Source organism: Phoenix dactylifera, unplaced genomic scaffold (genome assembly GCF_009389715.1).
Source record: "Phoenix dactylifera cultivar Barhee BC4 unplaced genomic scaffold, palm_55x_up_171113_PBpolish2nd_filt_p 000090F, whole genome shotgun sequence".
NCBI lineage: Eukaryota > Viridiplantae > Streptophyta > Magnoliopsida > Arecales > Arecaceae > Phoenix > Phoenix dactylifera.
The window spans coordinates 315,853-387,941 of NW_024067679.1; the positions used below are offsets into that span (position 1 = coordinate 315,853).

A 72,089-nucleotide genomic window follows, 5' to 3' on the forward strand; every position below is an offset into this window, starting at 1 on the left:
TAAATTTTGTTGATTTTGTTGATAGGTATTCACAAAATAATATGTATCATTTTTTTTAGCAAACATGAATAAGATATGATTATATAATCTTTGTCTTTTTCTTATGCAGATGTTATTGGATATTTTGTAGTTGTAGGTCCTCTTGAGCGGATATGTGTTAGAGAAAAGTTAGTTCTCGAAAGAAGTTTGGAAATAGCAAACTTAAAGTAAAGTACATTAACTTCATTTTCCTTTTTTTGATGCTTTATTCCAAGTTTTTTAACACACCTTTCTTCTAACCTGCGGTATCATAATATTGTGAAACACACGTCATCATTTCAATTAACTACCCAATGCCAAGGTTGTCCATCACATTTTGGCATAAATTTGCTGAAGCATTTAGCGAAGTCGACGTTTGAGAAAGAGGGAGGGAAGGTCCGATCATAATTCTATTGATCAGTATGATTTTAAAGAACATATAGAGGTAATTTTTCTGTTCTGTTTAAAAAACTTTCGATTTATAAAAATTCGGTGCGATAATTTTTAGCCTCTATTTTTCTTTGCATTTAGAAAAAATGCTTATCCACCTCCTCTATGTCAAAGTATTATATAAATATGCAAGTACAAAAATTGAGGAGGACAAAACAAGTTTCAAATCCAAACTTTTGTCTGTTATATTTAATAGATATTAAATTCTGTATTGTCCACTGAATATATTCATAATTAACATGCATATTAGAAACATCAGGTGCTCCAGTTGTGTTTACAACACAAGAAGAACAAATTACTCTTGATCCCCAACAAAAAGCAACCACCAATAAAAGAACGATTGAAGAATTACTAAAATTGGATCCCTGTGACTTTCAAGTATTATCTGAAAATTCAATGAATTTTTTTCTCTTTCTACCCAATTACAAACATGAAATTTTCTCTCTACTCAAATATAAACTAATATTTAAAATATATCAATAGTTTGATTTTGATATTGTGGTGTTACAATACTCTGATATAACCATTATGAATTTGTAATCATTTTTTCATAGGGTGTAAAATACGCTGGCAAAGCAATTTTAAAAGGAATTAACACCTCCTAAGGTTGGTGGTGCAAAGTCTGCTATAATTGTAGGTTTGCAAAAAATTTCTGGTGTAACCAATGTGATAAAATAACCAGCCTCCGGTGCTATAGTAAAATTACAGTATCTTTTTATTTTATTTTTTTTGTGCCAGAAGAATATATCTTTCGATGTGTTAAAATTAGCTAATAATTGTTTATCAATCTTAATAAAGGTACAAATTAGCAACAGTTGAGAATGAAACTAGTGATGCAATTTTTGTGATATTCAATAAATTGGCATAACAACTAATTGGTGTTCTAGCGATCAATCTTGCAACAGATGCAAGATTCGATAGATTCACTATTCCTTCCGTTATTGAGAAAATTCTCAAGCTCACCTATACCTATCAAGTCATATTTGGCATGCAAAATTGTAGTATAGATGTTGTTAATTTCAAGGCGACAAAAATTTTCTATGAAGGTGAATCACAGGTAGCCGATTTGCATCAAAGTTTTGGTACTGACCTTTCTCATCACAAGCCACTAAAGAAGTTAATTGTCTCAACCTCGGAAAAATGTCTCTGTAACAAAGCAGCGTCTGATGCAGCAGAGTAGGGTACTTAGATCATCGGCCTTCTTCCATTGTAGCATTTTTTTTCCTACTTTATTTTGGAGAAAAGATAAGAATAGTGAATCATACTGTCACGCCCCCAGCCCGAGATTGCGAGCCGAGGGTCGCGCCGCACTCGTAGAAAATTCTCCCCACGAGCATGCAAGACACTTAACCAAACATTTCAATTTTATAAATCTAAAATAATTCAACTAAATAAATGCAATCTTATTCCATTGACTAACTCAAATCATAAAGTCTCACAGTTCTAAATACGCAGGGAAACACTAATTAGCAACATGCAAACTTAGTTCTTAAAATAACAAAACCTTACAATGTCCAGCAATCACGATAAATGTTTAAGATAATAGTTCAACTTAAATAACCCTAATCTAAGATAGCTTGCACCACAATCCTGCTAGTCGCTCTTCCATTTTGGAACTCCAATAGACTAGTTCTCGAAATATGTAAAACAACAAGAAATTGTATAATAAGCTAAATAGCCCAGTAAGTAATGAACACTCTAGCTAGATAAATCAAGCAATAATATGTAGAAAATAAATATATATGCAGTTCCAAGGTACAAGTCAAATATTTCTTAAATTCTTAAGATTCTTTTCATGGTTTTGAGATTTTTTTCACATATTCAATTCATCTTATCGATCCTGGACTATGACCACATGTTCCCTGTGGCAGGGTCATCAATACCGACTAATCTTCTTGTGGTGAGTCCTTTAGGACAGTCAACTGCCAATGTATCTGCCCCCATTGGCGGGGTCCTTAACATAGCCAGGTCAAAGTTCAATTAATTCCCTATTTCATATTTTAGTTATGAAAACATGCAGTGTCAAAATCAAATATCGTTTATATCTTAATTTCTTTCAATTTATCAGATTCAACACGACAACTAGAAACTATGACCACATATTTCCTATGGCAGGATCATATCACTGACTAATCTTCTTGCGGTACCGTGATCCTATGGCCGAGAATAGAGATCCCAGAGGATCCCACATATATCATTGTCTAGGTTTTTATGTGGTGGCTATAAATAGCCAGAGTTAGCCATCATAACCAAAAATTCAGGAAGAGGTAGTGAATGTGGATCTTTTGGGAGGCAACACGCTTTGGGTTGCTAGTGGTAAGATCTATGTTTCTTTCACCCTGTTTATTGTTTTGCAGGATTTTTCTTTTGATTTTCTTCTGCTACGGGGAAAGAATCTTGGTTTTTAGAAAAATCATCCTTCAATGCCCTCGGTAGAAAAACCACGAACAAGATAAATAAGCTTCAACCAACACTATCGATCTTTTTTCACCTCTCTCCTCTAAATGTCCTCTCTCTTTTTCAGTTCATCCGAAGTGTTGAAAAAGAAGAATGAAAGAAGAGAATTGTATTTCTACCCATTTTTACAATGTATAAGAACAGCTTTTATATAGTACTAGAAGGCTGACGAAGTTTGGTAAGATCGACTAATTTTGGCACAATAAATCAAGATAAAATTTGGTAAGGCCAAGAAGAAGTTGCAGGAACCAACAATTAAGGCAGCGGTAAGTTTCAGCGTGCAAAAAAAAAAAGAGAGAGAGTTAGAAATGTAATAAAATCTGCTATATCTATTTGACAAGTGTTGCCCTCCATTAAATTTCGACAAAATTAATTCAAAACAACTACGCAACGCAGCTTACTTGCTAGTATTATACAAAAGATAGGAAATGTTGACTATTTTTTTTATTATAAAAAGAAATTTATAGAGATACACTTCCTCGTGGCAGGATTTTTTTTTTTTTTTCCCATAAATGGAATTAAAAGGTAGACAAGTCATGGCAAACATAGTGGGATAAACAGGGATAAACTAAAGATATTTTTGTACCTGTCCTAAATCCGACCCACATTGGCCTTGTCACCTGGTATCGGGTCCAATCCATATCCGTTCTAGTTATCGATTGGTCCCTCCGGTTCCACCAAATTCGCAAGAAGGACTCCAGCTGCCGCAGAGCAACGGTAAGCTATCAAATCGCTGGCGTCCGCCCCGCAAAACCATCGGATGAAGTTTCGGCGCGTGGCGTCCTCTCTTCTCACCCAGCCGAAACCCCACCTCGGGCCCCCTACCCCGCTCCTAAACCCTAGCTCTCCCATGGCTGCCGGCCCTCCCGGGCACGAAGAGGACCCCGACGAGCGCCTCAGCGCCGCCCTCGACCGCAACCTCTCCCTCGCTGCCGACCCCCTGCTCCCCCTGCCGGAGCCTCCCGGGCGCCCGCTGACCGGGCACTCGCACGTCGAGCGAGCCTGGGCCCACTGGCGGAGGCTCGGCGAGCCCAAGCTCGTCGTGGCCCCCATGGTGGACAACTCCGAGCTGCCGTTCCGGATGCTCTGCAGGAAGTACGGCGCCGAGGCCGCCTACACGCCGATGCTGCACTCGCGGATCTTCACGGAGAACGAGAAGTATCGGAAGATGGAGTTCACCACCTGCAAGGTGAGCGCATATCCTCTTTGAATTCGAGTTCAAGATGGCTTCTTTAATCTATGTCAAAGCTTTCGCTAGAAGCGACTCTTCATATGTATTGATTTTTTTTTTCTTCCTTCCAAGTTTGGTCTTTTGATTAATTTTGTTTTAGTGATTCGAGTGATTAGGTTTTCATAGACATACTAAACACTAATTGAACAATCAGAATTAGTCGATTTCTTCTTCTTCTTCTTATTATTATTATTATTCTTGTTAATGATAGATTTCATATCAAGATGCAGCTACAGCTTTTAGGGATCTTGATTTGTGAATTAATGATTCATTTTGGCACTGGAACTTAGTCCTTAAAGACTAAATATGAAGCAAAAGTACATCTAAAAGATTAGTGACTTTCACAAACAAGAACAATTAAACTTTTGTCATGTGGATTCTATGAGTAATGTAGATACAAATAGATTCATGTGGACATCATGCGGGATATCTTAGTTGATTACTTTTCTCGATAGAAAGGCCTCTACTCAGTAAAATTATTTAGGTTCCTTAGATTTCTATCATTGTCTGCCTCAAACAATAATAGATGACTTCCTGGCCCAATTTTGAAGGCATATTAGTAGAGTTAGGAACATTAACTGCTATAAATTAGAACCTTGTTGACCCCCTGGAACTTTTCCTCTCCTTACTAAATTGGAGTACGCTTCCCCCCTGATTTTTCCAAAGAAAGAGGGAAAAAAGAATTAAGGAATTGGGTATTAGGCTCATTTAGATGAAGAACAAGAAAGAATGAAACGAGTTGAAGTTCTACTGTATAAAGTGGTGCACACGTGGAAGAAGATATAAAGTGCTGCACATGTGGAAGGGATGTTGCCTTTCTAAACTATATTTTTCTTTTCCTTCTCCTTATTATTTTTATTCTCATTTTCTCTCTCATTTATTTCTTCTCTCTGTTCATTTTTCTCTCCTGTTGCATCATTTTGCCTCTTCTTGCTCTCAACTTCTCCTGGAACAACTGAACCTTCTAACTATGGACGTAGGCCTTGTTCTTTGTAATGCAATGTTGTGAGTTGTGACCTTTATTTATATTTTTTTGTATCCTTCTTGGCCAAATGCACTTCTATCTTGTATGTTTTGGTGTAACTAAACTCTATGGTGGGGATGCACTATAAAATGTCAAGAAAGAGCAAGAGAGGTGACGACAGAATATTTCCTCATAAGAGCCTTAAACCTGGTACGAAATTTTTCCTAGTGGTAGAAAATGATATTGGAGTTTATCATCGGCTGTATTTTCAATTTTTATTTTTATGGATTCTGTAAATATAACTAGGTTCACATTTTAAGGTTTCATACTTTTATTTAGCATTTCTAGAGGGTTTTTTTCTGAAAGCCAGGAACAGATATCGATATTTAAATTATAAAGTTCATTTTCTGATATCAATTATGTCATAAACTCTGGAATTTGTGGATTGGCATGTCTATCTAAGCATTCTTGTTCCCTTTTCTTTCCCCTTGACATTTTGGTATCTAAATAAGATGGTTGTACCTAGCCACGGAGTTCATTTCACTAAGTTGTCAATCCTTGAATTGTATTGTTGGGTTTCCCAGTGCCCTAGGGCGAAGCGGAAGATACGGGATTATAAAATTTTTTTATAAAACCTATTATATGAAACCCTAATAAGTCAAGATCACCTTAATAGTATAACCAAATAATGTAGAAAATATAATCTTGGTATAGAAGAATACCTATCACGCTATATCCAATATGTCTGAAGATGTCCTAAGGTGCCCAAATGTTCACCCTCCAATGTTGATCCACACAGGAATGGGTTCAAGACTCTAGCTCCACCAAAACTTGATTCTAATTGTTCAATCCTTCCAAAGGATTTAATTGGCTGATTTTCCTTCACTTCCTTCTTCCTTTCTACCTCTAAAACATTCACTAGCCCTCTTGTCCTAAAGAAGACCCTCTTGTCTTGGGTTAGGACAAAAGAGAGAGGCTTGTAAGAAAGAAGGGATAAGGGAGAGAGAAGAAGAGGCTTTTTCTTGGATGATCTTTAGAACCCCAAGGCACCTCCTTATTTATAAGAGATGGAGGGATGCATCATAAAGGGATGCATCCCATCCACACACCTCATCATGATGAGGCATGTGCCAAGAGAGGCATCCCATCATGATGGGGTGCTAAGGAGAATGGTGTATCAACTTCTTTCTCATATCTCCCTCTTAAATCCTGATGATTCAAGGGCCCAAATGCAGTGAACCAAAGCCAATGGTCCAGATCTAGGTGCCATCTAATGGTCCAGATCAAGGCATCATCATCCAGGGTGCCATCCAATGGTTCAAAAGCAAGATGCCATCATCGATGGTCCAGATTCAGGCGCTGAGCAACGGTCCAGATCTTTCATCCAGAGAGCCATCCAGTGGTCCAGAATAAAGCGCCAACCAGTGGACCAGATCATTCATCCAGGAAGCCATCCAATGGTCCAGATGAAGGCGACAACCAGTGGACCAGATCCTTCATCCAGGGAGCGATCCAATGGTCCAGAAGTGAAGGCCCTATCAAACCCAATTCAATTGGGTTTAACCAACTTAAAGAAAACATTAAACCTAATCAAATCAAGTCTAATTAAAGCCAAATGGGTTTCAACTCTTGGCTAACCCATATTAGGTCATGATTTAATCATATTAGATCAACCTAATCTAAGAATAAGATTCGAATTTAATTTGAATCAGGAGCTAGGGTTTGCAACACGTGCTAGCATGTTCATCTTACAAACATGATTTAATCCAATTAGACCTTTAATCAATTCCCTTGTGTGTGACCCATTGGGTTTCTTATCTTGGCCAGCAGTAGGTGCAGGTGCAAGTTGACCTTACCTGATTAGAATACCTCTAATCCAATTTAGGTTCAATTTAGTGCTAAACCTGACTTAGCAATCAGAACCTTTCTGATGCTTTGATCTAATCAAACTCTTTGATCCGATCAACCCACAAGACAAGATTGACGTCTAGCAACGTATCATGTCTACCCGGAAGATGAGGAATGTATTGGACAAATCCAAACATACCCTTCAGTGGCAAGTTACCATGCAATTCAATCCCTCAGTCATACTACATCCTGAATAAGTGCATGAGTATGGATCAATATCAAACTTAATCACTTATTCATGTCTCTCTCAATCTTTTATATGATAATTCAAACAATGAAACATTAGAAACTCTTTCTAATATTCATTTTGCTTTGATCAAAGGCTTCTTGAATCATCATAAGATTAGAGTAAGTAGGATGTTACCTTCTCTTACTAGAAGTGACTGATTCCTTATTGACCTACTCACAACCTTCGTACAAAATCCACCATATCCAGAATACCGTACACAACGCAATGTCGTGAATGAGGGTAAACCAAAATATAGGTTCAAGTGCACAAGATATCATGGTGATCTCAGGTTTAAGGATCACTTGCACAACTGCCACTATGAGAACCATCTTTTGACAATTAAGTAAGAATCCATAAGATGTTCTCATGGCTGGTCATTTCAGTGAACTCATTCCTCTAATGAGCACCCACATCTTTGTATTAGTGTCTCACACAAGTGATTGTGAGATCAATCACCCTCTATATTGAGCATACATAAGATGTGCCAGTCTTTCAAGTAATATTGATCCCCGACTCAATATACCAATTTGATTGAAAATATTCTAAATTAGGATTTTAGAATTTTAGGTCTCACTGGTATGATGTCATCATAACCCTAAAACCAATGTCCTAATTTATGGGGTTCATCATCCAATAATAAAACAGATAAGCAGCAAATGATGAAACATAATGCCTTTATTGATATATATCGAGTGTCAAAGTACATGATTTGGAGGATTACAAAGAAAAACCCATCAAATGATTGGCTTATAGGGCATATACTCTTTCAATCTCCCACTTGCACTAAAACCAATCGCCCTTATATTTTAATCCCATACAATCGAGGTGACGATTGAATTGCTGTTGTGGTAGAGCTTTAGTAAATGGGTCTGCTATATTGTTCTTTGTGTCTACTCGTTCAATCTTGACGTCTTGTCTTTCGATTATCTCTCGAACAAGGTGGAAGCGTCTCAAAATGTGCTTGGATCTATGATGAGACCTTGGTTCCTTAGCCTGTGCAACAGCTCCAGTGTTATCGTAATAAACTAGGACTGGTCCGGCAATCTCAGGAACTACACCCAGCTCTGTGATGAACTTCTTCATCTAGACTGCTTCCTTAGCAGCTTCACTAACAGCTATGTATTCTGCCTCAGTAGTTGAGTCAGCTACAGTTTGCTGTTTGGAACTTTTCCAACTCACAGCTCCACCATTCAAAGTGAAGATATATCCAGAGATTGACTTGCTATCATCTGGATTAGATTGAAAGCTAGAATCTGAATAGCCTTCTAGTTTCAATTCTGATCCTCCATAAATCAGAAAAACATCTCTAGTCCTTCTCAAGTATTTGAGAATGCTTTTCACAATTTTCCAATGATCCTCCCCGGAATCTGCCTGAAATCTACTTATCATACCCAAGGCATAAGCTACATCAGGCCTGGTACATAACATAGCATACATGATCGACCCTACTGCCGAAGCATAGGGAATAGAACTCATTCTATTCCTCTCTTCAGATGTCTTAGGAGACATCTTCCTAGAGAGTTGTATGCCATGTCCTATGGGTAAGAAACCTTTCTTACTTCCATCCATGCTGAACCTTTTCAGCACATTATCTATGTACCTAGACTGGGACAAACCTAGCATCCTTTTAGATCTATCTTTATAGATCCTTATACCAAGTATGTAGGATGCTTCACCCAAGTCTTTCATGAAAAATTTCTTTGATAGCCAAGTCTTGACCGATTGCATCATTGGAATATCATTTCCAATGACCAATATATCGTCCACATATAATATCAAGAAGATAATAGCACTCCCACTAGTCTTCTTGTACGCACAAAGTTCATCTATATTTTTAATGAAGCCAAACTCTTTGACTATCATGTCAAAATGGATGTTCCAACTCCTAGATGCCTGCTTTAATCTATAAATGGATTTCTTTAGCCTACATACTTGATTTGCTCTCCCTCTTGAGACAAATCCCTCTGGCTGTGTCATATAAACCTCTTTCTCAAGGTGACCATTAAGGGAGGCAGTTTTGACATCCATCTGCTTGATCTCATAATCATAGTATGCAGCTATAGCAAGCATAATCCGAATAGATTTGAGCATAGCTATTGGCGAAAAAGTTTCATCATAATCAATACCTTGTTTTTGCCTGAAACCTTTTGCCACTAGCCTAGCCTTGTAGGTTTCTACTTGGCCATCAGCTCCTATCTTCTTCTTGTATACCCATTTGCACCCTATTGGAATCACTCCCTCAGGTGCATCAACCAAAGTCCACACTTGATTTGTATACATAGAATCTATCTCGGATTTCATGGCGTCCAGCCATCTGTCAGAGTCCCTACTCTTGACAGCTTCTGAATAGGTCAGAGGGTCATCGTTATCAACGATGTGGGCTTCATAATTCTCAATAATAAATCCATACTTCTCAGGTGCATTTCGCACTCTTTCTGACCTTCGGAGAGGAGTAGTGTGTAGTGGCTGTACCTCTTCCATGAGTACATTTGGTTGAGGATTATTATGTGTCTCACCTTGTAAGTCTTGAACTTCATCAAGTTCAATTCTTCCATCCTTGCTCTTTTCTAAGAAAAACTCTTTTTCCAAGAAAGTGGCATGCCTAGCAACAAATACCTTTTGTTCGGTAGGATCATAGAAGATATATCCTAAACTGTCTTTAGGATAACCTACAAATATACATTTGTCCGATCTAGCACTTAGCTTATGTCCAAAATTTCTTTTGACATAAGCATGACAACCCCATATCTTAAGATACTTAAGATTAGGTTTCTTTCCTTTCTATATCTCATATGGAGTGCTAGATACAGACTTAGATGGTACTCTATTTAATACTAATGCAGCAGTTTCTAGGGCATGTCCCCAGAAGGAAATTGGAAGATTTGTGAAGCACATCATGGACCGTACCATATCAAATAAGGTACGATTCCTCCTTTCAGCTACACCATTTAATTGTGGCGTATATGGAGGTGTCCATTCAGAGAGTATACCCTTTAATTTAAGATAGTCTAAAAATTCACTAGAAAGGTATTCTCCTCCTCGATCAGATCGAAGGATTTTAATACACTTTCCAGTTTGTTTTTCGACCATACTTTGATACTCTTTAAATTTATCAAAGGCTTCGGATTTATGTTTCATTAGATACACAAAACTGAACCTTGATAAGTCATCAGTAAATGTGATGAAGTAAGAGTATCCACCTCTAGCTGGAGTTGACATAGGACCGCACACATCAGTGTGTACGAGTTCTAACAACTCACTTGCCCTTTCTTCATGTTCCGAGAATGGAGACTTGGTCATTTTACCCATAAGACAGGATTCACAAGTTCCTAATGATTCAAAATCATAAGGGTCAAAAAATTTATCTTTATACAACTTGTGTAACCTTGTCTCACTAATATGACCTAATCGGTAATGCCAGAGGAGGGTATTATTAATATTCTCTCTTTTTCGTTTATTATCTTTGCCAATATGAAACATAACATTATTAAGACATAATACTAAAAGACCATTTTCCATAGTGCCATGACAATAATACTCATTAGATAAAGAAATAGAGCAACCATTGCTCTTTCCATTTATTTCGAATCCTTTCTTAAGCAACAAAGGAATTGAAATTACATTTCTAATGATTTTTAGCATAAAATAACATTCTTCTAGCTTCAAGAACTTTCCGAAGGGTAGCTCCAGTATGTAGGTGCCAACAGCTTCAGCCTGGATGGATTCTTCTCCAGCGCCATATAGCTCGAAGTCACCTTTCTTCAGACTTCTAATTTTCTGCAGTTCATGCAAAGATTTGCATATGTGAGAACCACAACCGGTATCCAATACCCATGAATTAGAATCAGAAGAACTTAATGTCATATTGGCATGTAATAAAAACATACCTTTTGATGCAACACTTGCATCAGGCTTCACACTTGCAAGAAAGCTCTTGCAGTTCCTTTTCCAATGCCCTGTCTTGCCGCAGTGAAAACAGGTACCGGGTCCAGAGATTTTCTTTCCCTTCTTCTTTTTGATGCGACTCTTAGGGTTTAGTTTTTTCTTTGAACCCTTGTTGCCCGACTTCTTCTTTGAGCTCTCACCAACAAGAAGGATCGGACCTTTGTCCTTCTTGATGTGAGACTCTGCTGTTTTCAACATATTTAGAAGCTCAGGCAGGGAGGAATTCAGTTTGTTCATGTGATAATTCACAACAAACTGCGAGAATAAGTCGGGTAGTGATTGCAGGATCAAATCCTGACTGAGCTCACTGTCCATAGCAAAGCCAAGTTGACTCAATCGAGTGATCAAGTCTATAACCTTTAAACAATGGTCTTGCACAGACGATCCCTCGATCATTCTAGCATGGAACAACTGCTTAGATATCTCATATCTAGCAGTTCTGCTCTGCTCACCATATAACTCCTTCAAGTTAAGGAGTATGGAGTGAGTATCCATGCTATCATGCTGCCTCTGCAATTCATTATTCATAGAAGCAAGCATGATACATTTGACAGTCAAACTGTCATTTTTCCACATACGATATGTGGCCAATTCTTCCTCAGTTGCATCTTCCCCTGGTGACCCTAGGTCAGGGGTTTCAAGAATGTAGGAAAGTTTTTCTTGTGTGAGAACAATCTTTAAATTCCTCAACCAGTTAACATAGTTGGGACCAGTCAATTTGTTTGTATCTAAGATACCTCTAAGTGAGAGTGAAGATGCCATTTATGCAGAATTAATCTATAATTACAAAGAACACTAATATAAGCAGACCAATCATGATGACATGTATTCAATCAGACAAGGACTTTTATCTAATTGTTACTCCCACTATTTTTATCGAATATCATAACCTTCAAGTATGATGAACGAGAAAATACTAATTTTCTTAGTGGGATTGAGATCCAAATTCCTTATAAAAGATCTTGTGGGAATCACAACAAGCCCTTATAAGTTCAAAGGTAGGAAACTCTTTCCAATTGCATCACATGCAATTTCCAACTTTATTCTGTCCTCTAGCACACATATAGTCTTGTGGGAATCACAACAAACTATTGTGTCTAGTTAAGTCAAACCCTTCATTTTTATACAGTCATATTTGAATAATGCTGCCCTTATGGGAATCACAACAAGGCAACATATTAAAATATGCCATATGCATCATATGCACCAAGATATTACAATATCAATCCCTAATACTAGCCTTGTGGGAATCACAACAAGCTAGCGTAGATATTGACATAATAATATCTAAGCATGAAGGAAGGACCTTTATAGTGTTATATCAGCAATTAGCTTTTTCATGGAGGTCAATCAAATAGTTGGCCAGGTAAGCAGATGGGAGGCTCTCCTTACTTAGTAAGGTCCTAATTAAATAACCACCTGTAGCCTCTTTTCTAGACACCAACTTAGTCAATTGATTCAGAATGGCTCAGCTTAAAGCAATTAACACTACGACTTAATTATGAATTTAGTGAGGGCTTTCAAATAGTAGTATCTTACTAACATTAAGCTCAACCATAAAGGACAATCAAATAATTGGCCAGGAAAGCAGGTGGGAGGCACCCCTCACTCAGAGAGTGAGGTCCTAATTAAGTAACCACGTGTGGCTTCCTTCCTAGACACCAACTGAGTCGATTGTTCCAGAATGGGTCAGCCCAAAGTTTTCATACTACTATATTGGTCTCATTGCACATTCTATAATTTAGCACTAACAATTATACTGTACTACAACATGTATATAACATTATCTCATGGCATAAACTAATCATGCATACAAACAATCTAGCTATCTCATAGCATCAAGATAATAGCATGTATTATCATTTGGTTAAAAGGATTAAGGGTGGCTCTGATACCACTGTTGGGTTTCCCAGTGCCCTAGGGCGCAGCGGAAGATACGAGATTATAAAATTTTTTTATAAAACCTATTATATGAAACCCTAATAAGCCAAGATCACCTTAATAGTATGACCAAATAATGTAGAAAATATAATCTTGGCATAGAAGAATACCTATCACGCTATATCCAATATGTCTGAAGATGTCCTAAGGTGCCCAAATGTTCACCCTCCAATGTTGATCCACGCAGGAATGGGTTCAAGACTCTAGCTCCACCAAAACTTGATTCTAATTGTTCAATCCTTCCAAAGGATTTAATTGGCTGATTTTTCTTCATTTCCTTCTTCCTTTCTACCTCTAAAACATTCACTAGCCCTCTTGTCCTAAAAAAGACCCTCTTGTCTTGGGTTAGGACAAAAGAGAGAGGCTTGTAAGAAAGAAGGGATAAGAGAGAGAGAAGAAGAGGCTTTTTCTTGGATGATCTTTAGAACCCCAAGGCACCTCCTTATTTATAAGAGATGGAGGGATGCATCATAAAGGGATGCATCCCATCCACACACCTCATCATAATGAGGCATGTGCCAAGAGAGGCATCCCATCATGATGAGGTGCTAAAGAGAAGGGTGTATCAACTTCTTTCTCATATCTTCCTCTTAAATCCTGATGATCCAAGAGCCCAAATGCAGTGAACCAAAGCCAATGGTCCAGATCTAGGTGCCATCTAATGGTCCAAATCAAGGCATCATCATCCAGGGTGCCATCCAATGGTCCAAAAGAAAGATGCCATCACTGATGGTCCAGATTCAGGCGCTGAGCAACGGTCCAGATCTTTCATCCAGAGAGCCATCCAGTGGTCCAGAATAAAGCGCCAACTAGTGGACCAGATCCTTCATCCAGGAAGCCATCCAATGGTCCAGATGAAGGCGCCAACCAGTGGACCAGATCCTTCATCCAGGGAGCGATCCAATGGTCCAGAAGTGAAGGCCCTATCAAACCCAATCCAATTGGGTTTAACCAACTTAAAGAAAACATTAAACCTAATCAAATCAGGTCTAATTAAAGCCAAATGGGTTTCAACTCTTGGCTAACCCATATTAGGTCATGATTTAATCATATTAGATCAACCTAATCTAAGAATCAGATTCGAATTTAATTTAAATCAGGAGCTAGGGTTTGCAACACGTGCTAGCATGTTCATCTTGCAAACATGATCTAATCCAATTAGACCCTTGATCAATTCCCTTGTGTGTGACCCATTGGGTTCCTTATCTTAGCCAGCAGTAGGTGCAGGTGCAAGTTGACCTAACCTGATTAGAATACCTCTAATCCAATTTAGGTTCAATTTAGTGCTAAACCTGACTTAGCAATCAGAACCTTTCTGATGCTTTGATCTAATCAAACTCTTTGATCCGATCAACCCACAAGACAAGATTGACGTCTAGCAACGTATCATGTCTACCCGGAAGATGAGGAATGTATTAGACAAATCCAAACATACCCTTCAGTGGCAAGTTACCGTGCAATTCAATCCCTCAGTCATACTACATCCTGAATAAGTGCATGAGTATGGATCAATATCAAACTCAATCACTTATTCATGTCTCTCTCAATCTTTTATATGATAATTCAAATAATGAAACATTAGAAACTCTTTCTAATATTCATTTTGCTTTGATCAAAGGCTTCTTGAATCATCATAAGATTAGAGTAAGTAGGATGTTACCTTCTCTTACTAGAAGTGACTGATTCCTTATTGACCTACTCACAACCTTCGTACAAAATCCACTATATCCAGAATACCCCGTACATAACGCAATGTCGTGAATGAGGGTAAACCAAAATATAGGTTCAAGTGCACAAGGTACCATGGTGATCTCAGGTCTAAGGATCACTTGCACAACTCCCACTATGAGAACCATCTTTTGACAATTAAGTAAGAATCTATAAGATGTTCTCATGGCTGGTCATTTCAGTGAACTCATTCCCTTAATGAGCACCCACATCTTTGTATTAGTGTCTCACACAAGTGATTGTGAGATCAATCACCCTCTACATTGAGCATACATAAGATGTGCCAGTCTTTCAAGTAATATTGATCCCTGACTCAATATACCAATTTGACTGGGAATATTCTAAATTAGGATTTTAGAATTTTAGGTCTCACTGGCATGATGTCATCATAACCCTAAAACCAATGTTCTAATTTATGGGGTTCATCATCCAATAATAAAACAGATAAGCAGTAAATGATGAAACACAATGCCTTTATTGATATATATCGAGCGTCAAAGTACATGATTTGGAGGATTACAAAGAGAAACCCATCAAATGATTGGCTTATAGGGCATCTACTCTTTCATGTATTTTGTGAAATTAAGGTGATTTTAGTTTTTTCTTTCAATTATTTAGTCATTTAGATGGTTAACATTTGTTCTATTTTCATCAATAGGTCAATTTGTTTTGAGGGTCGAGTCCTTTGTAAAGACAGATATGTTGATTTGTAATGGATTTCAATTGATAAATGACACGTTATTTTATCTTTATTTTGTTCGCTTTATGTGATTTTAAGCTTGTTTATGGTTGATTTCATTTTATAAATAACAAGGCCATGAACCCTGCTGAAGAATAAGGTGCAACTATTATCCTTTTCAGGAATAGGGATATGATGCTTTTAAGTGTCCCTTTCATATATCCATTACCAGACCTAAATTAAGAAAAATCACCATTTGTTCTCCTTGTTAAATCATTATCTAGTGAAACAGCTGGTTAAATCATTCATTACTTTCTTCAGCATCATTTTTCTTCCTCCATTAGTTAGTTCCTTCTACCTAGAATACTCAAAATATCTATGCCAGAGCTAAGCTTGAAATGGTTGATTGATGGAGTTCATCTTGTCTAAAAGGTTGCAACTGGACAATTATACAAGATATTTTTTACCTGAAGATTTATGTACGAGATCTTGTTTTAAAGACTACCACTGGAAAAATATGCATGAGATTTTATACCTGAAGATGTATGTATGCCATATCTGTATTTTACAATTCTAAAGGAAGCACAGTGAAGTCAGTGATTGGAAGCCTAAACACATTTCTGCTCTATATGATTTCATATTTCATCTTTCAGCCCTAACTAGGAAGCTTAAAGTTCAAAAAATAATTTCATGAACATTGGATATCATTTATATCGATGTACACGGCTATTTCTTCACATTCTCTGTTTCAGTTTTGCATTATTCCACACATAAAATTAGACCAATATTTATTAGGGAATTGTGAATAATATAAGACGGTAACCTGAAGACTGAGGACAATGTTTGATCTGACGACAGGAGGATCGTCCGCTATTTGTCCAGTTTTGTGCAAATGATCCTGACATTTTGTTGGAAGCAGCAAAAACAGTGGAGCCCTACTGTGATTATGTGGACATAAATCTAGGGTAATTCTTAAGTTCTTTATTCTACTCTCAAGCATTTAGAAACCAAGGTAGCATCTGTAACATATGATTAAAAAATAAAAAAGAGTATGACATTATTAATAAAAAATATCAGCTATAAAATACTGTAACATTTCTGCATGGTGCAATAAAATTGGTTAAACATCTTTTCCTAGTTTAGGATATATATAATGTGATTGAGCTCCAATCCTAGCTGATTGGCCAACCTAAATAAGGTCTTAATGACTTTATCTGCTACCAAAAAGATGATATTTCTTACTACCCATAATGCACTAAGTAATCTTAGTGAAATTTGACTCAAATTTAGGAATTCCTGCAGATGTTTATGGTGACAATAAGATGGACATGATGCTGTAACTTTTAACTTTTAACTTTTAATGGCTTTGACTTTAGAAAGAAACTAGTTGCTGTAAGAATGCTCAACTGCTCTTCTGCAACACTGCCATTTAATTTGAAGAAACTGAAGGTTTCAAGTGCTCTGAACAGACTTTATTTATTTATTTATTTATAGATGGATGCGATTGTAAGAGTGTTTGTTAATCCAACAAATTTTCTTTTGCTGAAGGTCACTGGACTTAAATAGAAGACAACTAATTATCAGGAACTTTACCTTTTCTTCACTCAAAATGCTTTGTTCAATACTAATAGTTGATGTGGCAGATTGCAATTTAATTGATTCTCCAAAGGTTCGAAAAACCGGTACCAATAATTGTGTCAATATGTAACCAGTTTGGCATGGTACGGTCTGTGCTGTATGATATGTATCCTGAACCAACATAGGCTACTGGCACTTTTTTCTCACTCCTAGTGGACTTAAATAGAAGACAACTAATTATTAGGAATTTACTTTTTCTTCACTCAAAATGCTTTGTTCAATACTAATAGTTGATGTGGTAGATTGCAATTTTATTGATTCTCTAAAGGTTCGAAAAACCGGTACCAATAATCGTATCAATATGTTACCTGTTTGGCATGGTACGGTCCGTATTGTAAGATATGTATCTTGAGCCAACATAGGCTACTAATGCATTTTTCTCACTCCCATCAATGTTATCGCCCGAAACATGGTGATACAGGTTCGTACTAGGCATTATGGCTTTGCTCTGTTCAGACTATTATGGACTGGTTTGGCTCATATACTGAACCGAACCCCAGTAATGTGCTGGTATCTTACAGGTACGGTACAGTATGTTCGGAATGGGATGGTATGGCTTAGTACGGGCAGACCTTAATTCTCCCTTTATTGGCAAGAAACTACTTTACAACTGAAGCATGGTCATTTCCTCAAGCAAACCTAGTAAACAAAACATTTCATTTGGCAATGAGGATGCTGTTCATAGTTTCCATTTTCACATAACCGGCAAGCTGCAGGTCATAGACTTAACTCTCTTTAATATATTGTTGCTGAAGCATTTTTAACACATTATGGCCATATTTGGATGCCCTGGTATGATTTGACCATAGGATAGGGTACTTGTTATTGATTTGATGATCATAGGGCTAGGGAGCTGTGTATAGAAAGGAATTGGTTAAAAGACATACCTTTCCTGGTCAGATTAAAGATCAAGCGAAAGAAGAGTGGGCGATCCAGTTATTCCTGGAGGCTCTGGAGTTTTATAGGATGTAATCATGTTAGTAGACAATATACAGTAGGGCAAGAATTAAAAGCAAGGTCCTGCTGGTCTGAAACAATTGGAATATAGAAGATAACTGGTGGTAATGATGGCAATCTTGGGTTAAGAATTTAATGGTATTAAAAATATAACTATATGGAAATGCAACAAGATGCAATAAGGTCTCTTGTTCTGGTTTATGCAGAGGCATTGATCAATGCTCGTATCTGGGTTCAGATCTATACCTATACCATTCAGGCAGCAAGTAAAGTAGGAATTTAGAAAGAAGGCAATAAGAAAAAAAAGAAAGAAAGGATATGAGAGAGAGAGAGAGGAAGAACTGTACTCCTTTTCTTTCATCCAAACAACCATATTGCATTTCAAGAACAAGTTGATCAGGAAAATTCATTCAAGTCTGAATAGTTTTTAACCCTGGAGGTGAATGGCATTGGTATGAAAGTTGTCAGCCTACAACTCAAATTCTCTCTGATACCAAAAGTAATCTAGGATACTTATAGTGGGTAACCAAGTATTCTGATTTTGTTTAGGATGAGTTCATGAAAGGAGGAAAAAAGGAGCCAAAGGTATGCAACTAACCACTAACCAAAAACGAGGGACTATGAAGGCATTTAACAATGAAAAAACAATAGAAAGATTGTGAACTTGAGTTCTAGTGCAACGAAAGCAGATGATGCAGTTGTCCAAGTCAAAAGCTTTCGAATGACTTGTGAGTTTGTTAATTGATTGCTTTAGTTGACTTAATTGAGTGTTAAATAGTCAAATGAGTGAGTCCTATGAATCTTGACTTTATTATTTCAACAATTGGTTGGATCTATGTGATTTTCAATTAATTTTGTTTTTTAGCTATTAACTCACTTGCTTGGGCATTAAACAATAGCTATATTATTTTATGTTTACTTGGTCAATAAATCACCATGGTTAATAAGTTACATAGGGGAGTAGTACTAGTTGACCTGTAATTAGGTTATAAGCAGAAAAGCATTTTGGACATGAGCAACTTTGAGATTATCTATAAACAATATCTGCCTCCATAGGAATGTACTATAATAATGATTATTCATTGTTGAAGAATAAAAGAAGCTTTTTCCTTTTGGAGTTTTCTTTTGTGTAATGTGAGGTCAGGCTTGAGCCATCAGAATAAATATAAATATCTTTCTCTTTTTTTCATTTTACTCGTGATGCTAGGCCAACTGTGGGGCTCTCCTGAGTAAGTTTGGGTTACCACATATCTTCTTTTGATAGTCTTCTTCTATGTTCCCTATAACTCTTCTTCTATGTTTAAATCTCTCTCCTTTAGCCTACTATAGCCACCAACCTCAAATCCCAGCATCTGGCCTTTATACCTTGAACCCTTATCTATTTCTTTACCCTTTTCCTTCGCTGCAACCAAAACTGGCCCCTTCCATCCATTCAAAGACCATCCAAACCCTAAATTGTAAGTCATTTTGTGACTCTTTAGGACAATAGCCTTGTTTAAGCACTTCTTCTTGCTTGGTCCAATTTCAATACACCTCCTAGCTAACATACATCAATAGCGAGCCAATCATTATTCTTCACCTAGTTTGTTGTCCACTCTTATGTCGGGAACAAATATCCGTTGGGTACGTCAATCCTAGTCATCTTGAATCATCCAAATAACAAGGACCAGAGAGGTCCCATTTTTCCTATATCTAATAGAAGCACAGAGAAGCATACAGCGAGGCTAAACACATACCTAAACAACATACCAAAGATGCACATAGCTAAACACAATAAAAACCACAGCTTCCCACCAATCTAACCATAGCATACAACCAGTCCAAGTGTAGCTGAACTATGACATACTTCGAACATTGGGGCCATCCAAATTGGACGACATCACGCTCATAGATTAGGCATGAAAAGATGCACGTCACCAACATAAACAAAAATAATAATAATAATACACAAAATAGAATGGACATTTTAGTATTTTTATCGAGATTATCTGTAATAAAAAGGTAGAGGAGGTAATAAAATTAGGGTCTCTAACACATACAAGTTGATCATATGGGTATCGAGATTGATGAAAGAAGTGGAATTACATTAAGCTAAAATGAAGGTGTATTCAAATTAATGCTGGTGAAGTGGCCTTTGGATAGTGGAAGCAAGTAACGAAGGGCAAGCATTAACCAGATATTGGATTACTTGAGAATCATTACAACAATGCCATGTAGCCTATTAGAGCAATTGAGAGATGCTAGGATAGATTGGCGTGGTCACTTAGTGTTAAGAAAATGCTGGTAGCCTTGTATAGTGGTTGGGGCTTGCTTTATCTGGCATGGTTAGCAATTGATGGAAGGTAAAACTTGCTAAAGGTGGTTGTGGTCAACGAAATAGAGTGGTGAGGGTTAGGTTTTCTTTTTTAAACCCTAACTCCTAGAATTGAGCTTGAGGACAACCGAGTGGTAGCGGTTCTTAATGGGCTCAATTAGGTGTGAGGGTTGAAGGAGTGGGGAATCAATTGTGGTGGGGGAGGAGGGTGTCAAGCTAAAAGTGAAAGCTTTTTTCTTTGATGCCTCATGGACAAAAAGGGAGCAGAGAAGTGGGTTCAATGTGCTCCACTATGACCTTTAGAATTTCTGTCGTGGGTATTTTGGCATTGATCAGGATAAATGTGTTCTAGCATTGAAATGATGTTCTGGTGCTTTGAACCCCCTCTGTTTCCTTCTCAATATTCGTTTCATTTTTAGTCATGTTTCATTATAAATTTTAATTTTTAAGTATTTCTTGTCAATTAGGTGGATCAATTGGACATGACTTTTGTTTCAGTGGTGGTCTTATCTCAAACGGTTATATTGGACCAATTGTCTAGAAAGGATTTTGATTGGGTTATTATAGTGGCAATACTAACAATGGAAAATTTTGAACGACACTTCTATACTAATGTTTGCTATCGGGTCATCATCAGCTTTGACAATTAGATTAGGTTGTAACTCACCTTCAGCATATGAAAAATTGTTGGTAGAGTATTGACAATGCTTTCAACTTTTATTACTTGCTTATGCGTAGGAACTATAGAGTTGGGATCCCTAAATAAATTTATTTGTTGCTGGTGATCTATTTAGGTTAGTGGTACCCATAACTTATCTAGTATTGCCCCATATTTACCTTTTTCGATTGAAAACATTAAACATAGGCCAACTCCAAATGTTCCAAATGCAATATGTCATTCCCCTACTATGTGGATTTTGAAATTTTTTGATTAAGAAATGACCTGGAAAATGAGGTTGGTGGAAGTTAAAAGGTCGTTGGGTGTTCTTGTCATGTTTATTTGGCACTCATTATTTCTTTATTTTGTTTCACTACTAAAATTGCATGTGCAAATGCATGTTGAGATGAAACACCAATTTATATTAAAATTGTTTTTAGTTTTTTTAAACTATAGAAGCTCTAGAACAACTATTGAGTTGCCTTAATAGTTTTTGGTGAATCTATTGGACATTTTTAATTGGATATGAAAGAAATATGGTATTTAAGTTAGGCAAATTTATGAGCTATTTTGAGTAGGGTCAACTGGCAGGATTAATATGTCTATTTCACATTTCAATCAGATATTAGTTCCATGAAAATAAGGTCATTTTTCACATTTTTTTCATTCTTTCATTCTTGAAAGTTCCTTGCCTATCATATTCATGATTAGAATGCATTTTAGGTCTACTACTAAGTGAAATTTGAAAATTTGCACTAGAAAAAAAGTGGTATGGACTTTCATTGAATTTGGTTTACTAAAGTTATAACCTTTTGTTTCATTACTTGATAAAACTGAAAGTTCATGAAATATAACTTTCCGTGATTAGTAGTGATATGCAATTATTGTACAGCAACGATAAGTAATGACATCTAAAGGAAAGGAAAAAAAATTCAAATTCTGATTCAAGTCCTAATGTAATCTAAAAGTATGGGGAAGAATGGAAGATTTTGGTAATAAAAACTATCACACCTTCTTCATGTTATAAAGAAAGAAAGATTTAATCATTTGGTTGCCTTATTTGTAAGGCACTCTTTGTCACTCTAGGAATTTGGTTAAGAAACATGTTCGAGTTTATAATATTTTTTAGAGAAAGATGTGCAGGTTTATAATGGCTCAAAGGTTGGTGCTACTTTTGTAAAAATTATGTGATTCTCATGATAGGCTTGTAAATTGTTGGCCAAAGTTGAAGATATATGCTGGGGCAATATTGTTTTGCTTAAGGTTCACTCTGGTGGTATATTAAAATAAAATATCTATTCAAATTCTAACCATTCATCTAGTGCGAGCTTTACAATGTGAATAACCCCAAACAACAGCACAAAAATAAAAGAAATGGAAAGGAAAAAAATCCGTCACATACTATGTTAGATCCATTGCCCAAAAACCAATAGCTAAAGAAATTGAAGTTTTCTTATCAGTCTTTTTGTTGGTGTTTATAGGATAGAGGGCAACGGGCTGCCAATATGGTTGCAGTAGATGAGTCCAGCTAGACTTGGGCCAAAGGCCTGCCTTGGGCTTGGGCTGAAGGCCTAAAGAATTGCAGAGAGAACTAGAGTTGAACTGGGATTCCTAGACATGAGATTAGTAGAGATAGAGAAGATTTTGAATTGAAACAGGAGTCTTATATGTTGATTTGGGAAAGAGGGGCAGATCGACAGATCGTGAGTAGTGAACACTTGAGCTGGGACTCAAGTCTAGGATATGGCCATGTTCTATTGGATAAGTTTTGTAATAAAGTTCAAAGAGAAAGGAAAATGAGCATAACTTCAATAGGATAAGTTTTGTATACAAAGTGTGGATTGACAGATCTCAAATAAACTTAATTTTCACATCTAATAAGTTCAGAATACCAGGAAAATAAGATATAATGAAAAAACTACAAGTGAGCCTTTTTCATCTCTAATGCAGTTCCTTGGCTTTACCTGCACAAAAGATGTCCAAACTCTAACCTTCGTTTGAAAGCTTGATGGCACTACATCATACTGTTCATAGTTTTTAAATTACTGTACAGTTTTCTGTTTATTTCTGAAACATCTAATCGACTGCAAGGTTGCAACGTAGAACTCCTACAATCTAGGAAAGAGCTTGTTGCCCTCCTCACCTGATTTCATTTTAGATTCTCTCCATCCTTCACCTTAAGATAGTTATCTTCCTCTAATTCTGACCAATAATTTGCCCTCCTTCACCTTTTGTTTGACTGGTTCCATAGCATATCTAACATTTAAATAAATCTCATTTCAACTCTTTCGAAGCTATTAACAAAATGCTGCAGGGTTCTTTGCATTTCTTGAATCATCTAGCCTTATGAGCCTCCTCCTCCTATATCCTGTTCTTTTTCATAAGATGGTAGTGATCTATTTTCTACAATACTGGCACCGTGGACCTCTTTAATCAGCATGGCATGTAGTTTACAGATGCACATGCAATATAAGGGAATAGCTTCCTGTCTTCATTGAATAGTGGCATAACCTTCTTTTCCTTTGTTTGTTACTTTTCATTTTAGAGTTGAGGTTATTCTATGTTCTCTACATGATTTGCCATACCGGTATCGGGGATTGTACTGGCCGGCTGTCGGTTTGATATAGTATAGATTTGTACTGTACTAAGCCGGGATGCACCAGAGATGAAGGATCGGGAGAAGAGGAGGGGGGGGGGGGAAGAAAACCCTAACGCTAACCTTAGGAGGAGGAGAACTAGGAGTGGGGAGAGAAGATGAAGGGGAGAAAGAGGGAGAGGGAGAGTGGGGGAAGGAGGAGGAAGAAAGAGAGAGGCGTACAAGGCATTGGTGTCGATCAAGTGCATCGGCATTGGCTTCAGTGACAATTGATGGTGATGGCATGAGCATTGGGTATTGATGGAACCTCCAGTGACAACATAGTAGGGCTTCGAAGCTCCGGTTTATGGGGAAAGGATAGAGAAAATGAAGCCACCAAGGTATTGGGTAGGCCTTTGGGGGTGGGGGGTCATGACCGGCTACATAATCCTGGTCCTTGGCCGGTTTGGTTCGGTATAGCCCAAACCGTCTAGTTTGGGATAGTTTGGCGAGCCCTAGTTCTGTATTTATTCTTTACCAGTGTGGACTTCATTGAAACCATTTATATTTGCAGATCTGATTGAGCACACGAAATAGAATCTGATCAGAGTGAACTAGATCTATCGTTTCAAAATTAGCTTATATTGATGGTGGAAGCTGTTTTATTTTTTGGTCTCTGTCAGGGAGTCATAATTCATCAATTCTAAAGAAACTACGTGAACGTCAAATGGCATGTTCCTTGGTGTTTACTTTATTTGATTTTGACCTACTAGTGACATTTATCACCTTTATAACTTGCAGGTGCCCACAGCGGATTGCTAGGCGAGGGAACTATGGGGCTTTCCTCATGGATAACCTCCCTTTAGTAAAATCCCTAGTGGAGAAGTTGTCGCTGAACCTTTGTGTTCCAGTTTCATGTAAGATCCGAATATTCCCACGCCTGCAAGACACCATAGCATATGCAAGGATGCTTGAAGATGCTGGTTGCTCTCTCCTGGCTGTTCATGGCCGTAGTAGAGATGAAAAGGATGGGAAGAAATTCCGAGCTGATTGGAATGCCATCAAGGCTGTAAAAGATGCTCTTAAGATACCTGTCCTTGCAAATGGAAACATACGTCACATGGGAGATGTTCGTAGCTGTTTGGACAACACAGGTGCTGATGGTGTGCTCTCAGCTGAGTCTCTTCTTGAAAATCCAGCACTTTTTTCTGGACTCCAAACATTGGAATGGAGAGAAGATGATGATGAAAGCATGAATGATGTGGGATTAGACCAGGCAGAACTAGTGGTAGAGTATTTGAAGCTATGTGAGCAATATCCTGTACCGTGGAGAATGATTCGCTCTCACGTGCACAAGATGTTAGGGGATTGGTTTGCTATCCATCCAGAAGTGAGAGAGGAACTCAATGCTCAATCAAAACTCACCTTTGAGTGGCTTCATGATATGGTGAAGAGACTTAGAGAACTAGGTGGAAGAATTCCACTGTATGGAAAGGGTAATGTTGCTGGGAGAACTATGGTTAATGGAGTTGCTGCAAGCAATTCTTGATTACTCTAATTTTTTGGAAATCAAACATGACTTGGTATACAGTTTTGTGTGCATCAAGAATATGTATGACAGTATGACAATAGATTGGTTGTGGATCGCCGGAACACATGCGGCAGATGGGACCCATAGAAAATGCAGCGGTGCTTTTGACCATATGCAGTGACCAATTTTTTCTTCAGCAAGACAAAAATGTCTAATTTTCTATCATTCATCTGTAATGTCTTTTTCTTTTTCATTAATTTTAAATGATCAGTTAGCTATTGTATTGGTTGAGAGTGGCTTTTTGGCAGGAGGTTATATGTATTATTTGTCCAACCAACATATACGGAGTTGCACTATCAAGCTATTTAACTTGATCCTTGGAATGTGTGCAAAACTGCGGTAGAGAGACAAGTTATATGGAATGATACTGCAATCCACCGAATGTTGAAGTCATGCCTGTAGCTGGAGGAAATTGTGCCTGTTCTAACATTTGAAATGTGCTAATTGACGATTCTGCACTGTTTTGCCATATTTGTTTAGTGTCCCTTCTTTTAACCTCAGCATCTTGCTCTTTACATTAGTGTCCCTTCTTTTAACCTCCAATATATTTGCTCTCCGATGCTATTATACCGTTTGCACCGCTGAAGGCCATGGAACGGCTACTTAGGGGTTTTATTTGAAGCCATCGCATTGGAGCGAGGGGTGTGCATTTGCTTGCTTGGGACGTGATCTGTCATCCAGCGGGTAGGGGTGGCTATGGGATTTACTCCTTGCTCGAGCAACAAGAGGTCCTTGTGACTAGACATGCTACTAGGTTTCTTTTTGAGCCAGGTAGTCTGTAGAGTTCTTTAATGAGGGCCAAGTATGAGGCTCCGATCGAGGTGTCCTCATGCTTTGGTCGGTGTAACTCCTTTATCTGGCGAGAGATTTGCTCTTGGGGCATGACGATTCCGAGAGCAATCAGGTGGAGGTTGGTGATGGATGGGCGATTGATGTCATTGAGGATGGATGGCTGATAACGCTGCTGCTGAGTGGATGGCCCACATTCTTCGATCCAGATTGGCTAGCTGGGCGCAAAGTCTGCGACCTTGTTCTGAGCGAGCAGAGGTGGGATGAGGACTTTATCCAAGCGTTTTTGGGGAGGCCCTGGCCGACATGGTTATCGCTATTTCGGTCCTCATAGGGGAAAGGGTGGATAGGAGAGTATGGAGCAGCCCAGGTAGGCCGAGGGTGTGCGCCCGAGATCTCCAAGATTTGGTGACTAGGGCCCCATTTTGACAATTGGAGGGGATCTAGATCTAGAGGCTGAAAATCCACCCCAGGGTCGTCATGTTCATCTAAAAGGTGGTTTGGGGATGTTAACCTACTAGGGATGTACTGGCGAGCAGAGGGGTGAGGGTCCTCCCTGCCTGTAGAACCTACCGAGCAGCGGAGGAGACCATTTGCCATGTCCTCTTCTATTGTTTGCGTGTGGCCCAGATTTGGCAGTGTGCTGGAATCTCTCTTGCCGCTTGACAAGGCAGGTCCCCGATGGAAGAGTTTTTGGCCCGTGTAAGGGCATCAACCAAATCAATGTAATACCTTTTTTCCATCTAATGAGGAATTTATCTATTGTGAGAATGTTACAAAGATTTGGGATATTTTACAAAGATTTGAGAATGTTCATAGATATTAGCTTCAAGGTGATCTTCATGATATGTGTCAAGAGATATTTATATTCATATGCGCTCTCTTTGGGATCAGTTAGCTTTTTCTAAACTAGAATAAGAAACTGCCATTGATGCACAAAAGTTTCATACTGATCGGAATGAGGATTGATTGATTCAATTTTTGATAGCTCTAGGAGATGATTTTGAGCATGTTCGTGCGTTAGTCCACATGGTTCCGTTATCTACACTTTTGTTGCTTAGTTGGTTTCTGAGGAAACTCATCTTAGCTCTCTCAGGTCTTAACATACAGACATTGTTATGGCTATTTCTTTGGCATCCACCTCTACGACTCATGCTCCTAGTCCCACCATTATTGCTACTTTAGTTTCTGGTTCTTTAGCCTGTTCTACCTCTTCTACACTGTAGAAATGTCACTATTGCAAATTATCTAGGCATCATATTTCAGAGTATCGTAAATTGGATCATAAGAATGCTCGAGGTCCTAGAGATACTCAAGTCAGGTCTCATCCGTCCAGAAAATCTCCTTATTCTTCACGCACTACTGCTAATATTGCTGCTACTGTCAGAGGATTCTTTTCCTACCGAGCACTGTTTTTCTTTAAGTGACCTACAAGCCATTTAACTCAAGCGTAAACATTCCTCTTCTTCCTTGTCGGCCACTTCAGGTACAACTACTTTGATTAACAGTTAGGAAGATGACTTCACGTCTTGAGACTCATACTAAATTAACATCCATTGATGGAGCTCCTCTTTCTGATGCTACTCGTTATAAATAGTTACTTAGTTGGTGATCTTGTATATCTTGTGATAATTCATCATGATATAGCTTATGCCATTCATATCAGTCAATTTATGGTAGCTCCTCGATCCACTCATTATACTGCTATTTTGCACATTCTGTGCTATGTCAAGGATACTCTATTTGATAACTTGTATTTTACTACCAATTCCTCCTTTCACCTCAGTGTTTACACTAATGCTGATAGGACTGGCGATTCTTTCGCCTCAGTGTCAAAGTTTGTTATAGCTAGGTTTGTATATAGACCCTATACATACTATTGTGAACAAGAAATTCATAATCAATTCAATGTACGGAGATTTCATCCTTTCTTCCTTCTCTTGTTTTCCTTCTATTAATAGCTTGGATGGTGTTGTCTTCAAAGGATGATGGGTGGCCTTTTTTTTGCTCCACACAAGATAAGAAACCTTGCTAGATGTCCATGTGGTTACTAAGATCTTTTTAAGAGTCTACAAAAAAAGAACATTGCGTTTTTTTTATATGGAAGATGTTACCACCAAACATTGCTTAACATGGTAGAAAATCTAGCTGTATAAGCAAGCGGCTTGGTTTCGAATTTGCTAGGTACTGTGGGTAGAGGGATGGAATGGCCCAGAGCCTCCCCTGAAACCAAGATGCTTGAGCCTCGCAAACTTGATAAAGGCAGGGTTTAAATCCAGGTTTTCGGTATGACTGCGGACTGCCATGAAATTATATGGCGATTTATTAATGTCACAATGGAGTAGTTAAGAAGAAAGCCTTCATTAAATAAGGTTAGGAGACTTGGAGAGAAGCGTGTGGCTTTCCCATGCATGTTTCATCAGTCAGGTGGCTGAATACTTTGATATAAAATAATAAGATGAAGCTCTCAAAGTAGCAAGGTTAAAATAAATGTGCAATTAATTAGGGAGAATATAATGATGGAGTTCCATCCATTGAGGATACGGTGGTCCGAGTTCACGAGGATGTTTATATTTGTGGGAAAAACCAATTAAGAAGCCATGTCAAATGCGTTTCACAGTCGTCTGAATTTAAAGTTAGAAGCTGTGAGAAAGAGTCGTAAAACTTGCAATTAAAAGAACAAAGTTTAATACTATATATCGATTATGTTTAAGAAATATTGTGACAAATTCTGCCATTTCACTGCTTTTGTCTGTTACAATTTTTTTTTCTTTTTGCTTTTTGGTTGACCGATCAGCTACACTCGTTTGCATGAAATATTGAAACTCCCATTCCTCACAAAGGTGGCTTTTCAGAACACAAAAAAGGGAATATTTGATGGAACGAGCATTGTTTTGGACACCCTTGAACTGCCCCTGAAAAGCCAACATGTTGGAGGTGCAACTACCAAAATAGAGTCTAGCATGACACCCCAACTCAATTCCTGTCTGATTTGGTGCAAGCATGGCAGGGGCGAAATAGAAACTATATCCCCCAAAATGAGCCACCAACCTTATGATTGGGTGCAATCGAATGGTAAATGCCAATCTAATTTAAATGATAATTTACACTGTTCAGAATGAAGAAAGAAAACAAATCAAACACTTGGAATGATTATTTTGAAAAAAAATAATAATCTGAAAAGCTACAGAACAGATGCAGTGTAAATTAAGCGCAAAATTTTCAGACATCATAGAAATTAAGATGAACTTTATTCACAACAAATCTGCTAAATTCTATGGCCGCCAATCCAATTTCTCTGCCCAAAGTATCCCTTCTTTGTTCTTGGAAAATGTCAAGCGGACCTCCCAGTGCAGCGACTTCAATAAGTTCTCTACCTTGCTTACAACTGCAGACTCATCACGAACAATTAGTTTGCCACCAGGCCTCAATATCCTATCAACTTCAGCTATCACAGGCATGATTTCGCATCTGGAAATCACAGGTAATTTTGTTAATTAATTACATGAAGAAAAATCCAGCTTCAATGGTTTTAAAAATGAAGTTTATCCAATCCACCTCTTGTTGATCTGAGAAAACAGGTGATCAGCATGCAGGAGGTCATAGGATCTGGGATAGGTACTGAATGATTCACACCAGTCATGGTAAATACCAAAAAGCCCGCGCTCGTAGATAATTGGTAGTGTGTCTGGAGAATCCATGTTCACCACATTCATCACCCACACATTCAGATCCTTGAGTGCAGCAGCAAATCTGAAATCGGTTCAGGAATCTGAGTAAGATGGAAGAGGCTTGAAAAAAAGTGTGATTGCACCGCAAAGTAATCAATCTAGCTGATATTACCCTCCATAAACAGCTCTCATGTCCATAACATTTCTCACTTGGGACCAATCAATGCCAAAACCATTGATATACGACTTTTCCACAACTCTTTTCCAGTGTTCATAATCTGATGTGAAATCATTATGGGCTGGCTTCCCATAGACTCCAGTCTGAGAGCTGTTTAACCAGTAAGGAGGCGCCTGCAATCTTTGTGGCCATTGCTCAGGCCACTGCGAGCCCCGCTCAGATGCGTCAACCGGCACCCGGTGCATGCAAGCCTTCAGAGGGATGTACCTGAAACATGTAATGGCTGAAAGGCATAATGACACAAATAAAGTAGTAGTTGTTTGAAAGAAGGATTTTGCCAGGAATCTATGCTGGCTGGCCTACTTACAAGGCTGAGCTGCTACTTCGACCAATGAATTGGTGAAACCTATAGGTGCTTTGTTCACCAAAAATAAAACATGTTGGTTTATTAATGGGTCATAATCCACAAATCAATAGAGATAAATATTCCTCTATTAATTGTAACCTTATCAAATGAGTGTCGCTCATATAAATGGTGTCAGCTTTATAAACCAATAATGGTTTATCTTAACACAAATAAGTTGAAAAAAAAAAATGCAACCTCAAGTCAACCCTATATGAATTGGTTCCAAATTCTTGGCCACGGTAATGTTTGTGACCAAGGAGCCTGCTACTAAGTAAGACTGCAGTAAGTCTAAACTTACCATGCTGCATTTGGATCATCATCTTCTTTACACATGGGAGGACTGTGATGCTTTCTGTTGTCATAACATTCATTTGAAATTGGTTTACGATAAATTGCAGCAGCAACGGAATTCAGCCGGTCCTTCTTGATCGTGAAAAGATCCCAACACATGGATATCGTCAGAGATGACATGGCTGTAGTTAAAAAAACAGAAAGATTTTGCCTTAGTCATATGAGAAAGCAAAACTACATAGACAGGATAGGATCCACAAAGCCCACCTTTCCAGATCTCAACATCTTCCTTCAGTTTTTGATACACAGGTGTTGCTGACCACACAAAATATCCTCCAGGGCGTAAGACACGATTCAGCTCCAAAAGAAGAGTACCACCTACAATAAAGTTGCATGCTTGGTCTTATTAATAAGGAAATTAAATCATGAAGCATAGTTGTAGAAACTGAACACTGGATGCAATTGAACTTCAAGAAAAATACCATCTGCATGCCATGGGACACGGCAACGCGCACAATGAACAAGATCAAAAACCTTGCTGGGGAATGGAAGACGTTGAGAGCCCATTACTGCAGATATTGCCGGAATTCCTCGCTCGAGCGCCATTTGAACTTGAGCTTCATGTTCATCTTTTGGCGCAAAAGACATCGTAAGAACATCTCTCTCAAAGAGATAGCCACCAAAGCTGGCAACCCCACATCCAACATCTAGTACAACATGAGTATGCTTTCCCCAAGCAATATGAGGCACAGACTGCAATGAAGCCAAGGATGCTATATAACTAAACCAGCAGAGAGGGTACTCATTCCATGATTTAGATAACTAGGCTACCAATTGTCATGAAATAACGTGTCTCGATAAATTCATTGGAACATCATCAGTAAAAATTTATGATAAGAATAAGCTCATATTTTTCAAACTAAAGTGTGTTTTCGTAGCAAAAGTACAACTATACATGGATTATTGTTGTTAGACAGTCAGCTGATCTGAAAGCACAATGGGGACTATTCACTGCATTGAAGTTGCATATGAATATATAATTTATGAAAATACCTATTTAATGTCTTATTTGAGGTAGTTTCACTTGAAATGTATGAAATCCAGCATTTGAATTTTAAGAATTTCAAGCCAAAGTGACTTCTACGACACATGGACTGTAATCATAAACACATTAGATCATCCTATTGTTGTAAGAAATAATCTAAAAACTGACGCATGTGGCTAGGAGTCACCCAAAGAGTGTGTGCCAAGTGCCTACCAAAGAGGGTTTTCCAGATAGACGACAACTAATTAAATTAAATAATTGAACTAAACAGTGTGACAAATTGAAAAAGAATCACCACCACCACATGAATTTATCTTTCTTTTTGTTAATTTATCCATATTCTTTTCCCTCATTTCTCTCTCTGGCTTTAATCATTAGTGCACTTTCAATGATAAGAGGTGTAACTTGATAAAAGGGCAGTTACAGATCAAACAATATATGGAGGAGAGCAGCTCTTGCTCTTTGCATACGCACTGGTGATGTCCAATCGTTCCTATTACATTATTTTGGTTTGTTACTATTTTAATTTAAAAATTACACTGAACTTGAATAGATTCACATTGGATAGAGAATATGAGGTAAACCTGCATATATGATGATCCCTTTCTTTTTCTTGAAGCATAACCATATTTCTTGGACTCTCGAATGGAGGTGTATGTGGCTAGGGGTGGCAATTTATGATCCGACCCATCAACCCCACCCGTGAACGAGACCCGTAAGCAGATTTATGTTTGACATAAATGGATTTGGGTCATAAATGGGTCAACCCATCTAGACCTGATTATTAAATGGTTGGGTTCAGGTTTAGACTTTTGACCCATTTAATAATTAAGTCAAATCATAATCCAACCAATTTAACCTATTTCAAAACCTGCTTAACCTATTTAAAATCGGCTCAACCTATTTTTAACCTGTTTAACCCGACCCGCTTAACCCATTAACCCGTTTAAATCCATTTAATTTGTTAAAAACTAATTTAACCCATGTAACATGACTTGACCTGTTTAATAAATGGATTATGTGGGTCGAGTTGGGTTACCTATTTAATAAATAGGTCAGATTCAGATCTGAAATTTTGACCTGTTTAATAAATAGGTCAGGTTCAAGTTGATAATTTTTGACCCAACCTATCACGCTCTAAATCCGGGACATGACACAGCCATGCCACTATGGGTACTACCCATGATAATACGAAGCCAACAATCATAATCGCACATAAAATAAAAGGTCTAAATCCATTATCCATTAAATAATTAACTAAATACCAATTTAGAGCATCTAAATCCAAATATAATTATCAAAACCCATATTTCTCAAAATTTGAAAAGTCACTAACTACAATTACCAAGCTTGCAAACACGAACTCCAAGCTTGAATCATCCTTCGCTCTTAGCGACCCTCTTCGTGTGAAAAAATAAAATAAAAAGAAATATGAGCTGCACAACTCAGTAAATAAAACTTATACTACCTTATAGGATTAAGCATAAGTTATTTTATGACAATGCATCATTTAAAGAAAATAACAAATGTTACAAAAGTAAAATATTCCATAGTACGGTATGATAAAACAAGTCATAAGATCAATCATGCATGTATAAATCATCAATATCATAAACATAGTGGCAAGTTCATATTGCAAATAAATTTATAAATCATTTTTCTATCATTTAATCACGTCATAGTTCAAAACATTACTCACAGATACTCGTGCTAAGATAATTTTATACCCATGATAGGGCTTGCATTCGTATGGATGCTAGCTCCAGATGTCGATATTCTACAATTCTAGAGGTCATACATAGCTATTTGAAAGCCTTTGAAATATTTGTATCTTTTTCTTCCCTAGGCAAGCCTTCACATTCTCCCCCCTAAAAGAGTTTCGTACTCAAAACTTAATGTACCTTCGTTCTTAACCAAACAAAGATACTTAATCTTCATCTTCTACTCCACTATACATTCACTGTGCAACTCTGATTTAAACCCACTTTTCCAATGGCTCAAAACTCTAGACCAGTTTGTATTAACTCTAGCTTTCTCATTTGAGTGATGCCATTCTTAAACAAAACATCCATAAGAATAACTTTCTTAAGAGAGGTGGCAACATATAGTGGCTCATTCAATTCTTTAGATATGTAGTTCGAAGAGGTAGGAAACTTGAGAGATGCAAAGGAATAAAAAGAATCATAATTAAATAGTACATAAGAACCTATGGAGCTTACTGGAATGATATCTTTCACTATTTGATCACTTGCACTGGCATCCTGCTGGGTGAAAGCAAACACCAATGGATTCCCTTTTTGTTTCTGATCAGCTAGTTTAGCAGACTTTGAATTATCCTTTTCTTGATAGGGCAATATCGGGCCATATGACCCACTTCGCCGCATGAAAAGCATGCTCCTAGGTTCTTGAGACAAGGTTCATGATGATTTTTGCCATAATATCCACAGGTCACAGCTTCCTTACTCTAATCTGAATTATTTGTTGAATTTTTCTATCGGTCATTTGGAGTTTTTGCTGGTCTCGGTCTGTTTCTATCTCCTCTCTCTTGTTCTGATCTTTTCATATCTGATTTTACTTTCAAAGCTCGTTCCAGCACATCTTTGTAATTTTTAAAAATATAAGAAGATAAACGAGACAGAATCCCACATCTTAGACCCTGTTCAAGTATATTAGCTTTGCTTCTTTCGGACTCCATGAGATGGAGACAGAAACGAGCTAACTCGTAAAATTTATTGACGTACTCTAGTACCATATCATCCTTCTACCTCAAAGCCAAGAACTCATTATCTTTTTCTAATTTCACTAACTCAGAGAAATATTGATCATAAAGTATTTTCTTGAACTCCTTCCACATCAACTGGTCATCAGTATTTCCATATGCAACTTTTATTGTAGTCCATGAAAACTCAACATTTTCTTTTAGCATCGGTATAGCCAGCCCGACCTTCACGTCCTTGGGATACTAGTGCATCGGACATCTCCATCTCCTGAATCCATGTCTCTGTGGCCAGAGGATCAACTCCACCCTCGAACGTCGATAGGTTGATTTTCCTAAATCATTCGTAGTATGATTCCAAATATTGTGCAAGTCGAGGAGCGGCCTACATCTGCTCCTAGTGTGAAGAAGTTGGGCCACCACCTAGCATACTCCGGCAATGTTTGCTCGAGTGGCTAGTGTATTTGGAGCTTGCTCAACCGACTGGTTGGTATTTCCCCTCGCGGTCACTCTTGCTCCTCTTCTCCTAGCAACAAAATTTGCTAAGACTTCCTCCTTTGTTGCTCATTGTCATCTATCAAAATATTAACATTAATCAATTTCCATATTTGAGCAACAGTAAAGTTAAAAAAATCTATATTCTCTTGTGAGATTATAATTGTTGGTTTCGTGTTATAGTGGATAGTACCCACAATAGCATGGTCGTGTTATGTCCCAGATTTGGGGTGTGACATTTCATGGTATCAAAGCCTAGGTTTGATCATGGATAATATTTAAAGTTTAGCAATGGGTAGTTAGGTCTCGTTTAGTGAGATCTTATTTAATTGAATTAGAGGTGTAACTTGATAAAAGGGCAGTTACAGATCAAACAATATATGGAGGAGAGCAGCTCTTGCACTTTGCATACGCACTGGTGATGTCCAATCGTTCCTATTACATTATTTTGGTTTGTTACTATTTTAATTTAAAAATTACACTGAACTTGAATAGATTCACATTGGATAGAGAATATGAGGTAAACCTGCATATATGATGATCCCTTTCTTTTTCTTGAAGCATAACCATATTTCTTGGACTCTCGAATGGAGGTGTATGTGGCTAGGGGTGGCAATTTATGATCCGACCCATCAACCCCACCCGTGAACGAGACCCATAAGCAGATTTGTGTTTGACATAAATGGATTTGGGTCATAAATGGGTCAACCCATCTAGACCTGATTATTAAATGGTTGGGTTCAGGTTTAGACTTTTGACCCATTTAATAATTAAGTCAAATCATAATCCAACCAATTTAACCTATTTCAAAACCTGCTTAACCTATTTAAAATCGGCTCAACCTATTTTTGACCTGTTTAACCCGACCCGCTTAACCCATTAACCCGTTTAAATCCATTTAATTGGTTAAAAACTAATTTAACCCATGTAACATGACTTGACCTGTTTAATAAATGGATTATGTGGGTCGAGTTGAGTTACCTATTTAATAAATAGGTCAGATTCAGATCTGAAATTTTGACCTGTTTAATAAATAGGTCAGGTTCAAGTTGATAATTTTTGACCCGACCTATCACACTCTAAATCCGGGACATGACACAGCCATGCCACTATGGGTACTACCCATGATAATACGAAGCCAACAATCATAATCGCACATAAAATAAAAGGTCTAAATCCATTATCCATTAAATAATTAAATAAATACCAATTTAGAGCATCTAAATCCAAATATAATTATCAAAACCCATATTTCTCAAAATTTGAAAAGTCACTAACTACAATTACCAAGCTTGCAAACACGAACTCCAAGCTTGAATCATCCTTCGCTCTTAGCGACCCTCTTCGTGTGAAAAAATAAAATAAAAAGAAATATGAGCTGCACAGCTCAGTAAGTAAAACTTATACTACCTTATAGGATTAAGCATAAGTTATTTTATGACAATGCATCATTTAAAGAAAATAACAAATGTTACAAAAGTAAAATATTCCATAGTACGGTATGATAAAACAAGTCATAAGATCAATCATGCATGTATAAATCATCAATATCATAAACATAGTGGCAAGTTCATATTGCAAATAAATTTATAAATCATTTTTCTATCATTTAATCACATCATAGTTCAAAACATTACTCACAGATACTCGTGCTAAGATAATTTTATACCCATGATAGGGCTTGCATTCGTATGGATGCTAGCTCCAGATGTCGATATTCTACAATTCTAGAGGTCATACATAGCTATTTGAAAGCCTTTGAAATATTTGTATCTTTTTCTTCCCTAGGCAAGCCTTCACACTCTCCCCCCTAAAAGAGTTTCGTCCTCAAAACTTAATGTACCTTCGTTCTTAACCAAACAAAGATACTTAATCTTCATCTTCTACTCCACTATACATTCACTGTGCAACTCTGATTTAAACCCACTTTTCCAATGGCTCAAAACTCTAGACCGGTTTGTATTAACTCTAGCTTTCTCATTTGAGTGATGCCATTCTTAAACAAAACATCCATAAGAATAACTTTCTTAAGAGAGGTGGCAACATATAGTGGCTCATTCAATTCTTTAGATATGTAGTTCGAAGAGGTAGGAAACTTGAGAGATGCAAAGGAATAAAAAGAATCATAATTAAATAGTAGGTAAGAACCTATGGAGCTTACTGGAATGATATCTTTCACTATTTGATCACTTGCACTGGCATCTTGCTGGGTGAAAGCAAACACCAATGGATTCCCTTTTTGTTTCTGATCAGCTAGTTTAGCAGACTTTGAATTATCCTTTTCTTGATAGGGCAATATCGGGCCATATGACCCACTTCGCCGCATGAAAAGCATGCTCCTAGGTTCTTGAGACAAGGTTCATGATGATTTTTGCCATAATATCCAAAGGTCACAGCTTCCTTACTCTAATCTGAATTATTTGTTGAATTTTTCTATCGGTCATTTGGAGTTTTTGCTGGTCTCGGTCTGTTTCTATCTCCTCTCTCTTGTTCTGATCTTTTCATATCTGATTTTACTTTCAAAGCTCGTTCCAGCACATCTTTGTAATTTTTAAAAATATAAGAAGATAAACGAGACAGAATCCCACATCTTAGACCCTGTTCAAATATATTAGCTTTTGCTTCTTTCGGACTCCATGAGATGGAGACAGAAACGAGCTAACTCGTAAAATTTATTGACGTACTCTAGTACCATATCATCCTTCTACCTCAAAGCCAAGAACTCATTATCTTTTTCTAATTTCACTAACTCAGAGAAATATAGATCATAAAGTATTTTCTTGAACTCCTTCCACATCAACTGGTCATCAGTTTTTCCATATGCAACTTTTATTGTAGTCCATGAAAACTCAACATTTTCTTTTAGCATCGGTATAGCCAGCCTGACCTTCACATCCTTGGGATACTAGTGCATCGAACATCTCCATCTTCCGAATCCATGTCTCTGTGGCCAGAGGATCAACTCCACCCTCGAACGTCGATAGGTTGATTTTCCTAAATCATTCGTAGTATGATTCCAAATATTGTGCAAGTCGAGGAGCGGCCTACATCTGCTCCTAGTGTGAAGAAGTTGGGCCACCACCTAGCATACTCCGGCAATGTTTGCTCGAGTGGCTAGTGTATTTGGAGCTTGCTCAACCGACTAGTTGGTATTTCCCCTCGCGGTCACTCTTGCTCCTCTTCTCCTAGCAACAAAATTTGCTAAGACTTCCTCCTTTGTTGCTCATTGTCATCTATCAAAATATTAACATTAATCAATTTCCATATTTGAGCAACAGTAAAGTTAAACAAATCTATATTCTCTAATTCAATTAAATAAAATCTATCTAAACGAGACCTAACTACCCATTGCTAAACTTTAAATATTATCCATGATCAAACCTAGGCTTTGATACCATGAAATGTCACACCCCAAATCTGGGACATAACACGACCATGCTATTGTGGGTACCATCCACTATAACCTCCCTGAGATAAATGCAGCACCTTCTTGGTTCTATCCCTGAGAATCTCCATTTTGCCTAGAATCTTCGTGGCTGGACCCAAATCCTTCATCTCAAATTTCCAAGATAAGGCTACCTTTAAGTCTTCCACAATTCCTCTACTCTTGCAAGCAATCAGCATATCATCTATATACAAGAGTAGATATAATCTAGACTCATCCTCAAGAGTCTTCACATAGACACAAGGATCATACTTACATCTGGTCATGCCAATGCTCCTCACATATGTGTCGAACTGCAAGTACCATTGCCTTGATGATTGCTTCAACCCATGGAGTGATCTCTGCAGCAAACAAACCTTTCCTTCTGACCCTGGCTCACCAAACCCCTTTGGCTGCTCCACATAAATCTTCTCCTCCAAATTTCCATGGAGGAAGGCTGTTTTAACATCCATTTGCTCCAACTCCAAATCCTGGATGGCAACAATGCTCAACAGCATCCGAATAGAAGTATGTCGAACAACTGGGGAGAATACTTCATTATAATCAATGCCCTCCTTCTGGGAGTATCCCTTAGCCACTAACCTGGCCTTGTATCTGATGCCTTCTCTATCTGAAAGTCCTTCCTTGCATTGGAACACCCACTTGCATCCAATGGGCTTCTTTCCACTTGGCAACTGCACCAACCGCCAAGTCTGATTTTTTCTGGAGAGACTGCATCTCCTCTACCATAGCTTGGACCCACCTATCACTATCCTGGCATGCCAATGGCTCCTCATAGGTCTCCGAGTCTCCATTCACAGCAACCAATGCATAAGACATGGTTTTGCCAAAACCATACCTTTCCAGCTGCCTCACAATCCGCTTAGGCTTGTGCAGTGCGACTTCAATGCTTCTGCTGGGATCTTGTTCCTCCCTTTGCACATCTCATCTCCGAGTTAGCATCTCGCTCCTCTCCACATGTGGAGGCACCTCTGACTGGTGCTCCATCTGAATTTCATGTCCTTCTGGTGCACCTGCAAAAGGTAAAACTGAATAAGAAGTTAGCTGTCCAACCCTGTCCGGTTGGTTCTCCCCCCGCTCTTCTTTCACCCTTTGCATCTTTAGGACTGAATTCTCATCAAAGACCGTATCCCTACTTATAGTAGTCTTCTTCTCCAAGGGATCCCACAGCCGATAACCATTGACTCCATGCGGATATTCTATGAACACCATCTTTCGTGACTTGGCATCCAACTTGCTCCGCTCACTGGGATCAATGTGCACAAATGCCATGCACCTAAATACTCTAAGATGGCCAACCTCCACCTTCTTTCCAGACCATAGCTCCTCTAGAATCCTCCCATCTAGCTTTGTATGAGATCGATTCACCAAGTAGCAGGATGTGTCTACTGTGTCCACCCAAAACACCTTAGGAAGCCCTGCCTGCATTCTCATACATCTAGTTTTCTCCATGAGGGTCTTGTTCATCCTTTCAGCCACCCTACTCTGTTGAGGAGTCTTCCTCACTGAAAATTGCCTCTTGATCCCACAATCTTCGCAAAATTTCAGAAACTCCTTACTAGTGACTTCGCCACCATTGTCGGACCGCACACACTTCACGCAGCATTCCTTCTTTTTCTCTACCTCTGCCCTCCAGGCTTTGAACTTAGAGAAGACCTCTGACTTTTTCCTCAAGAAATACACCTAAACTCTCCTTGAAAAGTCATCAATAAGTGTTAGAAAATATCTTGCCCCATTCGTGGCTGTGACTGGGGCCGGTCCCCAAACATCCGTGTGCACTAGCTCCAGGGGACCACCGCTATGTGTAGTACTGGTTGAAAACTTCACCCTGTGATGCTTCCCTAACTGGCAAGGCTCCCACACCTCTGGAACTCCATCCAAATCTGATATCAGTCCATCTTTGCTCAGCATCTTCATGCCACGATCTCCCATGTGGCCCAAGCGGTAATACCACAAACGATATGCTTCCCGCTGGCCCTGTGCCACTGCTGCTATTTCGGATCCCCCACACACCATGGACCCTTCCATCCTGTACAAATTATTCTCCAACCTCCTCCCCTTCATCACAACTATAGCTCCTGTGGATATATTCAAAATACCACTCCTGGAATGGTAACTAAAGCTGTAACCGTTCTTCTCCGAGTATCCAAGTGACACTAGATTCTTTTTCCGATCCGGGACGTGCTTTACATTGGTAAGAGTCCGCACCATCCCATCAAACATCCTCACCTTGATGGTCCTAATGCCGGCCATCTTGCAAGGATGATCATCTCCTAATGTCACACTCCCCTCATCGATTTTGGTGTATGTAGCAAACCAAGACCGATTTGGTATGTAGTGATGAGAGCAAGCTGAATCCATTATCCAGATATCCGTGTTGTTCCTTTGATCATCCGAAACTACCAAAAGGTCATCCTCCACCTTGAGATCAGCCACGGCACTGACTGCATCCTTGCTATTCTTCTCTCCCTGAAGCTTCTTCCAAAGCGAACAATTCCGCTTCAAGTCTCCTGCTTCATTGCACTTGTAGCATCTGAACTCTTTCTTGCCTTTCTTGGACTTTGATCGTCCTCTTTGCTTACTCCGTTCCTTCCCTCTCCCAGGCCTCTCTCCGACAGTAAGACCTTCCTGAGGAACTCCATCCTTTGTCAATCTTTCTCTTTGCTCATTGGACCTTAGTACAGAAATTATGTCTTCATAATTCAGTGTCTCCTTCCCATACAACAAAGTAGTAACCAAAGGATCATAAGAACCTGGCAGCGAGCAAAGCAAGAGTAGAGATCTATCCTCCTCTTCCATCTTCACCCCAAGGGTCTGCAAGTCATTGCACCTGGTCAAACCTCTGAATATGAAGAACAATATCTCCACTTTCATGCATCCGAAGGCCGTACAATTGTTTCTTCAATATCAACTTGTTGCACATATTCTTCCCCATATACATGGTATGCAACTTTGTCCATAATCCCTTGGGTGTCTTCTCCTCTAGGATGCTGTACAAGGTTGAATCCGACAAGCATCCTCTAATGGCACCGCAAGCCCTTTTCTCTAAAGAAAACCATACCTTATCTGTCATACCCTCCGGCTTGTCCTCCAAGGCCGAATGCAGATAGTTCTGCACTAAGAGATCCTCCACTCGGACCTTCCACATAGAGAAGCTTCCCTTTCCATTAAACTTCTTAAACTCCACTTTCATGTTATTGTTCATGGTTGGCCAGACCACAATCACAAATAAACATAAATCTAATTTGAGAAATCATCTTGAAGGGAGATAACCGGACTGATTTCCTCTTTGATGTCTTTCCTTCGTTTCTTCTTTCCTACGCCAAAACCTCGCTCTGATACCAAATGTTGGCGTTGTGCGGAAGCGTGTGGATCCTTAATATCCACTAACCTAGGGCGTCCCCTAGGGCGTCAAGCCGCGTGGGAAAGAAGAAAAAAGAGATGAAGAATCAAAATCACAAACTAAGGTTTTCGTGGAGAAGAAGAGGAAGAGAAGAGAGAACGTGGGAGAAAGTTTTCTGATGGCTCCTTTATTGCTCAAGCAATAATCCAAGTGATAATCCTAAAACTGATTACATCAAGCCTTTATATAGGCACCCAATTTTAGTCTAATCATACACCAACTCAATCTCCCCCTAAGCCTATTAGAAAGCACTCAATCCAAGTCCATGACTTACATGCTCTCCCCCTTTGAGCCTAAACCTAGCCCAAGAATGACTTAGACCCTTTGAGACTTGAAAAACCTTGACTTGGCCCGCTTCACGCCTAAAAAAAATGTGAAAACAGTGCTTGGGTCGACCCCTACATTCCTGGGGTCGACCCCTGAAGCTGTTCCAGAAAACAGCTCTCGAACTTTTTCCTGTCGCTCTTAAAGAGTCAACCCCTGAAGTTCTGGGGTCGACCCCTGCACTGTGCCAAGTCTTCACAGCGTGCCGGAGTCGACTCCAAGTCTCCAGGAGTCGACTCCAATACTGTTCACAATCCAGAAACTTGTTGTTTTTCTTTGGATGTGCCACACTTGAGCCTACAGTCTCCACCGGAAGAAGAGTGGATTTTGAGGTTTTAGAAAAGGAAAACTTCCCATTAGGGCAGAATTTAAAGGAGATGGGTTGGAAATATCTATGCTCACTAAATGTGCCGACCTACCCAGACTTGGTACAAGAGTTCTACAACAATGCCAAATTTGGACAAGGACAGATCTCGTCCAAGGTTAAAGATATCCCTATCTTGATTACTAAAGAGATTCTCAGAGATGCTCTTCGGATTCCAAATGATGAAGAGAATGGAGATCACCTAGAGAATAGGAATGAAGGGATAAGCACCATTCTCAATAGAAAATTCACAGAAAATTGGACTGAAATCAGTGCCAATCAACTAAATGCTGAGATGCGTCTACTGCATCACATGATCAACAAAATGTTCTTCCCAAAGACAGAAAAATTTGATCATGTCTCAGAAAGGGATATACTAGTAATGTATCATGTTATACAAGGACTCCTACTGAATCTACCCAGTTTAATGCTCAGATACACGGAAGCTCAAGGACAGAGAAAGGGAGCTTCACTTCCCTATGGTATGGTTCTAACATTAGTCTTCATTTACTTCAATGTAAGTTTAGTAGGGGAGACAAAGAAAGAGCTTTTATCTTCAGATATCTACAATGATAAATCACTGAAAAGAATGAGATTTGTCAAAACTGAGGGCAAATGGACTCATAAAGAAAAAGAAATTCAAGATGAAAGTGGTCAAGACACTCCAACACTACTTAAAGGCAAAAGAATCCCTACTCAAGCACCTCCAAAAAAGCCTCCAGTCAGTCAACCTCCTCCAATCCAAAGACCATCAGATCCTCCACTACGACTTGAGAAGTGGCAGTTAAAATTTATTAGAGATAACATCATAAAAGCACTGTTCAATTCTGAAGTCTGCTGGAATTCAGTTATTGATCTGACTTGGTAAAAGAAGTAAAATCTGAACCGCAAGGATTGAGGCAACTAGCTAATCAGCAGAGGAGAATTACTGAAATTGAAAAACACTTGAAAGAACAAGAAAATTCTGTTCAAGGCTCTATCCAAGAACTAAAGGAAGAACACACTCAGCTTACTGGCTCTATCTCTGCACTAAACAGTAAGATTGAGAAGCTGATGGAAGAGCCAAAGGAATATCAGTCTGGACCTTCATCATCAAAATCTTAAATCTAGACTGAACCTAACCTGAACTTAGAATGAATCCCATGTTTTCAAAACATAACTTTGTACTGAGCTATGTTTCATGTCTATTTAGCACACTTGTATACTGACTGATACCAATTGATACCAAATGTATCTTTTTTATTTATCAAGTATACTTTATTTATCAATTGCAATGAATACTTACCTTTCTTGAAAAATATATTTTCTTGGATTGTATGCTGCTCTGATACATATATTGAGTCTGTACCCTCTCTCCTTAACACAACTGTTAATTAATCCTTAATGATTAAGCTCACAAAAAGAGGGAAATTAAATCATTTTTCTTTTCCTTCCTTTTATTGATAACAAAAAGGGCGAGAAATGTGAAAAAAATTCCAATCTGAGAAATGAGAAATATGAAAAGAATTCAGAATTCCAATCTCTACACTAAAGATAATATATATAGAGGGAGATTTAAATATACAGATATGGAATGGGAATGGTACTGTGGTACTGCACTATTAACAAGCTTAAGAAAAGAAGAAAAAGAACTCTGCATAATTTATATGTTTGAAACTGATAGGGGAAGATTTTTCTCCTTAACTTGTTGAAATTATGCATATATCTCTGAATGTCATATTTGCTCGGAACTTCATTACAAAATTCTTATAATTGCTGTGAAATTTATTGCAAAATTCTTTTAAACTCAATGGTTTTGTCATCATCAAAAAAGGAAAGATTGTCAACCCTAAAGGATGAATTTTGATGATTACAAAACACTTGAGATGATGTTGTGTACTAATTATGTTGGTTTAATTGTGAAGTTTTATAAGTCAAGAAAAATCAGAAGTAATGAAGCACTGCAAAATCATAAGTTTTTCACAAACACTTCATTAGATGTGTTCTAAAAGAAAAATGATCTTAATCCAATCCATGGAGATCAAATATGAAGTCTAAAGTTTTCTGTTTGAAAAACTTGAGTCAACTCCTAAGCAAAAAAGACAAGTTTGAGTTGACTCTGGCATGTTTTCTTCAAGTGGCACAGTCAATGAGTCGACCCTTATGTAGTTCAAACTTAACAGAGAGCCTTTACCGCCTGAGATAAAGTTAGAAGAGTCGACCCTTGTTCCAAATGAGTCGACCTCCGAAATTGAAGAGTCGATCCTTGCGTTTGAAGAGTCGACCCCAGTTCAGTCTCAGCATCAGCCAGAAAAATTAGTGCATGAGTCAACCCTTGTGTTTAAAGAGGCGACTCCTGAAGAAGATGAGTCGACCCTTAAGGTTAAAGAGTCGACCATTTGAAGTTATCACAGCAAGAGTCAACTCAATATCTTGAAGTGCCGACCCAGGATAAATATGAGTCGACCCTTGTACTGCTGGGACCACAACGGAAAGCTTGGAACAACTTTTGTCTTCTTATGTAACAGAAAAAATTTCCATCAGAACAGAAAGAAAGGAATTCAAATCCCTCTGAAGAACTCGTCTATAAATTCAAGGGAACCTTAGAAAGGAAACAACAAGAAAAGAAAAAAGATTTTATTAAGAAAGAAAAGTTTTCACTAACGAAAAGAGAAGAAAAAGCTAAACAGTTTATCATCCTCACCGGCACTCATCTGAAACTTACTCATGTGAGAAAATCAGTCGAAGCTTCTCATTGAATCGAGAAGAGCTGCTGCTCAAGCATTGGGACATTCTTCCACAGCCAACTTCTTCATTGGCTTCAGCTTTTATTTTTATTGATTCATTCTATATACTCTGAAGCTTTAAGTTTTCTGGTTACAGCATTCATTTATTTGGATTAACTGTTGCTGTAACAGTTTCATTCATTTGTAACTTGTAAAGGCTCTTTCAAGTCTTGATTGGAAGTTTCTGAATCAGGAGTATTCAGTAAGGAAAATAGTTTTTGGTTGGTTTATCTGAAAACCAACTGGGTTGTTTGTGAGCCCAGAAAAGCAAACGGTGTAAAATTTTTGGTTGGTTTGGCTGAAAACCAACTGGGTTGTTTGTGAGCCCGAAAAACAAACGGTGATAAATTTTCAGTTGGTTGCCTAGAAAAACCAACTGGATTTTTGACTGAGCCCGAAAAATAATCAGGCTGTAATCTGCTGGGTTATAATGAAATCTCAAGCTAGGCTTGGGGAGTGGATGTAGGTGCTGGGAGTGCACCGAACCACTATAAACTTTGGTGTTTGTGTGTGTGGTTTACCTCTCTTCTTCCACTGCATATTTCTGATTGTTTTTCTCATCTTATTCACTGCTTTATTTGTGCAACCTTATTTCCGCTGCTAAATCTACAAGTTATTGAAAGATAACAGTAACTCACATTCTTTACACTTTTAATTTTAAAAGATCCAATTCACCCCCCCTCTTGGGCTGCACCTCTGGACAACACCTAATCTTCAGGAAGATCTACAACAGAAGCATTCAAACTGATTTTCTTTAGAACTTTGAATGGTCCGCACTACGAGCTTGCAACTTTTTGAACGTTCCTGAAGGAAGTCATTCAAGTCTAATTCTTACCATGACATAATCTCCTAAATTCAACTCTTTATAACGTCTGTGCAAATCAGCAAAAAATTTATATTTTAAATTATTAGAATGAATTCGTTTGCTGATTTTCTTATGCAAGGAATGCAGGTGCGATGCAAATAATTGTGCAGACTCAGAGACTCTATGTTGGTGAGACATAATAATCAAGTCTATGGGCTGTCTAGGTTTATAACCGTTCACCACTTCGAAGTGACTCATGTCTAAGGACCTATTGACCGAACTATGTATGCAGCGGTCGGTAACACTAAATCCCAAGTTCTAGCATACTCACCTACTAAACATCTTAAAAGATTTTCTAGACTATGATTAACAACTTCTGTCTGGCCGTCAATTTGAGGATGATAGGCAGACGAAAATTTCAATTTGGTACCCATCATCTGCCAAATGATTTTCCAAAAGTAACTCATGAATTTAACATCCCTATAGGACAATAGATTTTGGGAGGCCATGGAGTCTAACGACTTTATCAAAAAAAAGTTTCACAATCTTAGAGCATCAAAAATCTTAGAACAGAAGATAAAATGAGCCATCTTGAAAAATCAATCCACAACTACAAAAATGAAATCGTGTTTGGTGGAGGTATGTGGAAGCCCTAACACGAAATCCATACTAACATCTTGCTAGGGACACTCGAAAACGGATAGTGGAGTGTAAAGACCAGTATTCTACTTACGTTGTTTGGCTAGATGACATGTGCGACACTAACCGACAATTTTGGCCACATCTCTCTTGAGACTCAGCTAGAAGAAACATCTCTCCACCATTTCAATAGTCTTGTCTCTCCCGAAATGCCCAGACAGTCCTCCAGCGTGTATTTTCCATACTAGAATATCTCTCAATGAGGTTTGAGGGATACACAATCGGTTGGAGCAAAAGAGGTAATCATTTTGTAGGAAGAAATCATTTTGTTCTCTCTCTACTCCATCTCGTAAGGTCAGGTATACTTCACTAAAGTCAGGACAAGTGGTATATTGTTTCCTGATCCTCTCAAAACCAATTACTTCAGTGCTCATGATGGATAGGAGGAAGATCCTTCGACTGAGCGCATCAGCAGCTTTATTCTCAACTCCGGCTTTATGTTTCAAGACAAAAGTATAGGCTTGAAGAAACTCGATCCATCGGCCATGTCGATGGTTCAATTTCTTTTGGAAGTTGAGATATTTTAAAGCCACATAATCTGAATACAATACGAATTCTTGTGGTAGCAAGTAGTGTCGCCAATGTCGTAAAGCTTGCACTGCATAAAATTCCTTATCATAGGTGGAATAATGCAACCTGTCATCGCTTAATTTTTTGCTAAAATATGTGATAGGGTGACCTTCTTGGCTTACCACGCCACCTTTGCCAATGCCAGAGGCATCACATGCGACCTCGAATACCTTCGTGAAATCAAGGAGGCACAAAACAAGAGCTTCAGTCATCCTTTTCTTTATTTCATTAAATGCTTGGGATGCTGATTTAGTCCAGATAAAGTCTCCTTTCTTCATTCAATCCATAAGGGAAGACATTATTAAACTAAAATTCCTAATGAAGCGGTGATAGAAAGTAACCAAGCCATGAAAACTACGTACTTCCGCTAGGGTCTTAGGCTCAGGCCAATCGACTATCGCGTTTATTTCTCTGGATCAGCGGAAACACCCTTAAAAGACACTATGAACCCTAAGAAAGCGACGTGATTGATCAGGAAGGCACACTTCTTGGGATTTGCAAAAAAGCTCTCTCCTAAGGACATCACAGACCTACCTTAAGTGTGAGAGATGGAGCTCTGGAGTTTGACTATATATGAGGATGTCATCAAAATATACGACAAATTTATTTAAGAAAGGTTGAAAGATCTGCATCATCACCCTCATAAAAGTACTGGGAGCATTTGTTAACCCGAACGGCATAACTAACCATTCGTAGAGTCCATCTTTGGTCTTTCCATTCATCCCCAAGACGAATCCGAATCTGGTGGTATCAACTCTTCAGGTTGATTTTGGAAAAGACTGTAGCACCAGACATAAAATCTAAAAGGTTGTCCAACCTAGGGATGAAAAAACGATACTTAACCGTAGTTACAAGCAAGAGGTGACTTCTCTAATTCCGATTTTATTGAGGGCATGGCTATCAACGCACATCCTCCAAGAACCATCTTTTTTGGGAGTGAGGAGTGCGGGTACAGCACAGAGGCTCAGGCTCTCACGAACATATCCTCGGGTGAGGAGTTCGTTACAGCACAGAGGCTCAGGCTCTCACGAACATATCCTCGGGTGAGGAGTTCATCAACTTAACGTTTCAGTTCAGTGTGCTCGTTTGGGTTGAGCCTATGATGGGGAAGATTGGGTAAGGATGCTCCGGAAACGAGATCAATTGCATACTGGATATCACGCATCGGAAAAAGTGTATCTAGAAGATCCTTAGGAAAAACAGAGTGAAACTCCTCCAGCAGTAGAACTACTGCTGGTGGGTGCTTAGAGTTCGACTCCACATTGATGACTCTAGCCATAAGAGCAAACACAGGTGATTGGCTTTCGATATCCTTCATTCTCTTTTAAAGTAATGATGTGAAGTGATTCATGTTTTCGTAGAGTGGCACTCTTCTTTTCAGGGGCGAGCTCCCTAGGAGGCAATGAGTTCAGTATAATTTTCCGACCCTAAAACATAAAGCTACATGAATTCGAACGTCCATGAAGTGTGACATCCATATCGTAAAGCCAAGGTCTTCCTAGAATAACTTAACCTACATCCATCGGAATGCAGTCACACCAGATTTCGTCTTTATAAGACAGGAATTGAATCGGAACGAGGCATCTTTCCAACACCGAAATGGATGTCTTATCTACCCAAGATACCTTATATGGGTTAGGATGAGGGGTAGATTTCAGGCTGAGGCGGAAGACAACTCCGGAAGCAATGGCACTGATGCAACTTTCGCCATCAAATAGGATTTTCCACGTTCTACCATTGATCTTAAAGAGAGTGTAGAATAGGGAGGTCCTTCGCCAATCTTGTTCGATCTTAGTCTGAGCTATAGTACACCTAACCACAAGAAGCCTAGGGTTTTGGTTATTTGGATCAGTGGGCTCCTTTCAAGGTTCAGCCTGGATAAACTCTAATGCAGTATGTTCGTCTCCAAAGTCTTCTACAAAATTCTCAATGTTTGGTTTGTAGACTTCTTCGATACATTTATTCTCTTGGGTCTCAACTTCTAGTTCAGTCATTAGATAGGTCTTCGCATTACATTGGGATGCTATATGGCCAAATTTTTGGCACCTGAAACATTGGGTTTGGCTTCTAGAAGGAGGGTTGGAACCTAGTATGCCTTTTTTCTTATCTTTTGAAGAGTTCTAGACAGGCATCGGGGATGCCCTAATCGGTGCTTGGCTAGCACCGAGCTGGTTAGAAGGATTGGAAAGCGGTCTGGTTAGGAGATAATTTTGATTAGGTCGGGCTTCTAGAGCCATGGGTCGAGGGTCGATACGCCTCACTACAGGGGGTCGTAAGAACACAATTAGATAAACAAGCCCAAAAGAAGGAAGAACTTGTTACCTGCTGTGGATGCAATCAACCAGAAGCATCTGCTGTGGAGTCTCGAACACGAAGAGGATGACAGGCGTTGTGCAGAGAGCTAACTGGAGCTATGGTCCGAATTTGTGGCAGAACGAGGCTCTCGAACTCCTAGATTGGGCTGAACCCTGTGCTGGATCAACCTTGAGAGAGGGGCTTGCAGCTACTTGGGCTTGGGCTGCACTCAAGAAAATGGCGCGCAGGTACAGGGATGCGGGCTGCGGGTTTGGTTTTGAGACCCGAACCCGAAAAGAGAAAGGGGTGAAGGGGAGTGGAGCGGACACTCGATGAGGGGGCTTCAGAAGTGGGTTTAGGATCCCTGAGATGAGAGAGGGGAATGGGGCAAGAGGAGCGACGGTGGCGGCTCAGAGAAGGGGCGGCGAGCGAAAGGGGGCAAAGGCAGTGATGGCGGGAGCTGGCGGAGTGGCAGCGGCGAGGAGGTGTGTCTCAGGTGGCGGCGGCGGCTCGGAGAAGAGGGGCAACGGAGGCAGCAGCTTGGAGAAGAGGAAAGCGAACGACGGCGGATGGCGACGGCGGAGGTGGAAGCAACCGGGGATGGAGAAGGCATCAGCGGGGCTAGAGCGGCCGGGGATGGCGACGGCAACGGTGCCAGCGGCGGGAAAAGGACTAGGGCTCCTCTTCGTCGGAAAGAAAGAGGTAAGCAGAAAAAAAATTTCACGTGGGGACGCACGTGCGGCCTCACGCATGCAGAAATCATGTGAAGGACACGTGATCCTGCGGATATCTTTTTTTCCTTCTGGAACAGATCCGGGTTAACCCCAAAAAAAAGGCTAGCAAGTCTGGATCTTACCCATTAGCTGGCTTTAAATCTCCCGACGGTTTCGAGAGGCCACGCCGAGTTTCGCGTCGGCGGCTGCGGGCGGATCTCCGTGGCCTATGGCGGCGGCCAGCGACCAGTCACCAGCTCCGGCCTGTGGTCGTGGGCTCTCTTCACTGGTAGTAGTAGCCGCCGATGATCTGTGGCTGCTGCAACAAATCTGAGACCGCAAACTCTTGTTTTCGGTGGAACTGAGGGATAGAGACGCGCGAAGAGAGGTGATGCTCTCTCTCCTTTTGGCAACGCGAGTTGTTCGTGGCCCTTCAACACACTCCGGCATTCGTGGTGCGATGGGTATGGAGAAGAACTCGTGCGGCAGCCAAGGACGTGGGATTGGAGGCTGTCCTGCCATACACCAGGGTCTGTTGCTTTGGCACAGACGCAAAGCACAGGCTTTGATACCAAATTGATGACGAACCAAGACCGGAAAGGGCTACTGTGGCGGCAGATAAGAGAAAACAGGAGGGAAGGAAAGCAAGGAAGGAGGAGAAGAAGATAGGAAGGAGGAAAGAAGAAGGAGAAGGAAAGAAGGGAGGAAGAGGGGGAATAAAAGAAAGAAGAAGAGACGTGGGGGAAGAAATTCTTAATTCACTTTCATTAAATCCTAATCACAATGAGGGTACCCTATTTATAGGGCCTAACAAGGCAATTAACACAAAATCCCTTACACAAAAATAATTCCCAATAAAGCCCAAAATAACACAATAAAACCCTACAACAATAAAATGCAAACAAGCTCAAAAATAAAATAAAATAAAAATGCAAATAAGATGGTAGACTAGACGGGCGAATGATCAGCTCTGATGTCTCCATCAATCATCCATTAAATAATTAAATAAATATTGGTTCAGAGCATCTAAATCTAAATATATTATTAAAACCCATATTTATCAAAATTCAAAAAGTCACTAACTACAATTTTTTTAATAAATTAAAGAACTAAAATTCTGCTACAAAATCACCAAGCTTGCTAACGCGAACTCCAAACTTGGATCATACTTTGCTCTTAGTGGCCCTATTCATTTGAAAAAAGAAAACAAAAAGAGATACGAGCTACGTAGCTCAGTAAGTAAAATTTACACTACCTTGCCGAGTCAAGCATAAGTTTTTTTTATGACAATGCATCATTTAAAAAAATTAACAGATATTACAAAAAATAAAGTATTTTATAGTACAATACGATAAAACAAGTCATAAGATCAACATGCATGCATAAACCGTCAAAATTTCATAAACATGGTGTCATGTTTGTATCGCAAATAAATTTCTAAATCATTCTTTTGCTATGTAGTCACATTATAGTTCAAAATATTGCTCAGAGATATTCGCGCTAAGGTCATTTTATCACTGTGATAGGGTTTGTATTGTAATCGATTAAGTATCATGTTTCGTATCCAAACTTTATACCCAAAGCAACTGACAACAGGAAGACCTCCTTCCAAAGCATACTGATGATATACCACCTATGACTGGTACCTACTTGATGGTAGCAAGCACACCATCACATCCTATTCTGCAGTAGCATTCAAATGATGCTGTAGTTCACCATGCATGCTCTTTCGATGCCATCAGCTCACCAATGGATCATCTGACTGCCCCAGTTCCATCATCAAAAGCCAGCAATAGACAGTGGGTCCTAGCTGCCAAGCAAAGCTTCCTCAACTGTTTGTGACCCCACTTTCGAATCCAAGAGCTTAGCTTCAACAATAAATATCACCAGCCATGGAATTAGTGAACAGCAATGCCAACTCCAAAGTTAGCTTGAGACCTACTTGATCAAGGTCTTAAAAGTTTTAAAACAACTACAACTGTAGCTCAGTAGTGGAGACAACTTTTTGTGCTACCTTCGGCAGTACCAGCAACTCTCCATGTCTGAATCATATTAATCCTATTAAAACTCAGCAACCTGATGAAGATGAATATGACAAGCAATATGATCAAGTTGTCTTCTCGACCATTGGCAACATCTTTAAGAAGCTGGACCAACAACTTTCTAGGATTGGCTGGCCTAAATTGAAGACTTTTTTGGTAGGCATCATTCCTCCGACTAAAAACATGTCCAATTTGTAAAGGCAAAGCTCAAAGGCCTAGATTGCTTATGGTGGTCAACCATTGAAAAAAATCATGCCCTTTGTCATGAAAGACACTTTGCAACATGGGATGACATCAGAGCAAAACTGGATGAATGCTGCATACCTTCAAATTACATCCAAAGTCACTATACTCGAATTCTCCATCCAGGAATATTGAGAAGAATTTTATGAACTACAACTCGAAGTTTGACTCGAAACCTAAAATCAGCTAGTTGGTTGATCCTGTGATAGTGTGTCCAGAAATTTAGGACCAAATAGAGGTAGCCCAGATTGAAACCTTGGACAAGGCCTACCAAACAGATAATTGAGTCAAGTAGCTCAAAAACAAAGACTGTAAGCCAAGGGTTCAAACCTGTGTGCAACACCAACAACACCCAAACTCGCTGCACCAACTATCAACAAAGACAGTTCCTTTAAATTTTTTGTTAAAAAGATGAAGGCCTACTTACACCAAACTCCAGCAAGCAAGCACTCCAATATTGACCTTCAGGTTAGTATACTTTGGAAAATTTTATTATGAATCCCCCAGAGCCAGCAATATTTTAATTCATTGGAAGCAGAATTATCTAAACCAGGGGGAGCAGATGTAGGTCAAAGACACGTGACCTTATGGTCAATCGACTTGGGACCTTCTTGCAGCAAGTTCCATGATGGAAGGTCTTAAAAATTGTGTAAGCGTGACTGAAATTGATCAGAGAGTTATGGATACACAGGAAACTATGTTGGAATAATTTCGAGGCTGAGCCAGGCCCGTAAAAAAGGTAATCAGGCCCAAAAACCTACTAACATAAACTATCTACCATCAAAACCCAATCAAAGGTACACTAGTCTGTCAAAAGGCATCCAACAGTAACTTTATACCATTCAAATGCTCTAGTCCTTACTCCAAGGACTCCAAGTACATAGAAACTAATGGTAGATCTAGTCTCCATCAGTTCATCTCATATAATCAGAATGATTCCAATAGCAAAGAGGTCACTATCGGAACAGAAATTCTTCTACAAGGCTAAGAGGAGCAAGATTACTTAATTTAGTTATCTTAGGACCTTTTTTATTATTCTTTTCTTTGAGAGTACCCAGACATCCCTAGCTTTGTAAGGGATCTTGGAGCCTATAAATACGCCCTATGCTCTCAGTTTTGATCATTGAAAATTTAATAAAGCTTCACTTTTCCTGAGTACACATATTGTGTTTCTCACATGCATGGTGGGTGTTGCATGACCCTAATGAATTATGGGGATTGGTGTAGTGTTTGACGACAAGATACTTCTGGTAGCAAGGCACGAAGCTACTAGTTATCAATTCTTCTAGTTCTTTTTCTTAGTATCTAGATCCCTAGCTTTTAGATTTCAAATTAAGAATTTCTTTTAATATCCTAAGTTTAGATTTTACTTTTATTGCATAGCTTGCTTTAGTCTTCCACTTGGTAATTTGAAGCCTGTGCTAGACCCATAGCCTGCATCACATCCTTATCTCTAATAGGCAAGCCTTGGTGCAAGGGTAAGGTTGCTCCATTTTGACTTGAGTGTTATGGGTTTGAAATATAGAAATAGCCTCTTTACATATAAAAAAAAAAGATATATATATATATATATATATATGATTCTTTCCGGACCCTGCAATGGCGGGAGTCTCGTGTACTAGAATAGCCTTTTATGTCTCTAACTATTTTCTAAGACTCGAAATGTTTGTTCAAAACCATCCTCTCCAATATATTTTCAACATCATTTTCGATGTTTTTCTGGGATCAAACAAAGCAACATTATAATTATATTTTTATATGGTAATAATTAATATGTTGAGAACCACATGAATAAAGATATTATCATCACTAAATGTTCAAGATAAAACTTTCTTTGTCAACATATTTCAAGTCATTAATTTCATGCACCAAATCTCTAGCAACAAACTGACATTGACAATAACAAAAAATTAGAGCATTATTCCAAACATGGTACATTGTACCAGTCCGAACTAGATGGTATAGGGTATACCATACCATATTGATTCGGTACCGATACCCAGTATATATGGCGTATCGACACTTGGTACGCCAATAAAAACTCCGTACCATATCATACCAATACTGTGCAAGTTGGCACTGATACGGAGTCTGGTACCGAGACTGAGAACCTTAATTCCAAATATTGAATATTTTAAATTTTTTCAAAGGAAAGAGATGATTAGGCATGCTTTATAAATATTCTCAACATATGCAAGACATTCTAGCACCAAAACTATTAGTTTAATAATATGACGGCACATTCAGCATATCTCTAGTGCCTGGAAGAAGGATCTCAAAATACTTATGCAATATTCCCTTTCTTTCTCATTGGCCTAGACCTCATAGTAAGAATTTTAAATTCACAATGATAGAATGTCTTATTCACAGCCTATCATAATGTTTTATCGACCAACAATGTCGGAAAAAGCACATATAAATCCTAGTTCAAAAGATTCCAAAGAGCATCTATTCAACAAGTAGCAAAAAGTGAACCATTACTAAAGTTCAAATTTTGGAACAGATTTTTGCAAGTTATAGAAAGAGAAAGAGCATATGCACTTCACTGCCAAAGCCTGCAAGTTATAAATCAATCCTCACCTGCTGAATGAAATCAATGTAGTGAAGTGCCCCATGAATGAACTGTGTTCCTCCTCCTGGAAATGTAAGGTGCTCTCCAGTAACTTTCACCCAATTTTGGTGGCCTTTAACCTCTGCAAGCTTTGTGTGAGGTACATTATTGTACCATATCTACAACAGACATCCACATATTAACAGGACATTGGATAAGATAAAGTGCACCTATTAACGAATTTTAGAAATAAAGCATATGAACAATTAAGTACAAAAATTAGGCATTTACCCTATCTCTACTCTCAGGCCACTTGATGGGCCGTCGGTATCCTTTTGGAAGCGGCACCAGACATGTGGGGCCTTCCTCAGGACAGTGACGCTCACGATGTTGGAAATGCCTGAAGCTGTGTAGCTTCTTGATGGCCTTCTTATTGTCAAGGCAAGGTATGTAGTCCGTGCCAGCTGTGATATCACAAAGCTTCCATTCAATGTGCCCCTCTTGGTCACCTCCTCCTCCATTGGATTGCAACTCCTCCCCTTTCCTTCTTTCCTTCTCAGTGTCAGAATGGTCAGCCTGCGTTGCCCATGGCCTTGTCTCACCATTTTTCTCATTTGACACCTCTGATTGTGCCCCATCTAGTGACTCGCTTGCATTCGAGTCGCTTGAGCTAATTGGGTTCTCTTCATTTATCTGTTGTTGTGGGATCTCTTCCTGGCTTTCACTGCTTCTTTCTATCTCGGACTGCTCTTCAATCTGCAGCTGACTTTCATTAGCTCCATCCTTTGTCCTCTCCTCAGGTTGTGACTGGTTCTTATTGGTCCCCTCCTCTTCATTTTCTCCTGATTGTGGTTTGTTCTCTTCAGTTCCGTCCATAATTTCTTCTGATTGTTGCTGGCTCTGCTCGGTTCCCTCCCCTGTCTTCTCGTCAGATTGTACCTGGCTCTCATCATTTTCCTGGTCTATCTTCTGCTGAATTTGATCATGGTTCTCATCAATCTCCGGCTGGCCCTTTTGCTGGTTCTCATTGCTTCCGCTCTCTGTCTGCTGTTGTTGCTCCTGAAATTCTTGCTGGTTCTCCTCATCACCACTTTCTGGTAGCTGCTCATCATGCTCCCTCTGCTGCTGTTCATGGATCTCGTCCCTGTTTTGTTGCAATTCGGACTGCTGTCTCTCCTCTATTACAGCCTCCGGATTGTGGTTCTCTAACTGCTGGTCTCCACGTTTTTTCCCATCACCCTCATTGCTTACTTGGGATTGCTGCTCCTGGTTCTCCTCATTTCCGCCCATTTGTTCCCGTTGATATTCTCTCTGATGACTTCGGTTAGCCTCCTCACGCTCCTCATTTTGCTGCTCCTCTAGGTGGCTTCCTTTGGCTTCATGTCCTCCTTCAGAGGATCGGCTATCTTCGTCAACCTCCTTCTCTCCATCTCCTCCTCCCCGATCCATCTCCTCCCCATCCTCCATCGAAGTTACAGTGGTGATCTTAGGTTCCAGCTTGTCATCATCCTTGTTGCCATCCTCGGGGCCATCCTCCAAGACTGGAGGGGGGTCTCTCCGAGATACACGAGAAGGAGAAGATTTAGAAGCAGTGGAGGTGGCGAAGGCTGCACGGTGGCGGGTGGCAGCGGTCGTGTGGGAGGGAATGACAGAGGATGAAGTGAGCATCCAAACTCCAAGAATGCAGAGCGCCACAGAGATGACTATGGTGACATAGTAAGAGGTCGAGCCCGCCGACGAAGGCGAAGAGCGCTTCCCCACCCGGGAATTCTTTCCTAACCCCGGCATTCTTCTTCAATTCTTTGGAGAAACGGAACTCCGAAGCAGGAGGTTAAGGTTCCTACCGACCGTTTAGAGGGAAAGGAAAAGGGGAAGAAGAGGGTTGTGGGGGAGGGGGTAGACGGAATGGTTCCAAGGGGAGAGTGAGATCTCCGAGGGAGGTGGGGAAGAAGCCTAGATCCAAAAATTCAGTGGGGGAGTGCATGTAGAAAAGGTGTCCGTCCATTCGGCGGGCACTTGCTATTATCACGGGACCGGCAAAACTTTTTGACTCTCCTCTTCCCCGTCCATATTTATGACAGCTGGTTCGTTAAGACAAATCCCTGCGCCTATAAGAGAGAGAGAGAGAGAGGGTAGTGGAGCTTTATTTGCAGCCTAGAGAGTAGTGGGATTTAGGCCATGATGAAAGGGTGGCAAGTGGCCATGTACCTGCCCCCACTTTTAATTTTTGGTTAATTGCCCACTAGTTTTAGCATGTGCCAAGCGCGTGGGTATTCCATGAGGGAAGTGGTTTTTTTTTTTTTTAATGAAGGCCTCAAATGATAAATGCATTTCATATTTTTTTCAAAAAAAAAGAAAGAAAGAAAGTAGAAGAGGTGCAACACCATGACTAATTAAAAATATGACTGTGAAAATTAACGTTATGTCATGTTAGGTGGTTCGCATTGTATGCGGTATAAATATTGGAAAGGCTTGGGAGTCAGAAACTTGCCTTGAGTAAATGCAGTGATGGCTATTTCTCTCTCCTGCTCGTGATTTTTAATTTGAGCCATGGACTGTATTCAACTAGAATTTAAACTTTGTTGACCACACGTTCCTATACATTTGACTTATCATCACAAGACCAAAAATAATATAGATGGAAGTGATGAGATTACCATATTTGGTTGCACAACGATAATACCACATGGTAGTGATCCCAAAATATCCCTACTTCTCAAATCGCCGCTCAACTTAGTGATAGAATATCTATTTTTAAGATCAAGTATCTCAGGTCATCCCACATCATTAATCTTGAGCTAAAATTTAACATATCAATATACCATTATATATTATATTATTTATATTAATATTATATATTATAATATACCATATTTATGATATATATTATATTATGTTATATTATTAATTATATTATTGTCATATTATTATTCAATGAAAATTTTAAATTCTAGTAGAAATATATTATTATACTTTAAATTTATACAATAAAATTATTAAATATATTACATCTATTTACCTGATTTTTCTAATCAAAATAAATATTAGTATTAAAAATGGCATGTTATAAGTATAAATAAAAATATTAATTCTATAATAATAATTAATATATATTTATAGGATTAATAATTTATAGGACTAATGAAATATATCAAGGATAATTTTGATATTATATGGTAGAGAACTTGAATTCTCATATAATACCAAATATGTTATTTGTGAATATCTAAAAATCTTTAATTACTGAAATATAGCATACAAAATATGATGATTTGTACCAAAAATATATATATATGGTGATCTTAGATCGTGGATCCCCAAAATAAGAACTACCAGTAACTTAAGATCATCTTGGTGATCCTATTTAGGTGGCCAAATGCCGCCATAAAAATGACTAATAGCTATTAAACTATGAAAGCTTATTTAGTTGATGTAATCATATCACAACTAAGTATATTTTGTTCAAAGAAAACATATTGATAATACGAATCATGTGTTAAAGTTAATTATTGACCTACTTATGAACCTTAGTAGTTGCTTGGTTTCAAAATGGTTACAAAAATAGTACTCGGTAGATTTTGGTGGAATTCGCATCATGTGCTGTATGAGATAATGATGTAATGTAGATAATAATGAGCTCTGAATATTTATATCATTGTTTCTTCTTAAGGTAATAGTGCAAACTCTTAAGAGTAAGTTCCATGCATCTTAGATTCCACCACAATCCACATGAGGGAGCAGACATATATACATTGTCTATATTTTTTTAATGAATTTGTTTGGATCTTGTCCAATCGTTTCTTTATATTAAAAAAAAAATGTAAGACAAAAGGAAGCAATAAAGCAAATCGTGTGGCATGACATCGAGAGTATCTATTGATTTTTATTTTCATATTTTAGACTTTCATATTTATTTATGAAATTTATATTAAACAAATTGATCATTAGTATCCGGCTCATCCATTAATCTCCCCTCTCTTGGATAAAACTTGTAGGTGACGTTTGGGTATGGTATAAGTTTCAGAAGGGATTTCTCTTATAATATGGAGGAATAGGATTTCTAGGACAAATAGTTTTTTTTTGGTGTTTGGTTGGAGCTTATTGGATATTAGATATCATGACATGTTTGAATTTGTTCGCAAAGATAAAATTACGCTTCTATTTTTTTGGTTAAATTAAAGAGTGGATAGGGATAAAAATATAAAAAGAAGGGATAATTTTTTATATTTTTTATATTTTTTTAATCTTTGCTTGATACCAATTTCCTTCATATTTAGATGGCTCTATCTACAATGGATATTTGTTGATTTTGAATTTTTTTTCCTTGGTTTTTGACAAAAGAAAGTTTGATTTTTTTTTTTTTTGATAAATACTGACATTTTATTGTTATAATTTTGAGATCATGCAATAAAGTTTTGCTCAATGAGATTATTTCCATCTATATGAAATTCTGATTGATCTAATTAGAGAAAAGGAAGATTTTCTTCAACTCGTTCAACTTGAATCGAATCTCTTGAAAGATAACTGAAAAAAGATGGAGAAATCTCGAAAGTAGTGCTTTAAGTCTTCTTTTCTTCAATTAATAATTAAAACATGATATGCACATCCTCTATTTATAATATGAGGTCTACCCTAATATAATTTGGGTCGGATTCCTCTTCCTAATCCTAGTACGAGTTTTTTTTTTAAATAGAGTGGAATTCTATTCCAATTCAATCTCCTAGTTGTAGATCTCGAAAAGATACCCAATTTAAAAAAAAAAGATCATTTCAATCGAGCATCACAAGATTAAGTTATGGCTTTCGGAAGTTTGACCATCTCTAAATTAGGGCTCCCTCTGTTTAGGAGATTTAGCTCATGCTAAATCAGAATTGAAGGTGGAAAAATGCCTGCTTTCTTATCTCACGATTGAACTACCTAGCTTTGCTTAGAGATGGTTTTTGGCCTGGCTCTTCTTCGCTCTTGAATCTCAGCAAACCACATGCTCTACTCCTGCATCTGTACATCATGGTAGGGACGCTCCTTGTTGTCCTTCCTCATCGATGATGACTACGAAGACTCCTCGATCTTGATCTTGGTAGATCAGTCAATAAAACCAAAAAACGAGAGCTTGGCCTCTCATAAGTTGTATCAGATTTTTACCATTATCACAAACTTTTTGCATGCATTAACAAGTTGCTTATCTTGGGCAACAATTGCAAGATATACGTTTTCTAGTATTTTGGAGGCGTTGATCAGAAACTCCTTCCTATCCTTAATGAACCGATACTTCTTCAGACGCCGGTAGAAGACTGCATCTTGATCGAAAAGATATGGGCTCCCAAGGATAACCTAGCAAACATCCAAAAGAACAACTTCACAAGTTACCTCATCTATATACATCTTAGTTATAGCAAAGTTGATGGTACATCGCTTAGTGATCTTCAATTCAACGTTCTTCTGATTTCAACCAAGAGAGTAGAGACGTGGATGAGGCTTAGTCTGCAATCTCAGCATATAAACTAGATGTTTAGAGATGAAATTTTTTTGACTTCCAGGATCTACAATAGCCTCAATAATGCTTAGCTTTATTTGGATCTTCAAGCGGAAGAGTTTCTCTCGCACATCTAAATCTGCTTTAGTAGCTGTTTTAGATTTTCTCGCCATCAGGCTCAATTTGAAGTATGTTTGCACAAGCTCGAGCAGCTCCTTAACTTCTACAATATTGAGAACTGCCTTTTTCTTCTTTTTGAAATCCTCATCTTTCTGTGTCTTCCTCTTTGGCCGTAGCTTTCTGCGTCTTCCTCTTCGGCCGCAGCTTGAGGTGAAGTTTCCAACACTTCTTATGCATATGTCTAAGAAGATTACAATAATCATAATAAATTTTCTGAGTGTTGGCGTATTTCTTTCCTTGCTCCCTCTCTTGATATAGATTTCTGCTGTATTTTCTAAACTTCTCGCCCTTTGTACCTTCCCTAGGCTGATTCTTCTCTTCAATCCCTATGGCCTTTACGCTAGCTTTGCTAATGTCTTCAACTTTGAAGAGTTTCATCTCCTTTTGGATGCTCTTGTGGAGACCTCTGATGTACTTCAGAAAAAATGCATAATCGTCGATGGAGATTTCGAATAAGATTGCTTGCTTGTGAAACTCGGTGGTGTAGTCCTGGACAAACTGATCATACTTCTACCATAGGTACCGCCACTTGATCCACTGATCCTCCTTGTGGCCGATTGGGTAGAACTGCTTCTTGATTAGGCTCTTGAATTTGTTCTATGTCAGATTCGAAACATCGTTGTTCCTCATGTACGAATTTTACCAGATAAAAGTATGGCTAGAAAACTTGAGATAGACGAAAGCTACCTTTTGGATATTGAAGTATACATAAATAATAAAATATGTCTCTAACTGATCTAGCTAGTTATCTAGCCTTTTTGCATCAACAACCCCATCATATATAGGGATCTTGATTCGAGCCTCAACTTTAAATGGTTAAAGAAAGAGACCCCCACAGAGCTCCTTCTCCTAATTGCTTGTATTACTCACGTGTCTGAACCATGAGTAGAGGCCCCCACAGATATGGAGGAATGGAGCTTTGATACCAACTTGATTCGATTGGAGAAAAGAAAGATTTTCTTCAATTCGCTCAACTCAAATCTCTCGAAAGATAACTAGAAGAAGATAGAGGAACATTAAAAGTAGGACTTTAAGACTCCTTTTCTTTCATTAATGATTTAAAAAAATGAGATATATAGCCTCTATTTATAATGTAAGGTATGTCCTAACACAATTTGGATAGATTCCTCTTTCTAATCTGGACTTTTTTTTCTAAAATAGACATTTCTAGTAAAAAAATTAAAAATATTATAAAGGTACATCTCAACTTCTATATCAACTATACTTTCTGTCACTCTGCCTGATTCTTTTCAGATAGAGGGCTACGCCCGGTCAAAGTTATATCCGAAAAAAAAATTAGTTTGACCAACCCATTTTTAGGGGTCTAATGGTAGAATTTCATCCCAATTAAACAACCTAGTTATAGATCTCGAAAAGATACCCAATTTCAAAAAAAAGATCATCTTAATCGGGTATCGTATATCTAAGTTATGACTTCTATAAATTTGGCTGCAATTCAACTTCCTAATATATTAAATCTTGCTCTTGAATCCTGTCTGGCCCCACTCGTAGTAGGCAAAATAGTCGACATTGAGTTTGAGAATCCTCCTGTATCACTGATTTATATTGACTTCATCAACTTTCTTATTAGATTTTGCTACATAGTCAGTAGATAATTAGTTGGGTATATTGCATCATGTTTTGTTCTTAGTTTGATTATCATAAAATTTTAGGTAGCACTGCTTTTTGGAACAAATCTACAAAGTGCATATATCATTCACGTTTTTTATTTTTTATTTTTTGAACTTTCCATGAAGCTGTAGTTTTAATTTAATGATTGAATAGTCTGGATGTTAAATTATGACTAAATGGGGTGGTTGGTTATGCATGGATATATGTGTATGACTGGTCAAATAATTCAATAGGATCAGGGGTGGAAATTAAGTCGGGTTGGGTTGAGCCAGATGGGGATTGGGTTGGATACAGGTCTGATCAAAAATTCAATGACTTAAATTCGATCTGTTTATTAAATAGTTAACTTGACCCGATCTGCGTAACTTGTATATTAAATAGGTCAAGTCAAGTTAAACGGGTTAATTAAATAGATTAAGTAAGTTTTAACAAATTAAATGGATTTAAACGGGTTAAACAAGTTAAGCGGGTTGAGTTAAATTGGATAGAAGCAGGTTAAGCAAATTTTAAATCAGTTAAATAGATCTTAAATGGGTTAAACGGATCAAATCATGATCCAACTTAATTATTAAATATGTCAAAACTGGTTAAATGGGTTACAAGTGTAGACATAAACTTGACCCATTCAATAAACAAGTTGAGATAGGTTGACTCATTTATGGCCTAAATCTATTTATGTCAAACCTAAATATACCTAAAGCGGATGGTTTGTGGGTTAGGTTAATAGGTTGGATCATAAATTACCATCTTTAGATATGATAATATTAATGTTTCAATATCTAGTGCATACTCCTTTTACTAAAAGTGCGGAAAATGCATATCAATTTTAAATGGTGCAAACAACTAACCTACAAAGTGCATATTTGATTCATTGCTTCTTTTCTTATTTATTGAACTATCCGTGATTCTATGTTCCTAATTTAATGATTGAAGAATGTGGATGTTAAATTACAAATGATGGGTTATTTTGCTGGTCATGCATGCTTATGTGCGACTGCATGCATGAATATGCGATGCTTATTCTTAGATCTAATAGTTAATAGCTCTTCCCTCTCATTTACTTTTGCAGAGAAAGGTTAGCTAGAGGTCAAAAATATTAGGTGTACTTGATATTCTCTCTCTTTTTTATTTTTGAGAGTTTTTGGGTGGAGTTTTGGCTATTTTACGGTGATTTTCATTTGGAGGGGTACTGTTGTCTAGAAATTACCACATGAAATTTAGGGTATCTGTGCCATATGGACAGACCCCAATTCAAACTTAAGCTTAATCTATGTTGGTTTTATCAAAATTAAATCAGATTGGATCCAATCGACCTGTATGTATAGAAATTTGATCAAATTGAGCACAGATAAGTATAATTAGATTAACAAATCATTAATTGGGATGGAAAATGTGGAACTGAGGGCTAATTTGAGGAGAATTGGGTCAAGGTTAGTGAGCCAGCCTGGACAAAATGAATCGGGTTAACCCGTTCACATAAACTCAGTGGAATTAGGTGGAATTTGCTCAATTAAGCTCAACGTTGATCAACTGGGGATGGAATTAGGTCGGACAGTGGATGTGTTAGGTTCAAATTAAGTGCAATAGAGGAATTAAATCAAAATAATGGAATTTAGGAAGAATTGGGGGAAATCAATGAACCAATATAATTAGGTGCAATTTGGCTAAACTAAATGTGGAATTGATCGATTGAGAGTGGGATAAGATGCTTTGAAGCTAAATTGAAGCGAAGAGAGCAGGTTACTGCAATGGAAATCCATCGAAACTAAGGAGTTAGTTTAGTTTCTTGATCACCGATTAGTTTTGGGTCTCAGATATTTGGAGGTGATACCTAGTGTCCACATCGGGCAAGAAGCTTTTCAAACTACTTTTCTAGCCATGCCGCCAATGCCTTCTCCAGTGTCCCAATCTCACTGCAATGTCATATAGCCATTCGCGCCCCCAAGTCGTGCCCCATGAGTTCTTTACCAGCCAATACTTTTGGTTCCATCATCCATCTCTCGGTATCCCACTGTTGTGATAGCATGGTTTAGTCAATCTCCACACTGTTGTGAAGGCACCATCGGTATAAGCATCAGGAACAAAAATGACTCATCTTAACTTGACACACTCATACTAGTTGCGTAGGCTTGTAAGTTTTTAGCATCGCAAGTGTGTGTAGTTTTCGTAAGGATTGTTAGTTTCAATTGTCAGTCCTCCATTATTGACCACAAACTCAAAGTCATTCTATAGGAAGCCTCCATGGCATGCAAAATTCTCGACATCATAGTTCATGATTCGTTGCGTAGATAGAGAGAAATCTAGCCTTTTTTTCATCTGCAATCATTCTAATTTTGGACATGATAAAAAAAGAAATCCCTATCCTAGAGTGAGTTCATCCAACAAGTGAAAATACAAGCTAAAGGATAAAAGGGATAACAACTTCAATAGGAATATTGCTTGTAAGTAATGTGGTTTAAGGTTACTCCTTTTGAGATCAAAAAAGAAACAGACCACAATTAGAACCCTTTTCCTTGGCATCAGTCATCACACCACAAGTGCTCCAATCCATATGAGAAGGAATGGTTGTTACATTTTGATCAGGTTGAATTCGTCTTGAAAGGCTTGGAACTTCTCATTAGGCAAGTTTACAAATTTATTAATGCTCAGTTTGTACTTGAAATTGCTAGCTTTGCCGACGGGATTGATGTGCTGCATCCTTTCCATGTTAAGCCACTTACAGTTCATACATCATCAACATGGATACAATGGCTAGTCAAGATGAAGATCTACAAAAATAGAAACAAAAAACAAAAAAGGTGGTTGTTGTAGTTGATAATCGACCTGATCAAAGATCAGCTATTGGAGTGCTCGGATTGTCGGCTGTTCAGATTGGAAAGGTTGGCTAAAGATCGCTGCTCGTCTCTGCAACGGCGGTGTGGTGACATATGGTATTGGATGGTGATAGCTTCTGTACCGATCGTCCCTAAGATGGTATTGAATGGTGGAAACCTTGCTCAAACCTTTGCTCTAATATAGGATCTGACCTGAATAACAGAGTTATTTATATAGGCGAGGATTAGCACCCATCACCAAAGAAATCGAATGCGTAGACCAGCCATTTTTGGTAATAGATAATGCATCCTGAAGATCATGCCCGAGCATCTCGACCCATGCATCTCGCTTATTCATTGTGTGGTTATGGAAATTGTTTGCAATCGTTACCGAGTTGTCGCCAGCTATAAAAAGAGTGAAATTTGAAAGACTCTCCATGTGCCTCTAGAGCTGACCACATGGTGGGCTTTGATTAGTTGGTTGGATGCTTCATGGCGAGCTCCACTGGTCGGTCTGCCACATCGACTGTGGTCAGTTGCAAGGTGTACCAGTGGTAAATAGAGTTTGTCGATACACAGAAGTTGTCATAGTATATAGATTTTCATGGTGTATCAAGCCTAGATCAATGTTGTTGTTGGTTTAGCTAATTAATATATACATATATGTGGGGTCAATAGTCGACAATCAGATAATGCATAGGAGTATGACTGGTTTTCAGTCTTGGGTAGGAATTCAAATTTGACGACAGCCAGTATGAAATGATCGGTTCTCCATGCATTGGTGTTGTTCTTAATTTTCCCCTTCAATGGCACGTCCAACACCAAAGAGGACTTTGTGACTCCTGCTTCCCCTTCACACCTTGTCCTGATGTTAATCTGTCCTCTCTTCTTGCTAGCATTCTCTCCTTTCTTCCATTGAAAACCACCATCTTAAAGTTGGTCAAGGTGAATTTTTCTCTGTTTTTTCCTTTGTTTTTCCTTCCCTATATGTTTCTCTCAAGTATTCCTATTATCTAATGACTATGTTTTCTAAATATCTGATTTATATAGATTTCCTTTCTGTTTTGAAGGCTCTATCTACAACGATCAACTACTAATTTTGACCTTTTTCTTGTTATTTGAGGGAAAGATGTTTAGTCTTTTGATAAATGGTGGTTTTTCCTAGTTATGATTTTGAGATCCTGAAATAAAGTTTCACTCATGTGATTATCTTCATTTGATGTATGAAAATTCTGATTTATATTGATGTCATCAATTTTCTTATTGGATTTTGCAACATAGTCGATAGGTAATTGGCTGAGGAGATTATGTCATATTTTGTTCTTGGTTCGATGATCATAACATTGCAAATGACATTGTTATTTATGCTTTTTGTTCGACTGCCCATGATGCTATGCTCTCAATTTAATGATCAAAGATCTTGGGCATTATGTTTTGAATAATGGGGCTGTTCATTGGTGATGCACATGTGACTTTGCATGCATGGATGCATGTATGACTGGTCAAGTAATCTATAATAAATATATAAATAGCAATTTTGGACGAAGTTCATTATTTTGCAATATTAATGTTATCAAATGAGCATAGATCATTATCTCTCATCAATCACAGTATTCTCCACATCTTGGAGAGGCTAGGAAGAATCATATAGCCAAATATTTTCGGCCGTCGTATGATCAACTTGCTGCAGCTATTATCTTGGCATGTTGGAGAAATGCACAAATATTCTCATACGAAAAAACTGGTGAGTCAACTATGGCTAGGTTAGCTCCAAGCACTCCCCACAGTTGATCCTTCCTTTGCAGCAAATAGCAGATCCTAGGCTTCTATAGTTTCACTATCATTAATATGGTACCTACACTGTCATACCTACATTATATATCCACTTCATTAATTCTCCTCTACATCAAGTAAACAGACACTATAAACTTCTCTTACAATATTAATTAGGTGGCTTCACCTCCTTTAGATATATTAGAAAAGAAATCTTATATCATCAGTATAATGTTTGCACTATTTTTCTCCATTTTTGGGTTGTGCATGCACTGTTGGTACACATAGATGAAGTTTATAATATAAGGATTTCAAAGAGTGATGAGAACCCCTAGGATAAGTGCTCTGATCCAAGGAGGAATAATCTATATTTACAACCCTTGCGATCAAAGGAGGTGCCTTTTAGCCAAAGTCAATAGCAATTGCATAGTTTTGATGGAGAAGTAGGGTCTTGCGCTAGAGCTGGACCATTACATAAGCAACAATCCTTCCATCCAAAGTGGAGAGTAGCACACCAGACTCTATATTGTGGGCGTACTCTAAAAAGTTAAGATATGGCTTTCTAGTACTTTCCCCCACAAAATATTTAGCTAATGCTTCCTAAGGCCTTGGGATCAAGCTTCCTCGAAATTGGAAGAGAAGAATAATAGGTTTGAGACAAGCCATAAGAAGATATTGTCAAAATTCAGCATGTCTATGTATTGTAGTGCCTTTCAGGCATGAGGTAACACTTTCCAAGTAGCATTCTCTAAGGCTTGAATGATAGTGATAATGTGAGGAAAGTCTCTTATACTTCATCAATAGGGAGCCTAATGTATACGTTGTTATACACGAGACTAGATATCTGCCATCTATTGCCATCATGAGTTAATACCAAAGAAATCCTGACATAGAACCCTAGATTGTGATCAAACATGTTCTAAAATACATTCAGAGCACCATGAATTGTGTGTTCACGTCTAGCGATGAGCTTATTCCATATGGATACATGGTTGCCAACATCCAGTCAGATCTAGATGATAAGAGCTTTTACTTCAAGTTATATATTCATGTTGTATGGAGATATCGTCAATTGGCTTGTGCGAAACAATAGGTTATAGCATATTCGACAATGGAGGTTGAATGGATGGTTGATTTTGAGGCATATGATGATAAGGATTTCTAGTTCCATAGATTTCTCATAGAGATTGGACTCTTACCTTTTGCAAAGTTACCTTTAATTCTTTATCATGATAATAGCAAAGTGGTTGTGTATTGCAAAGATCCCAATGCTCATTCCAAAAAAAAGTTTATGGAATGCAAATACCACATAAAATGGGCTTTTATTAAGCGCAAGGATATTATGATGGCCAAGATAGCTTTTACAAGTTATCTAGTTGATCTAATGGCAAAAACAGTGCTTGGAATAATGCTTAGCAAAGGTATTTAGAATACGAGTTTAGCGTGATTAGATGTTTCAAGAGCAAGCAGGACATTTTTGGAAGTAATGCCCTCAGAAAGCCACGTTTTTTATATAATTATTTGAAGCATTAATAATTTTATTGAATCCATACATAATTGGGTTTACTTATCTTAGCATGAGATTTCCACATAGTAATAGATTCTTAAGATCCGTGAGAATTGATTCGATCAGAAAAAACGAATGGTTTCCTCAACCTGCTTAACTCAAATTTCTCAAAAAAAAAATTATGAAAAGATGAAAAATTTATGGAAGTAGGGTTTACCCCTAGTTATTTCATCAATGATTAATTGATGATTAAAAATTAAGGTACATAATCCCTATTTATAATAGTAGCGAGGCCCTTCCTACATAATTCATGTTAGATTCCTCTTATAGTTCGAATAAAACTAAATTTCTAGGAATAAACATAATTAATAAATATAAGAAACTAAAATCCTACATAAGATAGATTCCGACTCCTACATCAACTTTATCTTCTATTGCTCTACCTAATTCTTCTTGGATTAGAAAATATGTCCAATTAAAATATTTCTCAAAGAGAAAATTTTTAGTTTGACCAACCCATTTAAGACCTCAATGATGGATTACTAGGAGCACGACTTGTCCAAAGGGGTGGTACCATATCATAGATCTCAAAAAATTACTCAATTTTTTTTTAAAAAAAATATCTCAATCGAATATTGTATAACCAAATTATGATCTCCGAAAGTTTGGCTTACGATTTGTCTTTCTGATATAGTGGATCTAGCTTCTGAACCATATCTAGCTCTATCTGCAGTGGCCAAAGTAGTCCACATCAAGTCTGATAATCCTCTTAGATTAGAAATACTGCAGAAAACCTAGTTAATGTATTTGGTCAATCAAATAAGAGCTAATACTCCGGTTATAGCCATGGAGGAGGTTTAAAGATGCAACTCAAGTGGCTAACAAACGTAGATGATGATCACATGATGGTAGTGATGTTCTCTCATTTCCTGAAGTGGAGACTCTGTAACATCACTTGGGTGTTACATTGACAAGCTGCATTATAGTTGAAACTACTGTCAAGTTTGATAATGTTCTCATTATATGATAATCTTTGACATGAGGTGTCCATATGAGCTAGCATGGGTCGAGTTAATTTGATGGTTGAACTGCTTAAACCAAGATCAAAGCTCTCATATGATGGCTTATTGAGTGCACAAAATCTATGTTGCGATCATATGATATGTACATTATGTAATCCGTTACTTGAAATAAGAGTACCTAGTTCAGTTAGAGAGAACTAGCTAGTTAGATAAGATAAATCAATAGGTGCTTTGGCAAAATTGTTTTGATAAGTATATTTACATATGAATAAATATGCACTTGTTGTTCTGCAAATGGTTCTGGAGAAATAGTTTCTCTAGTATTCAATCGATCCAAAGTTTGATGAATAAGTGTCTATTTATGGGTTTCACAGTGCTATACCATTTTCTTGGAGATCAACATGAGTTATTGGATATAGTGGAGGGATATGGCTGCAAATTATTATACTATCGGATGGAGGGATTATATGTCAAAGTGTTTTCAACCTTACTGGTGTCTTTGTAATATTATTTTCGTACAAGTCACTTACAATTGTAGATGTATAGAACACAAGAGATACGATAGCCCTAAATAACTAATTGTTGATTGAATGTACACCTATAGTTCTCTAATTAAAATCCAAGTCTAGCCTACTGGTGTGGTCTCACATGCTCTACATGTAACTTAGCTTATTATGGAATCACTGTGTACATATAGGTAGGATCCTATGATATGTGCATAGATCTTATTAGGCTCTAAGTAATTGTTAAAAGTCATTAATTAGCCAATTAGGACTTCAAAAGAGTTTTATGGGTCTTATCGTGCTATGTAAACAATGTTTTAGGCTTCCCATATTGATGCCTATAAGCTATTAGGCAATACCAGGCTTTATATGCGATAGACCGAATTATTTAGAATTTTGAACTTGAAACATATTTAAGGTCCATTATTAGACCCCCCCTTACTAGGCTCATTGCTTAAGAAGTAAGTGCAAGTCCAACTCAAGGGAAACCTGGCCATCTCTTATCACATAAGAGAAAGAGACTAAGGGTACAAATGAACCAAGCAGCTCGTGAGCTGCTCGAGCTCGATTCAGGTCTAAGTTCGACTCAACTCGACCACTACCGAGCTTGAGTTGAGCTCGAGTAACAAAATACTCTCGAAAGCTCGCAAACCTAATCAAGTATATATTTTTTAGTAATATTATATTTTATTTATAATAGATAGTATTAATTTAATATTTTAATATATTTTTTAATCTAACTTAACTTCTAACTTTTAATTGTATTTTTAAATCAAGACGAAGGCCCAAATTATGGCTCGGTTGATATTCAAGTCGAGTCGAGTTGATCTTAAATATTGCTTTATTTTGATCAAGCCGAGTTCGAGCTTAGATATTAAGATATATGATTACATTATAGTGGGCCCCATTTAGTCCTAACCATCATACATACATACATAGGGGCTAGGATCTTTTTGAAAATAATACATCTCTCTATCTTGTGATATCCTCTCATCTGCTATTTGTCATCTTTTATTTTTTGAAGAGCTTTAAGGTTTAGAGAAATCCTAACAAGGCCACAAAGTGAGCAAAGTAGAACTGAATGTAGCTTGGCAATTATACCAAGTCCAGAGGTTGTGCATAGCTCTAGATGGGAATATGGCAAGAAATATACTACACCAATTTGTATGTTTAATCTGTCAGCATAAGTATATCACAAATTTTACTGCTGCTTATTATTGCATTTACTATTATTAATCATAGGGGTATAGTATGATTTTTCCGCTATATGTTCTCGACCTACCATGTTTTTCTCTCTCTGGGGGCTAGCACTCTTGACATGTGGCATGCGGGATTGATGTGTCATGAGGTAATTGTTGGGAATGACTATTTTTTGTTTCTTTACTTCATGCAGACATCCACATGATGTATGTCGAATGAACACCTAAGAAAATTGATTTATAGTATAGATATATGACCTATTTAACAGTTGGACTTGGAACAAATGTGTCAGGAGAATACATCGGGCACAATAAGAAAAAGCCTCAAATAATAGAATTTACGATTAAATTGAAAACTTTTATGTATTGAGCAGGATGACACCTTATAAATGTATTTTATGCATAAGTAAACTAAAAATTTGTAATTATATTTTGGATATAAATATTAATTAATTAATTTATTCTAAAAATTTAAACTGATAGGAAAGGGTCAACAATGTATACAAGACTTGGCACCCTCTCTGATGTGTGGCTTGGATCATACATGTGGAGGGATAATTGAATTAGAAACAAGCAAAATGAGGATAACAACTAAACCAAGGAAGCTTAAATAAATAATCAAACATAAGGTTTAGTGACCAATTGAAGCTAATAGTTTAAGCAAATAGAAAAAGGGTCAATAATGTATATTAGGCTTCATAATAAATTTTTTCAATTAAAACATATTGACTTTTTTTATATAGTTGTCAAGATTATCCACATAATTGAAATATCCACCAAAGTAGACCATAATTATAAATGTTTTCTTTTCACTAAATGCACTCTATGTTATAAACCGTAGCATAATTTTTTGAAGTATAACTATTTCATATGCCACATTCCTACCCTATATCC

General features: G+C 38.1%; 2 protein-coding genes across 2 annotated transcripts; one reads left to right on the top strand and one right to left on the bottom strand.

Moving 5' to 3' along the window:
* The first annotated feature begins 3,631 nt into the window (after positions 1 to 3,631).
* LOC103722958 (tRNA-dihydrouridine(16/17) synthase [NAD(P)(+)]-like) lies at positions 3,632 to 25,765 on the top strand. Its single transcript, XM_039116392.1, has 3 exons — positions 3,632 to 4,114; positions 16,409 to 16,515; positions 24,494 to 25,765. Exons 1-3 carry the CDS (start codon positions 3,686 to 3,688, stop codon positions 25,239 to 25,241), a joined length of 1,284 nt encoding a protein of 427 aa, XP_038972320.1. The 5' UTR covers positions 3,632 to 3,685; the 3' UTR covers positions 25,242 to 25,765.
* A 3,378-nt stretch (positions 25,766 to 29,143) lies between these two features.
* Positions 29,144 to 57,177, bottom strand: LOC103722955 (probable methyltransferase PMT24). The gene is made up of 8 exons (XM_008813708.3): positions 55,385 to 57,177; positions 55,123 to 55,272; positions 31,101 to 31,371; positions 30,886 to 30,996; positions 30,626 to 30,800; positions 29,916 to 30,188; positions 29,631 to 29,825; positions 29,144 to 29,543 (listed from the first exon to the last, which is right to left on the bottom strand). Exons 1-8 carry the CDS (start codon positions 56,879 to 56,881, stop codon positions 29,348 to 29,350), a joined length of 2,868 nt encoding a protein of 955 aa, XP_008811930.2. The 5' UTR covers positions 56,882 to 57,177; the 3' UTR covers positions 29,144 to 29,347.
* Between the last annotated feature and the right edge of the window lie 14,912 nt (positions 57,178 to 72,089).

What these genes read in the sequence shown, in the direction of transcription:
- LOC103722958 (XM_039116392.1), top strand. Translation starts at nt 3,686, where the DNA reads ATGAAGTTTCGGCGCGTGGCGTCCTCTCTTCTCACCCAGCCGAAACCC. An exon ending in TGGAGTTCACCACCTGCAAG is followed by an intron (nt 4,115 to 16,408) that starts GTGAGCGCATAT and finishes ATCTGACGACAG; the next exon opens with GAGGATCGTCCGCTATTTGT. An exon ending in TATGTGGACATAAATCTAGG is followed by an intron (nt 16,516 to 24,493) that starts GTAATTCTTAAG and finishes TATAACTTGCAG; the next exon opens with GTGCCCACAGCGGATTGCTA.
- LOC103722955 (XM_008813708.3), bottom strand. Translation starts at nt 56,881, where the DNA reads ATGCCGGGGTTAGGAAAGAATTCCCGGGTGGGGAAGCGCTCTTCGCCT. An exon ending in GGCCTGAGAGTAGAGATAGG is followed by an intron (nt 55,273 to 55,384) that starts GTAAATGCCTAA and finishes TGTCTGTTGTAG; the next exon opens with ATATGGTACAATAATGTACC. An exon ending in ACATTGATTTCATTCAGCAG is followed by an intron (nt 31,372 to 55,122) that starts GTGAGGATTGAT and finishes GCTTCATTGCAG; the next exon opens with TCTGTGCCTCATATTGCTTG.